A 72,089-nucleotide genomic window follows, 5' to 3' on the forward strand; every position below is an offset into this window, starting at 1 on the left:
CTAAACGTCTGACTGACTGTGCAAGCAACTATAATAATATAGTAATCAATTCATGTTTTCCTAAATGCTGCCACATTCTTTCTCCAAGACCATCTCTGTAGTTCTCTACATATGGAATCATGCAAGGGAAAGGGAATTTTTTTTTTAAATTTGCAAAAGATCATTGGCAGATCAGAAACATGCTGCTTTTATTTAAGCAAACACACTGTGTGCAAAATGATGGAGTTCTTGCACAGATATCACGTGCACAGAATTATTTTTATACCAATAAATGCCACAGAACCACATTAGCTATTTAGTCTGATTTGCACAGATTGTAGCTTCAGCAAATACTTTCACCAAGAGATCTGAAAAGAAGAAACGGCTTTGAAAATTGGGTCCAATGGCCAAATTGCCATTTTGGGTATTCTGCCGATCATCCCTGCCATCTATAGATGCTTAAATGCATGGAAAATATCGTTGACCTTTCCTTGATTTTGACCTCCAAAGAGAAAAAAACTAGACTTTGGGAATCAAAGTTCAATCGTCTCTTAATCAGGAGACATTCTCGGTGATCTTAATAGGCCCTAAACCATCATTCAGTCCAAACATCAGGAAAAATTCTCAGGCTGATCATGAATAAACAGAGGCATGTTCCACTATGAATAGCAATAGCATAAATTGACCCCCCCACCCCCCGGCAAAGAAATCCAGAAACAACAATAAGCTAGTCTGAATAAGAGCAAACACAGAAGTTCTAACCATTGATAATGTCCACCCTTTTTTTTTTCCTTTCGCAGAATGTGAAAAATATATGACTATGAAAATACTTTAATATTCTTGGCAGCATAGCTAAGACATTCAAAACTTTTCTGCTATAAACAGCCTGGATTTTCCTACTTCAGGAAGATAAGAAATACTTCGGTCTTGCAAAACTGGCAAAGCTGCCTTCCTAGGCTTTGAAAACTGGTAATTATAAACAGGAGACCCCTCCAGAATTAAACGCTTCCCCACCTTATTCCCACCAATGCCTTTCCTTTTAGAATTCTGCTTCGAAGAATTGCAAATTCAGTGGGGGGCACGGTTTTTTTTTCCCTTTAAAAAAAACAACAGCAACAATCTTTGGGCACTTCAAGTATGAAATCCTTAGGCACAGTGGGATAAAGTCAGTTTCGCAAGCCCTTCGCCGTGCATTCGAAAGAGCTGCTGGAATTCGGCGGGCAGCTGATGGGATTCTTGCCATTTCGTGGTAAACTTGGTTCCTTTCTTGTCAAAATAGTGGTAGGGAAGATCCTCTCTATTGTTTGGGTTGAAGCCAAAGGGCCAAAACCCATACAGGTGGATTTCATCACAAATAGCGGACGCAAGGGTGTACATCAGGATACCTGTGCTGAGTCGCTTAGGGGCCAAATGCTTGTTTTTCCAGTACCTGTAAAATAAGAATCCATAAAGTATCATTATTTTGGGGAAATCCTATTTCACATTCATATTTTTTTCTGAGGTTCTTGGATGCTTTGGCAGAGCAGGGCCTTTTTGGTGGTGGCAATTCTCAAAGTTCCTCTACAGAAATACCCACCTATCTCCTAACTTCTAGCTTTTAGTTATTTATTACATTTATATGCTGCCCGTCTCACTGTCCCGAGTGATTGGGTGGCTTACAATAGTATAAAAGCATAGATATAAAAACATTAAACATTAAAAGTGTTAAGATTAACAATTAAATTATTTAATAACAATATTTTTGTATCCTAGTATGATTTATGTTGATTGCTTATTTAGTATACACAACTATCACTAAGTGTTGTATCAAATGTTTTATGATGAATGTATTTTTACAATGACTATGATAATGATCTATCACTATTGTTGTATGTACACTGAGAGCTTATGCACCGGAGACAAATTCCTTGTGTGTCTAATCACACTTGGCCAATAAAGTATTTTCTATTCTATTCTATTCTATTCTATTCTATTCTATTCTATTCTATTCTATTCTATTCTATTCTATTCTATTCTATTCTATTCTATTCTATTCTATTCTATTCATTTACTGTAGTTGTTTCTGCTCCAATCTATTCAACTCCTTCTTAGTTTTTTCAGGTGGCCAATGGAAGCTTAATGCTGTCTTTTACCTGGGTTCAAAAACTACCCCACTTCCCTCTTACAACTGCCATAAATTGAATAACCTTTGGTTACACCGAAAACAATCCAAGCAAACAGCACCAAAAAGTGAATGGTGCACAACAGCCAATCGCACCTGTTAACATGTTGCATTATATTTCCTGGCCAAGCCAACTGGACTTTTAGTTGTCCTCGATGCTCAATAAAGAAATCTACCAAAGTTCTGGTAATAGTGGCCGACGTATGGAAGAAAAAAGCTGGAATCCAGAGAATGGCTCCATCCAGCTTCTTCAAGCTTAGAAAAAAGTTATTGCGATCTTGAATGGTCAAAAGATTGTTGTAATACTTCTCCAGAATGCTCGGGTTAAAAGTGGTGATGTTGGTTTTCCTTCCAACGTCTTTCTGGAATGCTTCGGTGGGCGCAAAATTGCAACGGAAAACAAAATCGTACTTGTCTATCTCCTGCCCGCACTGACTGCCGAGAAGAATCCCGCTGTTTCCCACAACAGCGCAAATGTTGTAGTGCTTGTTCTGAATCGGCGAGACATCTGGAAGCAACAAGCGGAAGCTGTTGCTAATGGAGAAGACGTACTTATGGCTGGAATAATCGTAATGCATTAGCTGTCCAATCCGTACCATGCTCTTTGTCAAAGAAAAGTTTTTGATGACGTCAACGTGCTGAAGGATTTCTCGTCTGAAAATAATAACAGAGAAATGATTACAATGAATGGTCTCACCGGAAACATCCAGTTGTTGGCCTTGTTTTAACATTAAAAAAAGACCTTTCATATACAGGCAGTCCAGTGATGGGTTGCTACCGGTTCGCCCCTGTTCGGGCGAACTGGTAGCGGTGGTGGCAGGAGGCTCCACCCACCCACCCGGACATTATCATGGATGCTCCGCGCCTGTGCAGAAACTTCTGCACATCACAGAAGCTTTTGTGCGTGCGCTCCCAATAGCAAACCGGTAGCGAAGGTAAGTGAAACCCACTATTGAGGCAGTCCTCAACGTATGATGACAATTGAGCCAAACATTTCTGTTGCTAAGCAGGACGTTTGCTAAGTGAATTTTGCCCCATTTTATTACCTTTCTTGCCGCAGTTGTTTAAGTGAATCTGGCTTCCCCATTGACCTTTGCTTGTCTGAAGATCACAAAAGGGGACCACAGGACACTGCAACGGTCATAAACATGAGTGCCTGAATTTTGATTACGTGACCACAGGGATGCTGCAATGGTCATAAGCGTGAAAAAATGGCCATAAGTCACTTTTTCAGTGCCATTGTAACTTTGAATGGTCATTAAGCAAACTTTCGTAAGTCAAGGATTACTTGTATTATGTATAACAGATGGGTGGATTTGGTTGTTCATTTTGAAAATGCATAAACTTTTAACATAACATGTATTTGTATTTTTAATAGATGAATCAATCATTAATAGGAAGGACTCAAAGTTGGGGACCCTGGTTTTCTGTTTGATTACATATCAGCTTGATTCTAATTATTCCATTTTATTTTCTCCTGATGAAACAAATAAAACCTGTTCATTCATCTTGGGATGTCCATTCTAATTGCATGAGTAGAGGGCCCAGACCCCAAAATCCAGTATATGTGTGTGTGTGTGTGTGTCCACAACTTTATAGTTAATCCAAACTCCCACAGTAAATTTGAAAACTGATCAAAATGTCATTTATCTTTTATTTAGTATTCCTTGTATAATTTCAATTAAAAACTAAAAACAAACAATATTGATACAAATGCACATTTAAAGGCATACAGAAAAATTAGCAAGGAGGAAAAAAAACTCCAAAAGAAGCTATCAAGAAGCTACACGGATGGATAACTAACAAGTCTAAAATAACCAGCAGATCTAAAATGTAAAATGGCGACTATATTCTAATATCTCTAGAGCGCCACGATGGCACAGTGGTTAGAATGCAGTACTACAGACTACTTCTGCTGACTGCCGGCTGCCTGCAATTTGGCAATTCGAATCTCACCAGGCTCAAGGTTGACTCAGCCTTCCACCCTTCCGAGATGGGTAAAATGAGGACCCAGATTGTTGGGGGCAATAGACTGACTCTGTAAACAGCTTAGAGAGGGCTTTAAAGCACTGGGAAGCGGTATATAAGTCTAAATGCTATTGCAATTGCAATAGGTTTTATTTAATACACCGTTAACAATTTAAAGTACCTTTCAGACCAATTTCTAGTCAAGATATGTTTCCATTGTACTGTAAAGATGTTTGGTTAGCACAATTGAAACCATGAAGAGGAAAATGAAAAGATTTAAATAGCAAGCAATAGATTGAAAGAATACTGCAAATATTGTGTAACTATATTAGGAGCTCTGGTGGTGCTGTAGTTAGAATGCAGTATTGCAGGCAAACTCTGCTCATTGCCAGGAGTTCAATTCTGACTGGCTCAAGGTTGACTCAGCCTTCCATCCTTCTGAGGTCGGTAAAATGAGGACCCAGATTGTTGGAGGCAATATTTTATTTATTTATTTATTTATTTATTAGTTCAATTTATATGCCGCCCTTCTCCGGAGACTCAGGGCGGCTTACTATGCGTTAAGCAATAGCCTTCATACTTTTGTATATACCTGCTTAGTAGGGCTTTTGGCCCCCCCCAAGCAGTGTTCTTTTTTATACAAAGTCAGCTTATTGCCCCCACAATCTGGGTCCTCATTTTATCTACCTTGAAAGGATGGAAGGCTGAGTCAACCTTGAGCCTGGTGAGATTTGAATATGCTGACTCTGTAAGCTGTTTGGGGGCCGGGGGGGGGCTGTAAAGCATTATGAAGTGGTATATAAGTCTAAGTGCTATTACTATTACTATATATTAAATAAATTCTAGAATCTAAATTTGAGAAGTATTGAAGCACATTTCCATGTATAAAATCATAGTGCAGAAATGGTTTCCAAAGAAGACTGAATAGTAACCTTTTAGACGTCAAGTTATTCTAGGCATTGAAACACAGTTTAATCACCATTCTATACAGGAAATTAGAGATTTTTTTCCAATAAAAAACATGTATAAAATTCTTGCAGTTATTATATACAATGCCATTTCAGTACTTTTGGAGGGCGGGGGGAACTGATCAAATAATTAAGGGCTGCATTCATTTTTCTGAAAAAGAGTGACATAGACTGGATCTATGTTTTTAATCTTATTTTACCCACCCCAAAGTAAGCATAGTTCTGGATAAGGAAATGACCATAATATTAGGGATGAACCTATTGGTTTCCTGAAAGAGGCTTTATTGTGTTTAACTCAAAGTGGACGCTTTCAAAAGAGTCCTGGGGCCTAGGGCCTCAGCAGACTAAAAGCATTGTGATTAACACCAGCTGTCTGCAATTACTGTAAGTTCGAAACTCACCAGGCTCAAGGTTGACTCAGCTTTCCATCCTTTCTAAGGTAGGTAAATTGAGGACCCAGTTTGTGGGGGCAATAAGCTGACTTTGTATAAATATACAAAAAGTATGAAGGCTATTGCTTAATGCATTGTAAGCCCCCCTGAGTCTCCGGAGAAGGGCAGCATATAAATCAAATTAAAAAAAAAAAAAGCAGGTGTGCAATCTGGTATCAAGAGACTCAGTTGTTCTGCCCTTGTTGGACTCAAGTCCAAAGACGACCCAGTGAAATCTAATCAAATCCAATTCTTTATTTGCTTATATCTAACAGACTGACTCTTGCCAGACTAAAGCTATAACCATCTAACCTGCATTCTTAGTTTTTGAATTTCTTAAACTGCCACATATATTTTTTAAAGTCCTCATTGTCTTTCATTCATTTGCATTCCTATTCAATTTAAAGATATGCTTAATTAAACAAGTGTATTAGGCTAAATCGGAAAGGTGAGTAGCCTTTTTTTTTTTTTTTTGCAGCCAGGGACTACATTCTTAAAAAAAATATCAGTGAATACACACGCAAACCTAAATTGACTTTTTTGGAGTTGAAAACTATCCTTCTCCCAGGGAAAGCAAAAGCTCCAGGACCTAACATTCTCAATTTGTATCACAATCCCAAAACTATAATCAAGTAAATCCAATTCTATTGGACTTAACTAAACTATGCAAAACAAAATACAAACTTTTGAGATTTCCATAATTATTATTTAATATTGCTAAATTCAATAGTAAGGGGATAAGCATCTAAATCTAAAAATATTAAGCAGATTTTTCAGCCATCTGTTTGCAGTTCAAACAACATCTAAAATGGCGTTTAGAGCTGAGAATATTTTTTTTTCACAAATTAACGCAGCTGTAATTTCTTTTTATGTACGTTGAGAAATAGGTGTGTAAAATAATTCTTGCTCCCACACAGTTTACCTCAATTGGTGGGAAATAATTTCCTAATAAAATCTCATACCACAAGTTGCTTGCTGCTGCAGGTAGCACCTGCTGCTACCGACGGCCTCCCATCGACCTGTGTGCTCCCACAGAGAGGGCCTCCTCGGGGTGCCATTAGCCAAACAATGTAGGCTGGTGACCCCCAGGGGGAGGGCCTTCTCTGTGGGGGCACCTACCCTCTGGAATCAGCTGCCCCCAGAGATAAGGAGAATCCAAGACCTCGGTGCCTTCCGCTGTGCCCTTAAAACCTTCTTTTTCCAGCAAGCCGGGCTGGCCTAACACTTTTTAAAATGTTTTTAATTGTTTGTTATTGTTTTTAATCATGGGGCCAAATTTATATATATCTTTTTAATTGTATTTTAATGTTTGTAGTTTATGCTTTTACTTGGCTGTTCACCGCCCTGAGTCCTCAGGGAGAAGGGCGGTATACAAATTTAAAAAAAAAAAATAAAAAAAAAATAAGTACTTGCAATTTTTATATTCTAAGCACATCTATCTGTGAAGTTCAGAATTATTCCTGAGATTGCCTACTTCATTGGAATAATCAATTTCAGATCTTAGTTCTTTGTTAATTAATGACATGCATTACTCCAGGGGTCTTCAATCTTGACAACTTTACAACTTGTGGTCTTCAACTTCCAGAATTCCTCAGCTAGCTAGTTGAAGTTCACAAATCATAAAGTTGCCAAGGTTGGAGAGCCCTGCATTATTCCATCCTTCCTCAAATTGATGTCCTCTGGGACTAAAAATTCCAGAATTCCAAGATAGCATGTTCAAATGCTAATGGATGCCAGAGCATTCCATCACTAAGCAATGGCAGAAATTGAGCTGATGATAGAAGTTTTCAATCCTGCACGTACATACTTTGTATTTTTGGCAATTGGTTGAATCAGGACATTGCGGAGGTCCTAAAAGTAATCTTTCTCTTTGGATTAATTCCAAATTGGAAAAATGGCAATGCCAGGCAGTTCAGTGATTTCATTGGAAGTTCCCAGACACAGACTGACATCAAGACACTGGTGTCCTCCTGTTGAAATTGTATGGCACAACTCAGGCATCAGGGAACTATGGTGCTTGAAGTTCTCATTAGATGGTATTATAATACTGTGCAGAGGTGAGTTTCAGCAGGTTCTGACCAGTTCTGTAGAACCGGTAGCGGAAATTTTGAGTAGTTCGGAGAACCGGTAGAAAAAATTCTGGCTGGCCCTGCCCCCATCTATTCTCTGCCTCCCAAATCCCAGCTGATCGGGAGGAAATGGGGATTTTGCAGTAACCTTCCCCTGCCATGCCCACCAAGCCACACCCACCAAGCCATGCCACGCCCACTAAGCCACACCCACAGAACCAGTAGTAAAAAATTTTGAAACCCACCACTGACACTTTGGGAAGAGAGGCGAAGGAGCTCACTGTCTTTATTATAGGCAGTGAAGAGAGAAAGGGAAAGGACAACATAGAAAAAAATCTCCTCTTGTATTGGCACAACCAGTTCCACCTGGCAGGGTTGGCAGGTTTGAATTCCTTCAATTAAATCATGCCATCAATCAGGAGCCCAGAAATGTATCTTCTCTGGGCTCACAGCATACTTTCTGGAATGAAATTTTCCTCAGGGTTTCAGTGGGTCCCACTCTATTAGCATTTCAGAGACCTGGTTCATAACATTAGTGGCGTCTTCTTCGCCTTTTCTGTTGTTGCATTGTTTTTATTATTGTATTATTTTATGCTTTCTTGTGAATCACCCAGAGCAGTGGTGGGATTCAGCCAGTTTGCACCACTTCGGGAGAACCGGTTGTCAATTTTTTGAGCAGTTTGGCAAACTGGTTCTTGGAAAAAATCATTAGGGCAGAGAACCGGTTGTTAAATTACTTGAATCCCACCACTGACCCAGAATCATTGGAAATCAGTCAGTTACGAATTGAAATACATAAATAAATAAATGTAACTTTCTGGCCTTCATTCAGCACCACTTCTAGAAAGTTCCAGAAAGTTCCAGAAAGTGGAAACATTATCAATTTACCTTGGCATAAAGGCAAGCAGACCTCATTGGCCTGGCAATGGAGTCACTTCCACCTGGCCTTCAGTGTCCAAGAAGATCATAGAGTCTAAGACACACTTCAGTTTTATGATTCCTTCTATTCTTTTTGTTTATTTCGTGTGTAGGAATTTAGATTACCATGACTAAGCCTTCATAATCCTAAAACTAGTCCTATCCAGTGGTGGGTTTCTACTGGTTCACCCTGGTTTCGGTGAACTGGTAGCGGTGGGGGCAGGAGGCTCCGCCCACCCACCCAGACATCATCATGGACACTCTGCGCATGTGCAGAAGATTCTGCACATGTGCAGAAGCGCCATGTGCGAGTGAAGCGAGTGTGCACATGCACACGCTCACAGTTCCGAACCGGTAGCGGAGATAAGTGAATATCACTACTGGCCCTATCCCACCTCGTTACACAGCTCCAAAATCCACAGTTACAAAATACAAAACCGCCTTTAACCAGTGCCTCCATGATGGGCACTTTTGGGTAAAATGAGTCAAAAAATTATGCGAATAAAATAAAATAAAATAAAATAAAATAAAATAAAATAAAATAAGAGCCGTTCCAAACCAAGATAAATTAAATGGTATCCGAAGATAGAATAATCATTTCTCAAGATATGGTATCTTAATAAATAGTCAAAGTTAGAACTTCTTTCATGGTAACAGAGAACTTATATTAGGTTATAAGTTATGATGTGATATTTAAATTGCTGCATAGCTATTAAGTAATGTGCAATTAGGCAATATGCTGATAGTTAATGGTATTTTGCAATTTAGCCCAATACACTTTGCATTAAGTAGAAGACAGTTTCTTCTCAAGCTTACTGGGGGAACTTTTGACTGACAAGTAAGTAAATTTAGATTTGTTCCAGTGAAAACCTAGCAATTTGTCCTTGACATTACTATGGCATTCTCTTTTTGGCTGTACACCATTGTTAGAAGATAGTTTCACTCATGAATGCTAATATTATGATTCTTTACATTTAAGGTAAATAATTCTTACATTAGAAAGACAATATTATTATGTGATTAGAAAAATTATGGAGTGTGCGGAAATGGATAAACTTACGAAGGAGATACAAGGAAAAGAGGGAACAGAATACTACCTAGTCTGAGAGAGATGGTCTAAATGGTTGGAGGAAAAGGGAAAAAAAGACAAGGGAAGACTAAATAACAGTTGAATTAGCTGGAGAAATACAGGAAGAAATGGGAAGAAATAAAAATTGTGGAAAGGAAATTAGGTACACGTTTATGTCAAATGTAAATTAAAAAATTAGAATAATACAATACATTATAATGGTATATATATGATATATTAGAAATATATGTATAAAAGATATACCAAGATAAGAGAGAGAAAATGTATAAGTATGGATTATCAACGCGAAACTGTTGAAAAGAAGAAAGTGTGAATATCTCTTTTTGTTTTTTTTAAAAAAACTGTTTAATAAAAACATTTAAAAAAACAAAAACAAAAAAATAAAATAAAAGTTCCCCAAATTTTAGTGTCTAAAAAAAAAAAGAGAAAGACAATATTATTGGAATTGATAACAGGAAATGCTGCAGAGATTTCCATTTTAGCCTAATAATTTAACTGTCTAGCCTTATTTTTTAGATACATATTTCTTCTTTCAATAGCAATAGCAATAGCACTTAAATTTATAGTGCTTTACGGCCTTCTCTAAGAAGTTTCCAGAGTCAGCATATTGCCCCCAACAATCTGGGTCCCCATTTTACTGTCCTCGGAAGGATGGAAGGCTGAGTCAACCTTGAGACGGTTAGAATCGAACTGTCGAACTGCTGGCAGCTGGCAGTCTACAGAAGTAGCCTGCAGCACTGAATTCTAACCACTGCGCCACCACAGCTCTATCTTCAGCTTCTCTGGTACTCACACCTTAATAGCAGTAGCATTTAGACTTATATATGACATATATATGACACTATATGTCAGCATTACTCCCAACAATCTGGGTCTTCATTTTACCAAGCTCGGAAGGATGGAAGACTGAATCAACCTTAAGCCCCATCAGGCTCGAACTTCAGGCTGTCGGCAGAATTTGCCTGCAATTCTGCACTTAATCTACTGTGCCACCAGTGCTCGCTTTGCTAAAGTGGAACTGATCCATAATGAGTTAAAGTCTTTCTCATTCTGATGCTTGAAGACGTGGTGGACTGGAGATGCCAGAAGTTGGAAACCAATAATCTACCTTGCCCTGGGATGAAAAAAGGTGTGCTTCAAGGTGTTGGTTACCACCTTTAAAGCGCTCCATGGTTTAGGACCTGGCTATCTACAAGACTGCATTCTGCCACCGATTGCCTCCCACCGACCAGTACGCTCACACAGAGAGGGCCTCCTCAGGGTGCCGTCAGCCAAACAATGTAGACTGTCGACCCCCAGGGGGAGAGCCTTCTCTGGGGGGCCCCTGCCCTCTGGAATGAATTACCCCCAGACATACGAAGGATCCCCGACCTCCGCGCCTTCTGTCATGCAGTGAAGACCCTGTTATTCCAGGAAGCCGCTCTGATGGGATAAATGATTTTAATTTGGTTTTAATGGGGTTTTAAAATTGGTTTTAAAATGAGAGTTTTAAATTCGGCCTATGATTTAATTATTTTAATCTGCTTTTAAATTCTATTTTGCACATTGTTTTATTATGGAGTCCTTCAGGAGAAGGGCGGTATATAAATAAAATAAAATAAAATAAATAAAATAAAATAAAATAAAATAAAATAAAATAAAATAATAAAATAAAATAAAATAAAATAAAATAAAATAAAATAAAATAAAATAAAATAAAATAAAATAAAATAAATAAATAAATAAATAAGGACAACTGGTAGATTGCACATGGCACAGAGTTCCTGTCTGATGAACATTTAGTACAAGCAGGCTGATGTGCTTGTATTGATTTTTGATTTGCATGTACAACATAATAACTCAATTGGAATACAGGAACTAGTGTTATCCCAGGTCAGTACCGTTTTACACTGACCAAAGTGGGTTTTTTTCAGTTTTTCAGGAAGGATTTTTTTCCTCCCTTCCTGGACATGTCAAAAGTTGACCTATTTTGCCATTAAACTACATCAGTCCCCCATATTGATGTTACAGTTTTCAAATCCTCACAAAACTATCTGGATTAATTTGAAATCTAAAATGAAAAGAAGTCATGATAACTACAGTTAATAATGCTTTTATAATTAATTTAACTATTTTTGCTTTCTTTGCTTCATTTTCCTCTGCTTTTTTTCATCATGGATATTTAATCAGACTTTTGCTTCAATTCAAACCTTTATTGTCAGAGTACAACATGTGTACAATGAGATTGGCTGAGCCTCCCTTCGTGCCCCCTCATAACCCAATACAACTCATAGTGAAAGACATCAAAAGAAAAGAAAAATCCCTAACCCAGTGAATCCTACTAACCAACATACAATCCTACTGCACCATGTGAACTTATTACACACCGGCCCCACAAGTCAATTGTACTATGTTGTTGCAAAATTATTTTCCATTCAGAAGCCTGAAGAAAAACTGTTCTTCAGCCTATTTGTGCGGCTGCCTACGCTTCAGTGGTAGGATTCAAATTTTTTTACTAACGATTCTGTGGGCGTGGCTTGGTAGGCATGGCATGGTTTGGTGGGCGTGGCTTGGTGGGCATGGCAGGGGAAGGATACTGTAAAATCTCCATTCCCACCCCGCTCCAGGGGAAGGTTACTGCAAAATCCCCATTTCCTCCCGATCAGCTGGGACTCGGGAGGCAGAGAATAGATGGGGGCAGGGCCAGTCAGAGGTGGTATTTACTCGTTCTCTGAACTACTCAAAATTTCCGCTACTGGTTCTCCAGAACTGGTCAGAACCTGCTGAATACCACCTCTGTAAGACGTGTCACAGCAAAAATAACATAGCTTGTGTGGTAAAGTCCCAAACTTTCCGGAAAGTCCAGTTGCCTCTTGAAAAAGCACCTTTGGGACAACCATGACCTGGATGACTGAGAATCTTCATAGACACTGTGTGGTAAAGGATTCCTTAAATATAATATCTGGTTTCATTGAAGCTTTTTAAGAAGAGATTGGAGAGCCATTTGTGTGTAATGCTTAAGCCAGGGATTGGAGTGAGAATTTAACCAGAGTTGTAGAACTCTGTTATGGAGTCAAGGATTGGAGATAGAGAGAAACTCTAGAGCCTGGTAGCACAGCAGACTAATAGCCTGTTATTAACATTCAGCTGCCTGCAATTACTGCAAGTTCGAATCTCCCCAGGCTCAAGGTTGACTCAGCCTTCCATCCTTTCTAAGGTAGGTAAATTGAGGACCCAGGTTGTGAGGGCAATAAGCTGACTTTGTATAAATATACAAAAGTATGAAGGCTATTGCTTAATGCATTGTAAGCCGCCCTGAGTCTCCGGAGAAGGGCGGCATATAAATCAAATTAAAAAAAAACCAAACTCATAATTAAGTCTTTTTTTGGTAGGATAATGTTTATATGTCTATTATATAATAGACCAAGAGCCGTGATAGCGCAGTGGTTAGAATGCAGTACTGCAGGCTATTTCTGCTGACTGTCAGCTGCCTGCAATGCCGGCAGTTTAAATCTCACCAGGCTCAAGATTGACTCAGCCTTCCATCCTTCCAAGGTGGGTAAAATGAGGACCCAGATTGTTGGGGTCAATAGGCTGACTCTGTAAACTGCTTAGAGAGGGCTGTAAAGCATTGTGAAGCTGTATATAAATCCAAGTATAATATTATGTATAATATTGCTATTATACATAATCCTCAACTTGCAACCATTTGTTTAGTGACCATTCAAAGTTACAACCGCACTGAAAAAAATAACTTATGAACATTTTTCACCCTTACAACCATCCCCATGGTCATGTGATCAAAACTCAGATGCTTGGGAACTGACATGTATTTATGACAGCTGCACTGTCCTGGGGATCATGTCATCATCATTTGTAACCTTCCCAACCCTCTTCTGAGAAGCAGAGTCAATGGGAAAATCTATATTCACTTCATGGCCAAATGATTCATTTAACAACTGCAGAGATTGAATGAACAATTGTGGCAAGAAAGGTTGCAAAACAGAGCAAAACTCGCTTAACAATTGTCTCGCTTAGCAACAGAAATTTTGGGGTCAGCTGTAGTCCAAAGTTGGAGGCTACCTGTATTTTAACATTGCTCCTTTAAAGGCAATTGAATATGTTGTTTCTTTATAGTTGTTTAAAGATTGGCTTTTGATGAAATGTTATATGCATGTTTTAACAGTAATCAGATTGAATCCAATCACGTTTGCTTACACAACAGAACTACAGAAAGTTGTACCAACTTGAATAAATTAAATTGATTTCACTAGACTGAATCCAGGTACATAGAATTATTTGGAAGATGCTCTGTTCTATATGGCACAGAAATATGGAATAGACATCCTATTCATATATAAGGATAAAAGAATGGATAATTCACCTGTTCCAAGTATTTTCTGGATTATGAAGATGGATTATTGACGTCCATACTTCTAAACAATTGATTGGAGGGGATGAATTGTGGAATGTGGTCCAAGTTAGATTAAAAGTACTGTTTCCACAATTTTTTTTTACAATAACATTATAACTAGGATGTTATAGTATTTACTTTAAGAAACACTTTTCTTCATGCCTAGCATACAGCAAGACCACTTTACCCTGTAATCAAGAAGCCAATGTAATTTTCAAACTGCTGGACGGTGAATGAAATGTAGTTTTGATTGGAACTGCAATTTGATTGCTACACAATTTTGAGAAAACCTTTTCAATAAAATAATAATATCTTCTGTTTCAGGAGGCAAGAAAGAACTTGGAAAAAGAAATTCCTTCTGGCTTGAAGAGTAATGGAGCTGAAGTCCTGAAGTGAGACTTTCCAGAATAATAACTTGGCCTCTTGAGCAATATTTGTGTGTCTATCTTTTGCAGACACAGAACTCTTTAATATTCTATTTGGGGAACATTGAGAATATTATTTTTTCCCCCTAAAGTAAACAAGATTAATAAAAATGCCATTAGAGTTTGCATTTGCTCATCATAAGTAAAACAACCTGGTTTTGATATAATTACTTATTTCCTATATTCATCTTCCTTTTGATACTGAAGTGTATAATTTGTTCCTATCCCAAAATTCTGCAAACTGGCTCAACAGTCTTTCCAAAAGTTGAGCCCACATTCCTTTTAAATAAATAAATAAATATTTTGAATTTGTATACCGCCCTTCTCCCTGAGGACTCAGGGCGGTGAACAGCCAAATAAAAACATCAAATACAAATATTAAAATACAGTTAAAAATATATATATAGATTTAAATGAGATAAAGGGTAAAATTTCTTTTAGAAGAACTAAAGTAGTAGTACTACAGTGTAGTGCTACACTACAGCATATATAGTGGCATATGCTTGCATATAGTAGCACAATAGCTGTATTATTGTGTTTAATGAACCCAAGTTGAATTTAATGTAAGCATTGAAATATGTAGTTTTTTTTTCTATACAGGAATATTGAAATGAAATAGGAGATATCTCCTTATTTCTAGGTTGGATCAAAGAGAGATCTAATCTAGAATTAAGGAGAAATTTCCTATCTGTGAGAACAGTTAACCAGTAGAATGGCTTGTCTCCAGAAGTTCTGGGTTCCCCAACACTGGAGGTTTTTAAGAAAAGATTGGACCGCCATTTGTCTGGAATGGTATACGGTATCCTGGTCAAGCAAGGGGTTGGACTAGAAGATCTCCAAGGTCCCTTCCAACTCTGTTATTCTTTATTTCTATTCTGGTTTCATCCATATCTTTGTCTTATCTCACTTTCAGTGGATGCCCTAACACTTACCAAAAATCAAGTGCCTCTGTTGGTCCATTAAAAGTTGTGCAGTATAGAAATATAGCTGTGAGATGGAAAAATATATGCTATATCTGACATCAACATTATTCTTAGAATCTGTATTAGTCTAGATTCTTCCATTTCTCCTGTAACACCCAAGACATCTTTCCTTGTGTCTTTAGGTGCCTTTTGTGCATGTGTGGAAGGCAGGGGTTGTCCATGTTTTGAGTTGTCTTCCACCACAGCATGGAGTATGGCAGAACAACATCTGTAGTATGACGGTCCAACACAGACTGAATATTACAGAAAGCTATCCCCATTTTTAAAAAAGGAAATCAAACTATTCACTAAGGCTGCATTACTATTACTATTAGTCTTCTCATTGTTCCTATCACCCATCTCCTCCCACTTATGACTGCATGACTGTAACTTCGTTGCTTGTAGCCTTACGATTTATATTGATATTGATGGTTTCCTGATTGCTTATTTGTACCCTAAGACTATCATTAAGTATTGTACCTTATAATTCTTGACGAATGTACCTTGTCTTTTTATGTACACTGAGCGTCTATGCACCAAAGACAAATTCCTTGTGTGTCCAATCACACTTGGCCAATAAAGAATTCTATTCCGTTCTATATAAGATATTAAAAATGTATCATTCTAAAGCAACATTGGAAGTTGTGCATAAGATGTAAGAGTTTTATTTTCAATTTTGCTGGATGTTAGTGTTGATATCACACAGTTTTCCCCAGGGTGGGGGAAATAAATATGGGTGGGAAAAATATTGGGATGGGGTGGAATGAAGAAATATCAAGAAAGGTCTGTGCAATCCCTTTTCTTGCACCTCTTCCTGATTACTAATTCTGGACTATCTTACATTATAGATGTGGTTCCAGATACAAATCCATAGCTCAGAAATAATTATAATTATAATCTTATTCTCTCTTTCTTTCTCTCTCTTTCTCTCCCCGCCTCCTCTCTCTCATATTTTTGGAGACTCCCTAGAGAAATCCCTTGCCTTTTCTAGACAAGGTTTTTCTGAAGTGATTTGCCATTGCCTCCTTCCTACACTTCCCTTTTAGAAAGCTAGCTTGGTTTAGTGCAGGGGTCGGGAACCCGCGGCTCTGGAGCCGCATGTGGCTCTTTCATCCCTCTGCTGTGGCTCCCTGTCGCCAGTCGATGCCACAATTTTGAGAGGAGTTTCCGTTTAGAGGGGGAAAGCACGGTGCGCCAGGAGGCGACTCTATGGCAAGGGGCGGATTTTCTGGTTGGCTCCACAATTGATAGGGCTTTCGGTTAGGACAGGTAGAGGAAAAAGGATGCCACGCTAGGAGGAGACTCTATGGTGGGGGAACCCGACTTCCGGTCTGCTCCAGAATTGAATGGGGGGCTTCTGGTTAGGACCTTTGTGGCTCTTTGAGTGTTTAAGGTTGCCGACCCCTGGTCTAGTGGCTAAGGCACCAGGAGGAAGCCAGGAAGCTGTAAGTTCTAGTCCTGCCTTAGGCACAAAGCCACCTGGGTTGCCTTGAGCCAGTCACTCTGTCTCTCAGCTCTTGGGTTAGGATTAGGGTTAGGTCTAGTGTTAGGGTTAGGGTTAGACTCAACCCTTGAAAACAGACAAAGCAAACCACTTCTGAAAATACCTTGCCCAAAAAACTGCAGGGACTTTTCCAGGCAGTCTCCATGAATCAGACACAATTGAACAGAATAAATAAACACTGTAGTTAATGGGATGGCATACACTCAGTTTGGTCTATCAACATTTGAGACCTAACAGAGTCAGGAGTTAAATCTGTTCCTCCCTCCTCCCATAAAATTAGCAATTTTTCACTTGGAATCTAGAGTTTGGTGCTTTTGTATTTTTAGGTATAAATTAAAAATCTGATTTAAAAATTCCCAGGAAAATTTGAAAGGCCATGTGGAATTCTTCCTAGGATGAATGAAGGCAAATATACATGTCCCAGGATAATGTTGCAGGATCCAATCAGGGTTGGTCATCGGGACCAGAGGTTTAGTCTTCTGAGCTTTCAGGTTTGTGCTGGAGCCCATCCTCAGGGAACTTGGTGGTGCAGTGGACTAAAGTGCTGTTAAGTAGCACTTAGCTGCCAGTTGCCTGCAATTACTGCAAGTTCAAATCTCACCAGGCTCAAGGTTGACTCAGGCTTCCATCCTTCTGAGGTAGGTAAAATGAGGACCCGGATTGTGGGGGCAATAAGCTGACTTTGTATAAAAAAGAACACCGCTTTGTATAAAAAAGAACACCGCTTGGGGTGGGGGACAAAAGCCCTACTAAGCAGGTATATACAAAAGTATGAAGGCTATTGCTTAACGCATTGTAAGCCGCCCTGAGTCTCCGGAGAAGGGTGGCATATGAATCGAACCAATAAATAAATAAATAAACTTCTCTCTGCTGGAATATATGCTTTTGGGCTACTCTATGTGTGGTATTTATGTGATGTCTGGTTGTGTGTGGTTTTTTTATTTGTTGATTAGGGTATTGATGGCCAGCTATTAAGTTGTTGGTTGTTGATTTTTTTTTTCAATGAACAAGAACATACTTTCAATTTTGCAGCTACTGAGATTGTTGGCTGAGCAGGTACAAAAATAGCCAGGGAAATGATGGAAGCCTAGGAAATGGGCCCCTTGTCAGTCAACAGGAGTTCTGATTAGCATCAGATTATCAAGTATTTAGGAACCTAGGATTTGGCAGCAAATTTCTGGAAGAGAATTCTGAAAATCATTCAGAACACATAGCTGTGATTTATTTTTATTTTATTTATTTATTTTTTTAAATTTGATTTATATGCCGCCCTTCTCCGAAGACTCAGGGCGGCTTACAATGTGCTCAGCAATAGCCTTCATCCTTTTGTATATTTATACAAAGTCAGCTTATTGCCCCCACAAACTGGGTCCTCATTTCACCTACCTTAGAAAGGATGGAAGGCTGAGTCAACCTTGAGCCTTGGCGAGATTCGAACCCTGCAGTAATTGCAGGCAGCTGGTCTTAATAAGCTTAATAACAGGGTGCCTTAAACCCCTGTACTACCAAGGCTCTATTTATTTATTAGATATTTATTCCATTCTTATTACTTTCTAAGTAACTCAAGGATGATGAACATATCTAATATTCCTTCCTCCTCCTTTTCCCACCCACAACAACATCCTTGTAAGGTGAGTTGGGCTAAGGGAGTGGGACTGGCCCAAACTTACTCGGCTGGCTTTCATACTTAAGAGCAGGGGTCCTCAAATTTGGCAGCTTTAAGACTTGTGGACTTCAACTCCCAGAATTCTCCAGCCTGGAGAATTCTGGGAGTTGAAGTCCACAAGTCTTAAAGCTGCCAAGTTTGAAGACCTCTGCTTAAGAGGATTAGAATTCATAATATGGTATGTTGGCCAACATTTTAACCACTACATCAAACTATGTTGACATAGAAATAATATTGTGCAGAAATCTTTTAAGTCTACTATACAATTCTTTGGAAGAAAGATTTGGATTTATAAAGAGCTCCCACCTAAGATATTATTGGAAAGAAAGAAATTTGGTTTTTTGGTGGCTGAGCTTAAAAAAAGAAATATCTTATTCAGATGGAATGTTCCAGTTGGTATAATATTGAGATATCAAGGAGAAAGATATCAATTAAATACTGTTGAAAAAGCGGAAGAGTTTTATCAAAAAATTTTTAAAATGAACTTAATATCTTTATGCACAACACAAGATAAGCAGAAGGAGTTAGAAATAAAGGAAAAATATCGAGTTACAGAGGCCTTTGCAGATGAATTGCCTTTGGATTCTTCAGATACCTCAGATTTATAAATAAGAGAGAAGTGGCATCGGATTCTAACGTGATGACTCGCCAAGTTACAGATAACCATGGAAATCAACTAATTGATATACAACTTACAGAAAAGAAATATGAGTCACAAAAACAAAACCAACAAGATCAAGTTATAAAACAGAATGAAAACCGATCAGTTGATACACAACCTGCAGAAAGGAAATTAGGATGGAGATCAAACCCACAAAAAGAAAGGAAAAGAAGAAATAGGTCTCACAAAAATAAAAATTTCTAAATTAAGCAACAGTAAAGCCAGTTACTTTGAAAAAATACATGACTGAATATATGAAAAGATGGATGAGGCGAAGTAATGGTTGATATCATCCTGAGGAGAGTGACAGACCTCTGCAATGCCGTAATTTTGGGATGTGAAAAGGGCCTTGAATTGTTGGATTGGAATTATCTATTTCTGGTTTTTTTTTCCATTGATCAACGTATTATATTTATGCTGAGCTATAAGGCAAGAGAGTTATGCTGGGGCATGCAGAAGATCTGGCTGTTACCCCATTATGTGAATGGGAATTAACAATCCTGAAGAAAGCCACTATTACAGATATGGATTACAATTATAATGTCACTCGGGTGGTTGTTTTTTTTTTTTTTTTTTTTTTTACATATGTGAAGATATTCATTATTGATGGGGGCAGATGATAACTGAGGATTTTGAATATTCTGTTGCAACTGGGATGTTATGTTACCCTAATCCGGATGATGGAGTCAGCAATCCAGTGGAAAGACATCAAAGAAGATATTATATGGATTATAAATTTAAAGTTATTGATTTTGTTTATATAAGGGAATATTTTTTTAGTAGGATGGGCAGAAGAATAAAGATATTAAGAATTGTTGTGCATGGTAATTTTGTAGGAAAGTGGGTGGAGACAGGCTAGTGTATTGATTGTATAGATTAAGAAAAGGGATGCTTAAGAGATATATTTATATTTATGGGAGTGGAGGAAATGGATAGAGTAGTACAAATGTAAAACTAGAATTTTTGGGGAAGGCTGCTTTTGAAATGTTATATTAATATACACAAAAGATTAAATGTTAAAGTAGGATTTATTATATAGTTTTAAAGTGGAAGGTTGTTTTGATATAGACATAAGTATGGGGAAGGGGAAAAAATAAATAAATTGGGAGTTATAATAATATTATTGTGTTAAATCAGAAGTTATCATATAGTGTTATAATGGAATGTTATTTTGAAGTGTTTGGTAAGAGGGGGAAGTAATAATATTAATAATATTACTAGAAGTAAGAGTCAGTATTTGGAGGGGGGAGTAAGGGGATGGTAAAATATTATATAATCTGTTATGTATTAGGTTTTTATTTTGAAGAAGTCGCAGGGGGGATGGGGTGGTGAGGGGGGGTTAGGGGGGGGAAAGGGGGAAAAATTTGTAATTGAAAACTTTTTCAATAAAAAAACAAAACAAAACTATGTTGACATATACTATGTTAATAATATTACATATTGCAGATTACATATTACACAGACATTAAGTATAACGTACTGAATTTGATATAACAGAATTTGTATTTGAAAGCCAATCTTTCAGCTTTATCTGTAAAAGTACAAAAGCGATATTATATTTATCTGACAAGACAGTCCAATTTTACTTCCAAATAAATTAGTTTTAAAATGGAAAGATAGTTCAGTTTTAATAGCACAGTAACAGAGGGAGATTATCTGTTTTTTTCCTGCTTAATATTCATTTGGGAGTGGGTTATTTTAAGTACAGTTATCTTCCTTTCAGGCAATTATGAGGGGAAGAAAGGAGATTTCGTTTAAGAGTAATATAATATGAACTGCATTGCCTATTTAGGGAATTTGTTGAATGCATACTGAGAATGGTGTATTTTTTTCCCCCTCTCTTACTCACACATAGAACAAAACTTAAATTATTCATAATGAAATTAATATTCTTGATAGGAAGAAGATATTTCTTCTTTTTTTAAAAAACCTGTTCTGGATATAACAGTATAAAGAAAGTTGCGGTATGGTTCCCTGGAAATAATATGGCATTGTGACCCTCTTGATGGAGAAATTCTATAATGAAATTGAAGCTGAATGGACTGTTGCTTCTTTAATGAAATTTTATACTGTGTTTGTGTCTATCCTATCTAGAATATTAGAGTGGAAGCTGAGTTGATAACATACCTCACCCAAATTCCATTGCATTTCTTTTCCATTCCAATTTTTAAAGCTATATAATCCACCATCTAGCTTCTCTTCTGTGCAATACCGAATAAAATGTAATCAAATCAACTGTTAACATATCTACTCTTCTTACACAGAACTGAAGCTATTTCCATCCCATTTCATTTTATTTGATTCCCATCTCCATCACTCCAAAATTGTATTTAAAACAGTGCAATATTGAAACAGCTTGATTATTTGAACAAAATAGGTAATTTCTGGCTAGGTGGGAATCCATATATTTCACTCAACATGGGTAGCAGTAATCTTGGCTCTCTGTTAGCTAATGATTAACACATTATTACAGAGATTTAAAGAATGAATAGATTGCAAAGGGATGGCTCATATTTCCCATATTCCCTCTCTTCTTTGAAAAAAAAATTCTCCTCATGGTATTGAAAGCTGAAGAATATTTGGGAGCCACTGATTTTATAGTCAAAGCTAACCAGGATGCGGTGGCTCAGTGGCTAAGATGCTGAAAGATTGGCAGTTCAGTGGTTCGAATCCCTAATTCTGTGTAACCGGAGGAGCTCCCGTTACTTGTCCCAGCTTCTGCCAACCTAGCAGTTCGAAAGCACATAAAAAATGCAAGTAGAAAAATAGGGACCACTTTTGGTGGGAAGGTAACAGTGTTCCGTGCACCTTTAGTGTTTAGTCATGCCAGCCACATGACCACAGAGACGTCTTCGGACAGCGCTGACTCTTTGGCTTTGAAACGGAGATGAGCACCGCCCCCTAGAGTTGGGAACAACTAGCACATATGTGCGAGGGGAACCTTTACCTTTATCTTTTTAACCAGGATTTATTACAAGTAGAATCTTTAAACACTGATTATACCAAGAATCTTGATCGGGGTTTTTTTTTTTTTACAGTGCCATCTAAGCTGAACAATAAACTGGCTAAAATAGATTAGATTGAGAAATACTTCCATTAGCAGGGCGTCCTGCCAGTTAACCCCAGAATCTGCCACCACAAGTTTGAGTAGCTACATTGTCATACTAGCAGAAACATTGGGGCAATAAAAGCTATGGAGAAGGAAGTAAATTATCCCAATCTTCCAAGACCAATGTCTCTCAACCTTCGCAACTAGTCTGCATGCTAGCTGGAGAATTCTGGGAGTGGAAGTCCACACATCTTAAAGTTGTTAAGTTTAAGAAACAGTGCTGTGGACTATTGCTTCTTACACAATTCCAGCCCTAAAGGCTGAACTGAGTTCTCCTTTAAAACCATCTCATTCTGAAACAATGATAACTTCAATAAATATAATTCAGGGGTGAAATGCTCCCGGTTCGGACCGGCTCGGGCGAGTAGGTAGCGATGGTGGCGGGCAGTTCGGAGAACTGGTAGCAAAAATCCCTGCCCCCGCCCCCCATGCCCAGCTGAGCCCCGCGATCATCAGAGCCTAATCAGGCAACTCAGCTTGGATCGCCAGAGCCATGTAAAAGAAAAAAAGTTTCTTTTTTTTTCTCTCAACCCCCCCCCCCCAGCCTCCAGCTTGCTTTCCTTAGCTGCTGATCGCATGACAATCGCAATCCATGCATCAGCAAGCAACTGAATCTCCCTGCCTGCAATCAAGCTCATCGGTGAGCAGCTCTTTCTGCCTGCCTGCCTAGACTTGTGGACTTCAACTCCCAGCAAAACTGGCTGAGGAATTCTGGGAGTTGAAGTCCACAAGTCTTAAAGTTACCAAGGTTGGAGACCCCTGTTCTATTGGGTAAGTTTTTTTCCCCTTTGGGAGCTTTAAAAAAATAGTTAATTAGGTTTTTTTTAGTTGTTCTTTTTTTAGACCTAGCCATTTAAAGTTTAGGAAGTTTTAAATTTAGCTGCTTTTATATAAAAATAAAAATAAATTAAAATAAAATAATATTTGTGCAGCTTTCTGAGATTTAGTGTGTTTCTGTAGTGTTTCACTCTAACTACACAAACACACAAAATCTCACAAAGCTGCATGTGGAATTTTGTGTGTGTAAAGTGTGAAAGTTGGTTTTTTGGGCTTTTTGTGGCTGTGTGAGGTTCCTGCTTGTTGCGGGGCCATTTTGAGTCTAGCACAGCTGCTTTTACATTGTGGGTGAGTCAGTTGTGCTGTGTTGTGTTTTGTAGGTTAAAAAAGGGCAAAGAAGTGACATTGACTTGGCCACGCCCACCCAGTCACCTTACCACCAAGCCCCGCCCACTAATTAAGCCACGCCCACAGAACCGGTAGCAAAAAAATTTAGATTTCACCCCTGATATAATTCAGACTGGGTAGCCTTCTGACTGCTTTGGCAAGTTAGTATTAGGTATATAGCGGCAGAGACTTCATTAAGGCAAATTAATTCTCCAGGAATTGTGGATGTGACAGGTGGAGGAAGCATGCAATTTCACTCTGTTTTATTGTTCTAGTTACTTATATATTACTCTTCAATTAAATTATAGCTATATTGCATTTATTCTTTAATTGTCTTGCAGTTGCTTCACTCTATTTGGTAGTATTTGTGTCTTCACCGATGCATTTAATGTACAGTGTATGATAATACCATCCTGGGACAGATGGCTAAACCGGAAGTCTCCATAAATTTAGAGCAGAGGTGGGGAATGATTGCCCTTTTATGACTTGTGGACTTCAACTCCCAGAATTCCTGGCTCAGGAATTCTGGGAGTTGAAGTCCACAAGTCAAAAGGGCCATCGTTCCTCACCCCTGATTTAGAGTCTTGGTACAACCTGACCTATTTTAAATGTACAGGGAGAAAAACTACTAAAAAAAGAATAACATTAGCCCATTATACCATTTCTTTGTGGTTTCTTTGCACTGTATCTTGTATACTCTTGGCAGGAAAAATTACAACCTCATTCCTTCTTAGCACATCTTGGCTTAGTTCATATAATTTAAAACAGCAAGATATCCAATTTAGTGTCCCCAAATGATCCCTTCATCTCTCAGCCTCAAATGACTTAAGAGACAATCAAAATACCTGGTGGTAAATGAGTGTTTCATGCATGCGGACATAGAATGCATCTCAATATTTGGGACATTTATTCTCTAGGACACTGATACAGATGTTGGATATTTTTTGACAACGTTCCAGGGCACAGTTGTTTGTTGCCAAGTGGCCGTGCTTAAAAACTAGCCTTAGGGTAGATTTACCCCAAATCTAGAATCGTCCTGATCCTAACATCACTTTTCACTTTTTCCCCCTCACCTTTGTTGTAAGAATGCCGTTCTGTTGAATTTCCACTTGGGTGACTTGTCCTGCACCTCCTGATTCAAGGAATTTGTGTTGGGTACAAAGGAAGGATCAAGGAACTTCAGAGCAAACTGTGACCTGAAACAGATCCCATATTTATGCAATCAGTCAAACTATTTCCAACATAAAGGGCCAAATTAAGGATGTTATCATTTCTACTCACTCTTATCACCATTGTCGATTAGAAGAAGACATTCTCTGATGTATGGCTCTCAACATCTAACCATGTTCAGATGGGTGGGAATTACTGATTTGCTTTTCAAATGAGCAGCTTGTTAGACAGGCTATTTTTCTATAGGGAGGAAGGTCTTCATTTCCCAGAGGGAAGCACAGGTAGTCCTTGACTTAGAATAGAATAACAGAGTTGGAAGGGACCTTGGAGGTCTTCTAGTCCAACCCCCTGCTTAGGCAGGAAACCACTTACAACCACAACTGAGCCCAAAATTTATGTTGCTAAGCGAGATAGCTGTTCAGGGATTTTTGTCCCATTTTACAACCTCCTTGCCATGGTCAAGTGAATCACTACAGTTGTTAAATTAGAAATACAGTTGTTAAGTGAATCTGGCTTGCCCCTTCGACTTTGCTTGTCAGAGAGTCACAAAAGGGGATCATGTGATCCAGTGGTGAAATCCAATTTTTTTTACTACAGGTTCTGTGGGCGTGGCTTGGTGGGCATGGTGTGGCTTGGTGGGCATGGCAGGGGAAGGATACTGCAAAATCTCCATTCCCACCCCACTCTGGAGCCAGCCAGAAGTGGTATTTGCTGGTTCTCCGAACGGCTCAAAATTTCCGCTACCGGTTCTCCAGTACCTGTCAGAACCTGCTGGATTTCACCCCGATCTGATCCCGGGACCAGTGCAAACATGATAAATATGAGTCGGTTGCCAATTGTGAGAATTTCAATCAAGTAACCATGGGGATGCTGCAATGATTGTCAGTGTGAAAAATGGTCATAAGTTACTTTTTTCAGGGCCGAATGATCACTAAATGAACTATTATAAGTTGAAGACTACCTGTATTCCAAATATGATCACCCTTCTCACAGCCCAGCTGCCAGGAAATATATTATAATTAGGTTGCCTTAACTATAAAAATTGTACGCCGTGATTAGTTTGAAAAGGGAATCAGAATAGTTTAGCAATTCAATTCCGAATTCCTGAAACCGTAACTGCAGATCCCATCACCTGGATATGTTTTGGGGGTTTCTTCTTTTTCCTGTAATATGGATACTTCATGATTCTGAGTATTCCACAGCACTTAACCAAACTTTATTGATCTCCAAAGAGCCAAGCTGGTTAGTACTTGGAAGAGAGACAAGTATATGAGTCCATGGAGGCTAGACTTTAAAAGTTTATGTCTATCTATCTATCATCTCTCTCTATCATCTATCGCAAATGACTTCTATAGTGCTGCACTTTTGACCTGTTCTTCCTCTTCTCTAAGCTCACTTTTTAATCTCTCTTTTCAAAGATCCAATATTTCTTCCATCTAGTTTTTCATGAGTATCTGCTCTCTAACAATATGTTCTCTACTTCCAGGCCCTTTTTTTGTTTAATACCTCCTAATTCTGTCTTTCATTTCACTGTCCGGTTTGTTCCCTTCCTTGAAAAAATTATGTTTCTGAGATTCCCTCTGTTGCAGAGATTAATCACATTGTCAATTCTTTGAATGTTGACTTGTATGCATCTAAATTGAAAGCATTCATGAACGTTATCATTAGGAAAAGGGGGAAAAAAACCCATCCCATTAAACCAAGAATTGGAGATTTTAAGTGAATGCCAAAGATAAACAATGGTTTAAGCTGAAAGGAATCCCTGGAAAATCAAGAGGGAAGGGAAGAAATGAAGCTAACAAGCAGCTAAATGGGGAACAGAAACTTTCCAAAAAGCAGAATTAAATTCTGTGATATTGAGCTACAATTTCCATTATTTTGTACCAGAAAGTAGAGATTGTGAGAAATATAATCCCCAATTTCTGGTACCTTCCAGATTCAGGAACATAGGACTTTTCTGTTGTTGATTGATATTTACACAGCAGTTTCCAAAAATTGGTTCAAGTTTATAAAAATTATAACTTTTCTAAAGGTTGTGCAAATTCTTTATTTCAATGGAATACTTTACTAAATTTTCATGAAATGCAAGCAAAATGACTATTCATAGGCATCACTTGCCTTTATAATATAACATTAGCAACCAGAAAAACAAACAAACAACAACAAAAAACACCCATGAATAAAAACTTGTCAAAATGAATTTAACTGATTATGAATCAACAATATATTGAAAATAAAGTTTGGTTCCATAGTTACTTTCCTTAAACATCTGAATGTAGGTAAGATTGACTTCCAACTGAAAATTATATGAGTACTTTGGTCAGAAATACGGGATATTAGTCCTAATATAAAATAATACATGACAGTCCCACATGCAAATTTGTGGAAAGTAAGCCCACAAATTTATGCAATGATCATATCTGATAAGTTATGTGAGAATTTCAAATTTTCCTTTAAAAAAAGGGTGGACAAAATATAGACTTCAATTTCTTACTGAATCACAACTCCTAGAAGCCTAGACAATCTGTTAAATGTAGTTCAAACATGTGGTGGACCACATATGTCCTCTTAATCTAAAACATCCTCTAGTCTGCATATATATTTCTAATTTATTCTTTTATCTGTCTGTCATGATTGAGTCAATATTCTTTAAAATATCACTTTGCATAGATGATAACTTCTCCATAGCAATGCCATTAGAAGATGGAATAAAATTATTTACTCTTGTCCCATGGCCTGAACCAATGCATTCAAATAGCAATAAATCATATGCTAAATCGCAAGAAGCAGTCTTGATAATTAGGATTTCAGTTAAACCTGAGAATCAACTTCTTGATGGTGCCAGCTATTAGACAGTAAACAGACAGACCTTAATAGTAGTGGGCTGTTTTTCATTAAGGAGATGGTTACCTGCCAGAATATATATAGCTGTATATTCTTTCCATAGCCAGGAGCTCTACTAGATGAACATGCAATGGGTCCCCCCTATTCTATCTATGTGTAGAAACCTGATCAGATATTTCTGGTGAGTCTCTATGACAAGGAATGCTCTGCACAGAAAATATACAAGCCGGGCTTCCCCAACCGACTGGAGCAAGTTGGGAGTTGCTACATATTTAGGAATCACTAGCTTGGAAAGGGATGCTACAATAAACCCGATGGTTAATGCTGACTATGAAATGGCTTTTATCTGCTAAAGTCAATGTTAAAGATCACAGAAGCAGATTCCCAGCAGATTCCATAAAAATAAAAGGACCCTTATTTATTTATTTGTTCCTATTTCTATACCGCCCTTCTCCAAATAGGCGGTGAACAGCCAAGTAAAAAACAGAACATACAAAATTTAAAAAACAGTTTAAAATAATTAAATATTTTGGCCGTAAATTAAAACAACCCAATTTAAAATCAATTTAAAATTTAACTCAAGCCAGCCCAGCTAGTTGAAATAAATGGGTTTTCAGGGCCCGACGAAAAATCCGGAGGTCTATTATTGTACGCATCTCTGGGGGGGAGGTTGTTCCAGAGGGTGGGCGCCGCCACAGAGAAGGCTCTCCCCCTGGGAGTCACCAGCCGACATTGTCTGGCGGACGGCACCCTGAGGAGGCCCACTCTGTGTGAGCGTACTGGCCGGTGGGAGGCTATTGGTGGCAGAAGGGGGTCTCGTAAGTACCCCGGCCCTAAGCCATGGAGCGCTTTAAAGGTGGTCCCTTGTTAAGCTTGGTATTGTTTACTCTGATCGGCAGACTAAAGCCTACTAATAGGCGACCTCTTTCATTCCTTTGGATGCTTTGAACCACCGGGAACAATAATATTCATATGGAATGTTTGAAAGCCGGAGCCTTCCAAACGAATAGCCAGATCGTTAAGGAGTCTGAAGAGCAGAAAGCGGAGGCGCGATCAGCACCATGGACAGTGGCCTCGCTACTCAGCCTCCCTTGCGCGAGGGTTGCCGCCTTCTTCTTCCGCTTTTGGCATCTCTGCCCAATTTTAACTCTTCCCAGCCATAAATCACAGGGCGGTGGCACAGGATGTCAAAGACGATTCCCCCCGCCCCAACGAGCGTGGGTGGGTGTCTCTGTGTCTCTGTGTGTTCCACTGGCCAAGAGACCCTCCCAAACTGCCCTAGTTTAGCTAGGACATATTTGGTGTCTTTGGGCTCCCCAAAGAAGGCGAAGAATGAAGGAGCTTGAATTATTCCCACCACTTCCGGCTCACGCTTTGGCTGGAACCACCCTTCCCCCCCTTCCCCCCCTCACACACACACTCCTAATTTTCTGGCCTTTGGCTCCCCGGGATTTAAACGGGAGACCTAAAACACGGGGGAAGCCCAGCAATGAGGAAGGGAAAAGTCAAACAAAGAAACCCTCCGTTTGTCTCCTGCCCGGCTAGATAGGAAGAGCCCACCCCGGACCGGGAGTTGCAAGGAAGGCAGATGGGAGAGAAGGAATTGCGAGGGAGATTAGAGAAATAACCCCCTCCCCCCCCCATCGCTTTCCATTCCTTCCTTCCTCCCCTTTGCTCATTTAAACACTGCGTATCTGCGATTCCCCAGCGTGGGGGGTGGGGGGACACCGGGATCATCTCCCTTCCCCCCCCCCCCCCCACGGCCGAAGAAACAAGGCGCCTGCGCCATTAGTCCGTCCTCCGTCCGGAATATACATGAACCGGCCAAGCCGTCAGCTGCCCATCATATATTATATGTCTTACCCCCCCACCCACACACCCCCACACACACCTCACCCTACCCCACCCCGCTACCCCCCGCCGGCCACTGATGCAAAAGCTCCAAAGCAACGCTCCCCGATCGATTTCCACACAAAGCAATTTTAAAGGAGGGGTGGGGGGTATTGTACGGTGGGCACAAAAACCAGAAGAAAGGGGTAGGGGTATCCCGGAGCGTGGATTCAATAATAATGTTAATAATAATAATAATGATAATATTCCCCTCTCCCCCTCCTCCTCGCTTCTTCCTCAGCCGGCATACCCTCTACCCATCTCGCCAGCATGCCTTTCCTCGGGGAAGGGGGAGGGGGGGGAAGGGAAGGGAATCTATGTATGATTTGACAAGCACTCACCTAAATCCGGCATGAAGCATGTACATTCTCGGCACTCCCGTATTGGCATATTTGGGAGTGGTGAAGATATTGTCTTTTTTCAGGGACACGTAGCTGATCAAGGACAAAATCAAGAGAGCCACGCTGACCATCACTAGCCCCAGAACACTTACCACTCTGACCATCTTGCAGCTTCGCATACCTAGGGCGGGAGGGGGGAAGAGAGAGAAGGGGGGGGAAGAGAGAGAGAGATATACCCTGGGTTGTGAGAGCTACATTGGAGTTAACACACCCAGAAAGGAGGGATGGATGGAGCTGATGCGTGTGTGTGTGTGTGCTTGAGTGTGTGTGTGTGTGTGTCTCGATATGGCTAAGAGCTAAGGAGGGGGAGGGAAAAAAAACACATGCAACTAAAGGATTAACGCACAGTGTAGCGGCACACAGATGCACATGAGCTCAGGCAAGTAATAATCCTAATGAAGTAATGCTGGTTAAGATCAGGACTGTTCAAGAAAGGAACGGAAGGCTTTATTTTTAGTGGCTCAAGAACAAGCTCTGCAGACTAATTGCTGGACAAGCAAAATTCATCATGTAACAAAACAACAGTAAACATTGCCTTTGTAGCAGAAAAAAATAAATAAATTACGATTGATCAGTGGCTGTAGCAAAATTCCACCAGCTGACTATAAGCAACGTCATGACCGAATTGTTGAAATTATTCATTGGAAAGTTTGCCAGAGGTTTGGATTTAAATGTATTAAGAACTACTGGAACCAATAAGTTGAGAAGATTTTGGCAAAGAGTGAGTTAGGAACTTAGGGGATCTTAACATTCAAACACATCTTGTTTGTAACATGCCTAATATAAAAGTTACTGAAAAGAAGAAAGTCTGGTTCACTCAAATTGCTATACCGGGTGATGATGGGATAGAGGGAAAGTAATTAGGGGGAAAATTTGCAAAAAATAGGGGGACTTGCAGATCGAAGTGGAATGCTTATGGAAAAAGAAATCTCCTGTTACATTACCAGTTGTGATGGAGCTCTTGGGAAAATACATAATGGATTCCCTTGAGACTTGGAAATTTTGAATGTATTGTACCTGAGCACCTTAATTCTACCAAAAACAAACAAACAAACAAACAAACAAACAAACAAACAAACAAACAAACAAACATCTTTGCTTGGAATTGTCTACATTCTCAGATGCTTTAATATGTCTTGGGTTCTTGGCTAGGACTTGAGTTATTATGTTTCAACAAGTCTTTGTGAATCTAATTCTAGATATGTAATATTAATTTAATATCATGTCTCCTCGAATGGTGATGAAACCTTTGCAACCAAATTGCCAAGCTCGGAGCTCAAACCAACAGCCTAATTTAATATCAATATTATGAAAATGTGGCACTACCTGGAGGCAGCAGAAAAGAGAAAGAACTGTAGAAAATGACAAAATACACAGACTTACAAATAGAAATCGAACAACTGTGGCAAAAGAAAGCAAAGGTGGTGCCAATAGTAATAGGTGCCTTGGGTGCAATCCCAAAACATCTGGAGCATCATTTGAACACTATTGACCAAATCACCACCTGTCAATTGCAAAAGGCAGCTTTGCTTGGAACAAACATCAACATCTGCCTATCCAGGTCATGGGAAGAATTCAAAAATGCCAAATCCAGTCTGAACATCTAGCTGACTGTGTGATCAGCCATAATAATAATGCAGTATGGAAATGGCAGCTTTGAAATAGCAGGAGGAGGGTTGCTTTAAAATAAAATAATGGATCCTGAAAGGAAGAAGAGAATGCTGCTTTCTTGTGCAGGAAACTCCAGAATCTAGATTCAAATCAGAATCTAGAATAGAATCTAGAATAGAATCTAGAATAGAATAGAAATAGAATAGTTTAGTTTAGTTTAGTTAGTTTATTTGATTTGTATACCACCCTACTCCCGAAGGACTCAGGGCGGTGAACAGCGAAACAATAAAATACATAGATACAAAAAATTTAAAAACCAGATAAAATCAAATTAAATCATTTTGGCCCAGACAGATTAAAACACCCCAATAATTTAAAAACAGATTAAAATTTACATATTAAAAAGAGGGAAGAGATTAGGCCAAGCCCGCCTGATGGAATAAAAAGGTCTTCACAGTGCGGCGGAAGGTGCGCAGATCCGGGATCCTCCGTATCTCCGGGGGGATCTCATTCCAGATGGTAGGTGCCCCCACAGAGAAGGCTCTCCCCCTAGGGGCCACCAGTCGACACTGTTTGGCTGACGGCACCCGGAGGAGTCCCTCTCTATGAGAGCGTACTGGCCGGTGGGAGGCTATTGGTGGTAGTAGGCGGTCCCGTAGATAACCAGGAATAGAATCAGAATCTAGTTCTACAGAGGAATTATTGAGTCTGTCATCTGCACCTCCATAACTGTCTGGTTTGGCTCTGTAATCAAACAAGACAAACACAGACTTCAACCGATAATTAGAACTGCAGAAAAAACAATTGCTACCAACCTGCCTTTCATTGAGGACGTGTATATTGCATGAGTCAAAAAGAGGGCTATGAAAATATCTACAAACCCCTCACATCCTGGACATAAATTGTTTCAACTGCTACCCTCAAAATGATGCTATAGGGCACTGCACACCAAAACAGCTAGACACAAGGACAGTTTTTCCCCGAATGCCATCACTCTCCTTAACAACTAATTCCCACAAGACTGTCAAATAATTTATTAAGACTGTATTACTATTATTCTTCTCTTCCTTTCTAGTATCTATCTCTTCCCATTTATTACTATAACCATGTGCTTGTATCTTTCAATTTATATTGTTTTTTTCCTGTTTCCTAGTATGATCTGATAGCTTATTAGTAACCTTGACTATCACTAAGTGTTATATCTTTTTATTCTTGATGAATGTATTTTATTCTCCTTATGTACACTGAGAGCATATACACCAAAGATAAATTCCTTTTGTGTCCATTCACACTTGGCCAATAAAAGAATTCTATTCTATTCTATTCTATTCTATTCTATTCTATTCTATTCTATTCTATTCTATTCTACTCTACTCTACTCTACTCTACTCTACTCTACTCTACTCTACTCTACTCTACTCTACTCTACTCTACTCTACTCTATATAGAATAATGATGATGATGGATGATTGTCCAAAATTGGAACCACGTGAGATCCTAGAAAACTTTGGAGAGACACTTTGGTTTCCCTTTGGGGTTTGGCCATAGCAGAACAGGACCACAGATGTCTTTGGCTAAGGAGAAAAAGCTCCAGAGAACAACAGCTTTCTTGAAAAAAGAACCCTGCTTACAAAATGTCAGGGTTTTAAGTAATAGATCCATAGCAAGCAAAACTCCAAGGCAGGTGAATTCCTCAAAGAATAGCTTTATTGGAAATATCATATTGGCACATATCTGGTGAAAACCATCTCTGAAGCCTCCTGCGGTCTTCAACTAATTAAAAGTTTTTCTACTTTCTCAAAACAATCAGTCACATGGTCCAATCACGGTGCAGAGTAGCCAGCCAGGTAGCATCACTCCATCTTCCTCCAACCAGGTGTGAGAACGTCCTTGATTCTCAAGAGAAAATAATTTGTTTTTGCTACCGAATTCCCTCTATCTCAGATCCCCCCTCCCTACCCCTCAGCTCCAGTGGGGCAACATTGAAGGGGTCAAAAATGGTTTTGGCCAGGTCAGCGTCAGGGTTGACAATCAGAAGGAGGGCCATTTGCAGCAGAGAAGAAATAACATTTGAGGCATTATTGATGATTTCTTTATAAAGCTAAATGCACCAATATTAGAACTTCTTAGGAAGGAAAAAAGAAGACTCTTGGCATTTAGGTCTGCACCAAAGGGAGGGAGGGAGGAGCCAGAGAGGAAGGGGACCCAGGAAAGAATAACAGGCTGGGAGAGTAGAAGACAAAGTGAGGTCTAAGCATAGGAACGTAAGTTACTGTGTTGTGGATTGTAGAAGATCAGGGGCAGCTTGTATATAGTCTAAATCAGGGGTCTCCAACCTTGGCAACTTTAAGCTTGGTGGACTTCATCTCCCAGAATTCCCCAGCCAGCTGGTTGGGGAATTCTGGGATTTGAAGTCCGTCAGGCTTAAAGTTGCCAAGGTTGGAGACCACTGGTCTAAATAGCTAAAATGTGTTCTAGATAAACCAAGGGAAGCTATATAATCCATCAAACACTGTACAGGTTAGTCAACTTATGGACATAACTGGGACCAGAATTTCCTTTGATGAGCAAGGCAGTTGTTAGCTGAGTCCCACTCTATTATATGACCTTTTTCCAGTGGTGGGTTCCACCCGATTCCGCCGAGCCGGTAGCGGTGACGATATAATGTCACCGAACCGGTTCTGCCCCCCACCCCCCCCTGTATTATTCTTACCTTTTATTTGGCCCCACCCCCAATCTATTGCTGCCTCCTGAGTCCCAGCTGATTGGCTAGAGGGAAAAGAAACTGTTGAAACTCTTGCTGCGGGGCTTCATAGGGCCGCCCTACAGCTGATCAGTGTTAAAAGAAAACAAATGAATAGACCGGTGCCTGCAAAAATAAATGGGTAGACCAGTTCCTGCAAAAATAAATGAGTAGATCGATGCCTGCAAAAATAAATGGGTAGACCGGTACAGCTCTGCAAGCAGTTAAAAGCCTGGTAGACCAGTACCTCTGCTAAATCCTAAAGAATTGTCACAACCATCAAGCCACGCCCACAAAATAAGCCACGCCCACAGAACCGGTAGTAAAAAAATTTAGAACCCACCCCTGCCTTTTTCCCATAGTTCTTAAGAGAATCACGGCAGTTCTTAAGTGAATCATGTGGTTGTTAAGCAAATCTGGTTTTCCCCATTGACGTTTCTTGTCAGAAGCTGCCTGAGGAGGTCATAAACGGTGATCACATAACCCTGGAGATGCTGCAACTGTCATAAATACATGCCAATTACTAAGCATCTGAATTTTGATTACGTGATTGTGAGGATAGTGGAACGGTTGTAGCTGTCACTTTTTCAGTGCCCTTATATACCTTCAAACAGTCCCTAAATGAATGGTTGTAGTCAAATTGAGGACTACCTGGAGTTGATATGTATGGCTGACTCTTACACCTAGTGGCTGAAGCAACAAATCTGTCCAACAGTAGAGGTGGTCAACAGTATTAAGTATCTAGGGGTGCAGATAACTAATAATCTGAGCTGGTCCCTCCACACGTCATCCTTAGTGAAGCATGTAAACCAGCATCTGTATTTCCTGTGTTGGATGAAGAGAGCACATCTTTCTCCTTCTGTCCTGGCCACTTTTTACAGAGGCACGATTGAGAGCATTTTAACAAACCGCATCCCTGTTTGGTTTGGTGGTAGCAGCATCTCATATAGAAAGTCCATACAGAGAGTGGTGAGGACAGCAGAGAAGATTATAGGAGCCTGGTTTAGCTCAACAGACAGAAGCACTGTAATTTAACACCAGCTGCCTGCAATTAAAGTAAGATCGAATCTCACCAGGCTCAAGGTTGACTCAGCCTTCCATCCTTTCTAAGGTAGGTAAATTGAGGACCCAGTTTGTGGGGGCAATAAGCTGACTTCGTATAAATATACAAAAGTATGAAGGCTATTGCTTAACGCACTGTAAGCCGCCCTGAGTCTCCGGAGAAGGGCGGCATATAAATCAAATTAAAAAAAAAAAAAATTATTCAGGATACTGCTTATAAGGGCTATGTGCTTAGAGCTCGAAGCATTGTTAGAGACACCCCACACCCACTTCATGGTCTGTTTCTGTTGCTCCCTCTGGGAGGAGGTTTCAAAGGATTTCTAGCAGGACTACCAGATTCTGTAACAGCTTTGTTCCCTATGCCATCCATCTGATAACCTCGCAAGATTCATTTTTCTTGCCATGTACTTGTATACATCTCGACTAGATTGTGTTGTTTCACTGTGTCATATAATATCTGTGGGTATATGCATAATTTTGTATTTATTTATTTATATTTTTGTCATGTTTATGTAGTGTATATTGGAGGTGGTGAGCCTTTGAGAGCTGTATGTAATGAAATTTCATTTTAATGTATGGCCATCAGTGTACATTCAAAGTGACAATAAAGATGCTATGCTAGGCTATGCTATGCTATGCTATGCTATGCTATGCTATGCTATGCTATGCTATGCTATGCTATGCTATGCTATGCTATTGATTTATGGACAGTGGAAGCTATGGTTGATCTGAGCCATGCAAAGCTTCAAAAAGGTGTTTTGCTTCAATGATGCTTCATGTGAAACTCTTCATTGAAGGGCTTCAAGATGCAATTTGTTCTCCTACTTCTAAAGAGCAAAGTACGTTGTTTTGGTTTGTGGCCTTTTGACAGCCTGCAACAGCACTTCCAGTAGTTGGAAGAAGCTTCTCTTCACCGTAGAAATATCGTTTGGAGACTATTAGAGAGAGCCCTTGGGGACTGTCTTGAAATACCTTGAGAAGACTGAACCTCATGGAAATGAAGAGCACATTTGTAGTATGAAGTATTGTGCTGAACCGAACTGCTCAGAGGAGAAACCTAATTTATCTCAATCTATCTATACATAAACCTGGTCTGGAATCTAATTCTGGTTAAGGCAATACCAAAGCAATCAAAATGTTTTCAATGACCTCTGTAGGACAATTTGTTTCCTCAGTGCACTTTCCTGAATAGAGTTGCTAGAGTTCAAGTGAAAGTTATGAATGAATCCAATGTGGCATGTCACAAGTCAAGTAGAAAACACGAGAAGACTTGACACAGTATTTGTGGTCCCACCAAAGTGGCTTTAATTGATCCAGCTCATTGCTGCTCTTCCCACAGTGCTTGTTCACCTGTAAAAACCCACGCCTGGCCAGGCTTTCCCCTTCAAATGGAAGATTGGGATGAGATAAATCATGGAAGGCACACTTTTCTTCCTATGTCAAGTAATAAAGGAAATAATCTGGGCCTAGCCCAGGTATTAGCAAAACCGTTTGTTCCAAGGCATTCTGGAGTGCAAGCAATCCTACTGCTGTCACACGTCTTCTGACAACCTGTAAACCAGCTTCCCAAAGTTAATTCACCATAAGTGGCTTCCCATGTCAGACAAACTGTCTTCTTGTAGAGCTACGTAAGAGCAGGACATTTCCAAGATGTTCCAATATGCCGCGCTGGTTTGAACACCGAAGGAAAAAAAAACTTTTCAAGGTCATATGGATAATTGCCGCAAGTTAAGAGAGCTTCTGCAGTAGCTCTCAGGTCTCTATCTTTGTCCTCTTTTTCTTTCTTTTTTTTTTTTGTTCGTCCTGTTTGAGGAGGGAAGCCCCAGGACCACGGAGCTGTTAAATTCTGCATTCCACTGCCTTGAATGCCATCCTCCTGGGTTCTTTCAGACATGATTCATGGAACTTTTTTCTTCTTCTTCTGGTTGTAAAATGTGATTGCAGCCATAGTGGTGTATGGGCGAGAGCAGTCGAGGTTTTGAAAATAGGACTTCATACCGACTACTTTAGAATGTGCCTTTAAAAAAAGACCCATAGGCTCAGGCAATTTGATTGCTTCCCTGCTTAGCTCAGCTGGGGCGTAAGAGGAGAATTACCCCTTATTTAGCCACCCCAGGAAGGATGGCTGTGGTGCTAAATGACTTATTTTATTCCATCTCCCTGGTTTCCTTTTCGTTCAGCATAATGAAAGAAAGCAGAAATATTTAGGGGGGGGAAGCCCCCCCACCACACACACAGTGGAATGGATCATCCAGATTTAGTCATGCTTTGGATAGGTATAGTAAAGTAATGTTCAGTAACACCGAGGCTTTTAATCTGGAAATAACCAGGTAATTCAATCATGTGCATGCATGACCAAACCCCTCTAAATTAATAGGGGCTCGTTTCTTGTATGCAAACATATTTCTGTATTAATAGAATGGTGGTGAAAAGTGGCAATTATATCTGATCCAGGCAATATGGAATATATATTTATATATAAATATAGCCCGGATCTGGGGACATTTTACAACTAGCACAACATCCATTGCAAAAGTATTAAAGGTGCAAAATATGTTGCAGACTCACGAAGAGGTCTATTGTAGAATATAGATTCCCAATTTCTTTTGTTTATCTCTCTCTATTTTTTTTTTAAAAAAATGTTTTTTATTAGTAATTCAAAATTAAAAATATTGGACATAGATATGACATCACTGGTCCCAAGCATCTTCCAACATTTTAAGTTAATACATAATAATGATAATATAATAATATATTCCTTACACCTTATATGTTATTTAAACATAGTCATTTATACCTTATTCCTATACAATTATACATATCTATACCTACATATACCTATCTATACAATTCACATACATATTTATCTATAATATCATATATAATTCTAGTCTAACAGTAACATTTGTCTCGGCTATCCTTTTATCTAACCATTCATAGAATTTTGTCCAGATTTTATAATACAATGTTTCACTTTTATCCTTGAGTTCCAATGTGAGTCTATCCATGTCTGCGCAATTGAAGATTTTTAGTAGCATTTCCTCTTCAGTTGGGGTATCTTTCTCTTTCCACTTCTGCGCAAAGGCTATCCGTGCCGCTGTAAGTATATGCAGTAGTAGATAATTTATGTCTTTCTTGTATTTGCCCTCTGTCATTCCCAAAAGGAAAAATTCCGGTTTGACTTCTGTGTTTATTAACAAAATTTCTTCCAACCAACTCTTTATCAGATTCCAATATTTCTTTGCCTTTGGGCATTCCCACCACATACGATAGAAGTTCCCCGGAACCACCTCGCACTTCCAACATTCTTTTGTTTATCTCAATGTACTCTAAACAAAATTAGGGTTGGGCCACTCCTTTAAAATGGGTGACTTGACAAAGAGCATTGGTGCTTAAATCCTGTAATTGAATTGCATGCAGAAAAGGCAACGTTGAAACCACGAAAGAAATGCCTTAAAAAAAAAGGTATATAAAGAAACCGTGATTTGTGAATGGCACAAAAGTAGAGCTGTTTAGCTCTTCAGCCATTCTAGGTTTTGAAAATACCATGATGACTTTGAGAGCTTTTTTTTTTTCTAAAGAGAGCCAGAACATCCATCTGATCAGGGAGTACATCTACTAAATGCGCTGGAATTTAATCTTAGATTAAAGCTTTGATTAACCATTTGATACCATTTGATCACACAGCACTTCCTCTTGCCAAAACATGATGAAAATGGCTCTTTAGCAGTTTAAGACCATCTGCAACAGCACAGATGTTTTGGCTCTTGACTCCTATTGCCCTAATAAGCATGGTTTATGGCAGGAGATTCTGAGAGTAGTAGGGAAAAAAAAATATCTGGAAGGTTTTAGCCTGCCTATCCCCACTTTAAGTATTAAATATTTTTACTGAGGTTAGGGAAATAAGCAGGCAATATCCTAATCTCATAATCTGAGATTCTAGTTCTTGGATGAGGTCACAGAGAATTTCCAAAATTGCTATTAAATTATAGTTTTAAATGTGATCTTTAAAAGAAAAACGATTTGCATTTCTTCAGAATTTGCAATGCATGGGCGGCATCTGGCAAAACGACTCAGGCTAAGACTGTCTAGGAGCAGGGGTGGGTTCTACTTACCTTTACTACTGGTTCTCAATGGGATCACATGCGCAGATTGCTGATTATGACATCTGGGGCAGTGGGTGGGGCCTCCTGCCGGTTTTACTACCGGTTCTTGCAAACCGGTCTGAACTGGGGGCAACCCACCACTGGTCTAGGAGTTGTTTGATCGTCTGAATCCTGAGAAAGTGGGCACACAGGTAGGTGTAGCTGGATTCAAGAGATGGCTAATGTTGAGCACCTGAAGGCAGAACAAAGAAGCAATGGATGGAAAGTAATCAAGGAGAGAAGCAACCTAGAACTAAGGAGAAATTTCCTGACAGTTAGAACAATTAATCAGTGGAACAACTTATCTCCAGAAGTTGTAAATGCTCCAACACTAGAAGTTTTTAAGAAGAGGTTGGATAACCATTTGCCTGAAATGGAATAGGGTTTTCTGTTTGGGCAGGGAGTTGGATTAGAAGACCTCTAAGGTCCATTCCAACTCTGTTATATTTAAGGGAGAGGATAATAGCCTCTGCCTTCAAAGGTGTAGTAAAACCTCAGCTGATGAGGCCAGAACTGAGTAGAGAAGATCTCTGAACTAACTCAGTCCAGTGGTGAAATTCAATTTTTTTTACTACCGGTTCTGTGGGTGTGGCTTGGTGGGCATGGCAGGGGAAAGTTAATACAAAATCACCATTTCCACCCCACTCCAGGGGAAGGATACTGCAAAATCTCCATTCCCACCCCACTCCAGGGGAAGGATACTGCAAAATCTCCATTTCCTCCCCACTACTGGGGAAAGGATATTACAAAATCTCCATTACCACCCCACTCTGGGATCAGCCAGAGGTGGTATTTGCTGGTTCTCTGAACTACTCAAAATTTCCGCTACCGGTTCTCCAGAACCTGTCATAACCTGCTGGATTTCACCCCTGACTCAGTCCTACGTAGGGCTTTATAGCAGAGGTCTCCAATCTTGGCAACTTTAAGACTTGTGGACTTCAATTTCCAGAATTCTGGGAATTGCCAGCACCTGGAATTGAACCTGGAAGCAAATTAGTAAACTCTGCAGTTCATGAAGCAAAGGTGTCATGTATTCAGATCTAGGTGAGCATATAACAGCCTGCGCCATTGCATTTTCTGCCAACTGAAGCTTTTGAATGCTCTTCAAGGGCCATCCCATGGACAATGCATTACAGGGGTTTTTTTGACTTACAACCATTTATTTGGTGACCATTTGAAGTCATAACAGCATTGAAAAAGTGACTGTTTATGACTGTTTTTTCACGGACCAGTTGCCACATCCTTACGAGATCCCCCTTTGCAACCTTCTGACAATCAAGACCAATGAGGAAACCAGATTCACTTAACAACCTTGTTACTAACTTAACAATTGCAGTGTTTTGCTTAACAACTATGGCAAGAAAGGTCATAAAACGGGGAAAACTCACTTATCAATTGTCTCCTTTAGCAACTGATTTGGGGCCCAATTGTGGTTGTAAGTCTGTATAGTAATCCATATAGAAGTGACTAGGGCTAGGAATAGTCCCAAATACTTACAGGATAATTCTTTTCCCTCTTAAAGCCAGCAAGTTATCTTGACTAATCTCTAGAAACCTAAGTACGTCCTGATTGGATAGCACTTGTAGAGCCACCTGTAGGTAATCCTAAAGCTATGGGTTAGATTGAGAAGCCAAAACACATCCTGGAGAAAGGCCATGACAGACTGCTTCCAGGGTTATTGTTAAGAAAATTACATGGAAAGGTAGGAATCAGACTTATCTTAAATGTTAAATTTCCATTGAATGAATACACATTTATTTATCATATTTAAGAACTGCCCGTCTCCTTTACAGAGGGTCTCTGGGCGGTGTAAAATAAAATATTGCTTCAATTTTAATGAATGAATAGTATTCAAATGTACTCCTGGTCATGTTTTACTCTGGGCTTGGTGACCTTTTGCAAAAATTTCAAATTGCCTCACAAGAGCCATTTGCCACCCCTGGGGGGGTGGGCAAGGAAAGTGGGGACTCGACAATATGGTAAGCCACAAAACACGAATAAAGTAGAACACAACATAAAGAAGCTTGGAGATTAAAGGTCTACGGAGACTCTCAGTCATCCAAATGATGGTTGTCCCAAAGGTTCTTTTTCAAGAGGCAACTGGACTTTCTGGTTTTTCTTTGAAGACATTTCGCTTCTCATCCAAGAAGCTCTAGCTAAGATTCTGTGCAGTTTGGAGAATCCTCAAATCCCACGCCTGGCTGGCCCCTCCCACCCTGCCCCTCCCAGGAGTCCCCTGTTTTGGATGCAGGTAAGTTCAGGGCATGTGCAGAGGCTCGGGGAGGGCAAAAAATGGGCCTACCAATTTCCGGCCTCCAGAGGGCCTCCGGAGCCTGGGGAGGCCGTTTTTGCCCTCCTGAAGGCTTGAGAAAAGCCTCCGGAGCCCAAGGAGGGCAAAAACACCACCCGCCATGGTGAAGGAGGCCGACTAGGCCATGCCCACCATGGCCATGCCCACCCAGCAACCAGGCAGAGAACCCCTTGCTAAAACATTTGAAGCCCACCCCTGATGAAAAGCAAAACTTCTTCAAAGAAAAACCAGAAAGTCCAGTTGCCTCTTGAAAAAGCACCTTTAGGATTTGGAAATTAAAGCTAATCATGTTGATATTGTGAAATTTGTGAGATTTTTAGCTTACCCGATTATACTATGTTGGGCAAATGCAAATCACTTTCGTTTCCCACTCAGTGTTGCTCTGAAAGTGTTAGTTTGAGCAGGATTTCTCTGTACAGGTAAGTGGATTGGTGGATTCATTGGGAGGCATCCAATAGGAGAACTGGAGAAAATCAGAATAGAATAGAATAGAATAGAATAGAATAGAATAGAATAGAATAGAATAGAATAGAATAGAATAGAATAGAATTTTTTATTGGCCAAGTGTGATTGGACACACAAAGAATTTGACTTGGTGCATAAGCTCTCAGTGTACATAAAATAAGATACGTTCATCAAGAATCATAAGGTACAACACAATGATAGTCATTGGTTACAAAGAAGCAATCAGGAAACTATCAATATAAATCGTAAGGATACCAGCAACAAGGTTACAGTCATACAGTCATAAGTGGAAGGAGATGGGTGGTGGGAACGATGAGAAGATTAATAGTAGTGCAGACTTAGTAAATAGTTTGACAGTGTTGTGGGAATTGGTTGTTAAGTAGAGTGATGGCGTTTGGGAAAAAACTGTCCTTGTGTCTAGTTGTTCTGGTGTGCAGTGCTCTATAGCATCATTTTGAGGGTAGGAGTTGAAACAGATTATGTCCAGGATGCGAGGGGTCTGTAAATATTTTCATAGCCCTCTTTTTTGACTTGTGCAGTATACAGGTCCTCAATGGAAGGCAGGCTGGTAGCAATTCTTTTTTCTGCAGTTCTAATTATCCTCTGAAGTCTGTGTCTGTTTTGTTGGGTTGCAACATTGTAGTTTTGTAGTTCATGTAGTTCATTGATGTGCAACTTTGTAGTTTTGTAGTTCATGGTTTCTATACAATCTTGTGTGAACCACAGTAATTTCCAGCATATTCAATAAACCACAGTTAAAAAGCAACAAAAATCTGCTTAATCCAATGGGGAACCCTGTCTGTAATTTGGAGATCAGTTTTAATATCTAGAAGCATAGGAGTTTGAGCATTCTGAAGTGATATGAACACTCTTTGGGTAATGAGTTTACCTAAAAGGAAGTGATGCTCTTTTTAAACTAAGATCAAGATGTTGAATTTAACACACTGAATGAACATGCAATCTCTGCATACATAAGTATTAGTGGTAATAGGGCAGGTTTTGCTGACTGGAGAGATGCTAAATCTCCACCTTAGGAATTGTTGGGAAAGCTAGTGTTGTCCAGAATGGGGCTGTCAATCTTCCAGCCTGTGGGCCACATATGTCATATGCTGGCCACGTCCATACCTGGTTTAGTGAAGGGGAAAAAGTCCTGATACGTCATGTGATGCCACTGTGGCAACATGAGTTTGACACTCCAGGTCTAGAAAGTAGAGCCTTAAATTTGTTCCAACATCATCGTCATCTCCTCCTCTTCTTCCAGTGTTTTTCTAACTTTTCTGTTTAAAATGTATGGATTTCATCTCCAGAAGTCCACAACCAGCATTCCCCCAACATCTTTAGGCTGATACCTGGATTTGTGTTTGTGTGTTTGTGTCTCTTTAAATGGGAATCCTAATATCTTTTAAGTGAACCTAGTGCAAAAAAGAAATCAAGTAAAGTTAGAATTAAACACATTTATTTTGAGTATCAATTCAAGAGAGATGGTAGGCCTCATTACTCGGTCTGTTGTGTGGATGTTTGGGTAGTTTGGGGGTGGGGGAATTGTGGTGGGTGGGAGTGTGTTTGGGGATTGTTATGTGTGTTGGACCTGGTCTTTGAGTGTTAAGTGAATTTCATTGTATGGGTATACTGTGTATACACATACAATGGCAATACAGTTATTGTTGTTGTTGTTGTTGTTGTTGTTGTTGTTGTTATTATTATTATTATTATTATTATTATTATTATTATTATTATTACTCATTTCAGCAACATAGTTGAAATTTGAGAGAGAGATCATTTAGGGCTATTTTGTTGAATATTTTATAAGAAATAGTTATTCATCAGTTGCAATTCGCCCGAAACCTAAATGTAACTTCTACTCACTTTTATAGAGCTATTTCATTCAATCATCCATTGACCCGTTACTGGGAATGATCATATCAGATTCTTCTTCTGCCTGTTACATACAGATTTCTAATCTAAATATATGGATTTCCATTTATGAAACACTATTTTGTTACATGAACGAGGCAATGAAATTTAGAGGACTGTGAAATTTGGAGGATAATTATAGTCTAGTCTGCATAATGGTGAAGGAGATACAGGTGGGGTCAAAACGAGAAAATGAGTGAATTCTTAAAGAAACCTTTGTAATTGCTCATCTTGATTAAGTTTTCATATCTGTATTAGTTCTACTGAATGTATCGAAATAGTTAGTGGTTAGACAAGGAGACTCAAACTCATTGGTAGCCTCACACTGCAATGCATAAGGACATGCATTCAATTTTACAGCTACTACAATTGTTGGCCAAACAGAGACAAAAACAGCCAGAGAAATGACCGAAGCTTGGGAAATGGGCCCCTTGTCAATCAACAGGAGTGATGATTTACCACCAGTTTATCAGGTACTTAGGAGCCAAGGGTGGAAAGAAGGAAACAACAACCAACAATTTAATAGCCAGCCAACAACACCCTAATTAACAACTAAAAGCTGCACAGAACCAGGCACCATATAAATACAATGCATAGAACAGTCTTGTGCACATATTCTGGAGAGAGAGAGAGGAGAAGTTCCCTTATGATCAGGGGTGGGATTCACATAATTTACCTACCGGTTCGCCCAGCACCAAAAATGTGAGCGCATGCACATGGCCTTCCACGCATGTGCTTTGCTCGCATGTGTGGCTTCCACGCATGCGCACGCATCTTCTTAAAATGTATGTTGTTCCGAGTAGCGCAGCCTTTTGCAGCTCCGCTGGCATTACAGCAGGAAGCTGCAGCTTCTTGATGTTTATCATCATCATCATCATCATCGTTATCATCATCATCATCATCATCCCTTTTATTCATCAAACATAAAACTCAGTCAACTGGACATTTAAAATTGTGCCACAAATACCATTGACTGGTGCTAATGGCTGATATGAGTTGCTGCCAGCGTCCTAGGTATCAATCAAGTATCTTCTTAAAATATACGATGTTTCTAGTAGCGCAGTTTTTTGCAGTTCTGCTGGTGGTGGTGTTGTTTTTATTATTATTATTATTATTATTATTATTATTATTATTATTATTATTATTATTATTATTATAATTATAATTATAATTATAATTATTAATTATTATTCCAGTAAGAGTTGTGTTTTAAGATGGATGCTCATACAAATCAAATAGTTTTAAAGCTAGTACTTCTATTAAATGAAAAACAAGATTAAAAATAAGTTGCAAAAATCCAGTCAACCACTAGATGTCACTTGGGGTTCCCCCAATATACCTTTGCTGCCCTCTGGTGATCATCTGGGCTGAAAATAGTAGCCTTAAAGTAATATTTAAAATCTGGCAGGAGCAGTTAAGTAACACCAGCATGGAAGGTGTTCCACTGTAATAAATTCAGCCGAATGTCTCTTGTGTTGGAATATTTTCCAGGAGGAAACAAAGGGGAGGGATTTTCTTTTTTTTTTTTGAACTTCACATTTTTTTAGAGATAGTAGGCTGTCAGTAGTCCCCAAGAGGGAGTGAAAGTAAATGAATCATTGCAAGAAATTGAGGGATATCATCCGTTCTGAATGGTGAAAAGAAGTCCAGAATAGTATCTTCATTGATTTTTCTATAATTGACACAGAAGCTGAGTTTGCCTTAGGGCCTCCAAATGAAAGAGGTGGTAAGGCCTATGTACAGGAAGCGGCTTTCCTGTTACAACGGGTGCAAAATTGCTCCTCAATTAGTTGTGTTTTTCAAAAGGGCAATAATGCTTCAGACAAGCGTCTAGGTTGATTAGTCTGCATTTTCCATGGTTCATTCAGGGAAATTAAGCCATTCTCATGACATGGCGTGGCTGGGAAAACAGAAAAAAGCATAGCCAATGAAGGACCCGACATACTTATTACAGGTCTATGCCTTCATTGGGAAAGACATTAATACCAAATACAAGGGCTGACAGCGCCTGCTTTCCGATACTGTTGTGCAAGATTCCTTCCTAATTGGGTACCAATGAAATATAATATCTTGTAGATTTGCTCTGTAGGGTGAGACATATGCCTGATTGAAGTTTCAGGAATGCACTTCCAAAATAGGATGTTCAAATCAAAATTCATGGTATGATGTGCCATTTAAAATATCGAGTCGGTATCCATTTTGTTTAGTTATGTTTACTGTTTCCAGGCTGATTTTCTTATTGCTTCTGTTTGCCCCCCGCCACTCTTGTCTTAGTGGTTTGGCAAAATTATCCGCTTTATGAAAATATAGCCAAATGATGATTGACTTTAAAACCAGATGGTTATTCTCAGCTCAACTAATTAATTGCCAGTGTGGTTTAAAAAAAAATAAAATAAAATACTGGGTTTGGCAAACTAAAGCTGCCTTCAGTTTTTCTGGTAGTAACTCCATACATTGTTCATATTATTTATTGATTTTATAATAAAGTTGATGTCCATTCTGTGATTCTGTGAAGAGTGTGGAGAGCAGCCCTTGGGCAACCGATGACCTTACCACAATGGGCAGCTTTTGGCCTAATTACATGCCTAAATTCAAAGTCCTTCTGCATCTCATCAATTCTGTCCTTTGGGCGAAAGTAAAAGATGTCCCTTACCTTGACAATCTGGTAGGTGGGAAAGAGAAGAAAGAGAGAGACACACACAGAGAGAGAGAGACAGAGAGAGAGGGAGAGGGAGAGGGAGAGGGAGGGAGGGAGAGAGAGAGAGAGAGAGAGAGAGAGAGAGAGAGAGAGAGAGAGAGAGAGAGAGAGAGAGAGAGAGAGAGAGAGAGATGTAAGAGCTTGGTGGCACAGCAGACTAAAGTGCTGTTAAATAGCACCAGCTGCCTGCAATCACTGCAAGTTTAAATCTTACCAGGCTCAAGGTTGACTCAGCCTTCCATCCTTTCGAGGTAGGTAAAATGAGGACCTGGTTTGTGGGGGCAATAAGCTGACTTTGTATAAAAAAGAACACCGCTTAGGGGCCCCCCGAAAGCCCTACTAAGCAGGTATATACAAAAGTATGAAGGCTATTGCTTAACGCATTGTAAGCCGCCCTGAGTCTCCAGAGAAGGGTGGCATATAAATCGAATCAATCAATCAATCAATCAATCAATCAATCAATCAATCAATCGGGACAATGAGATCCATCTACCCCAAGGGTGTCAAACTCAATTTCATTGAGGGCTGCATCAGGGTTGTATTTGACCTTGGGGGCCGGAGTGGCCATGGCCAGCTCAATGTCACTCGTGTTGGGGGCACCTGTGGTGGCCCGAGTGCTCTACCAGTGAAAACGGGCTCCTGATCTCCATTTTCAGCTGCGACGGTCTCCTGCAACCTTCTGCCAGTGAAAACAGAGCTCGGAAGGGCCGCATGCAGCCCTCCCAAGCTCCATTTTTGCTGGCAGAGGCACCGTGGGCTGGTCCTTTGCTGTTTCCAGGCCAGCCCCGCGGGCCAGATCTAAGCATCCTGTGGACGGGATCCATCCTGTGGGCCGGATTTGGCCCATGGGCCTTGAGTTTGACACCCCTGATCTACCCAGTGCATATTTCTCCCCACCCACTAAGTGTCATATATCCTTCAATAGATCCTCTCAATTTGCCTAGTGAAGAAAAGAAATATCTTCTCTTGTAGAACACATTTTTTTAAACTATAAACCCCAATCCTCCCATCTGTGGCCTGATACTGGGCTGTGGCCCATTGAAAACTGGGCCACACAAGCAGTGGGTGAGTGGACAAGCGTGTGAAGTTGCATTTGTGCAAACGTTGTGTGTGCATGCAAAACCATTCCCTCTCCCCTTCCCTGCCACCACCTTCTGGTCCACAGAGCCGGAAAAATTAGGAACCGCCGAACTATTGAATTAAAATCTTGAGGATGTCAGAGACGCTGTAATGGATCCTGCCTGGAGCAAGGAGTAGAACCAGATGCCTTTCAAATTACTTTCTAACTTTAAGGTTTTATGATCATTTGGATGTGCGTTTGTTGTGTGTTTGTAAAAGTATGTTCTCAAGCTTAATACTGAGCCCAGTATGATACCAAAGTAGCCATGTATTTCCAGCTGGAAGAAAAACTTTAGTGTATGCATATCGGTGTGCTAGTGGGACACCATGCTTCAACAAAAACTGCTTGGGTTGATGGACCATATTTTTTGGAGTATAAGACGCACTCCCCCCACCACCTCTAAAAGTGGGTGAAAATTTTGGTACGTCTTATAGACCAAATACGGGTCTGTTTTTGTCCTCCTGAACCTTCCAAGACCTCGGTGCCTTCTGCCGTGTCCTTAAAACTTTTTTTTTTCAGCAAGCCGGGCTGGCTTAACATATTTTTTAACATATTTTTAATTTTTTAATTGGTTTGTTAATCTTAAATTGGGGCCAAATTAATATATATCCTTTTAATTGTTTTTACTGTTTGTATTGTATGTTTTTATCTGGCTGTACACCGCCCTGAGTCCCTTGGGAGAAGGTGCGGTATATAAATTTGAAATAAAATAAATATATAAATAAACAAAATAAAAGTTTTCGCCCTCCCCAGCCCCTAGAAGCACTCTGCAGTGCTCCACACGTCCCATTTTCAGCAAAAACAGGCCTGTTTTGGGCCTGCAAAGTGCTTCTGGGGGCTAGGGAGGGCAAAAATGGGACGCACGGAGGCCAAAAACTATTTTTTCCCCTTGTTTTCCTCCTCTAAATCTAGGTACATCTTATAGTCTGGTGCGTCTTATAGTCCGAAAAATACGGTCATTTCCTAAGGTAGTATTGATTTTCAATCTGTTGATCTCCAGAAGCACAGGTAGTCCATAACGTACAACCACAATTGAGCCCCAAGTTTATGTTGCTAAGTGAAAAATTTGTGAATTTTTGCCCACCCCCATTTTATGGCTTTTCTTGCCACCGTTATTAAGTGAATCCCTCCAGTTGTTAAATGAGGAACTCGGTTGTTAAGTGAAACTAACTTCCTCATTGAATTTGCTTGATAGGAGATAGCAAAAGAGGATCACATGACTCCGGGACATTGCAATGGTCATAAATGTGAATCAGTTGTCAAGCATCTGAACGTAAATCCCGTGACCATGAGGGGGATGCTGCAATGGTCATATGTGTGAAAAATGCTTTGATTGGGAGTAACCAGAGGTGGTATTCAGCTGGTTTTGACCGGTTCTGGCGAACCGCTAGCGGAAATTTTGAGTAGTTCGGAGAACTGGCAAATAGCACCTCTGGCTGGCCCCACCCCCATCTATTCTCTGCCTCCCGAGTCCCAGCTAATCAGCTGGGTCTTCTTTTGTTGCCCTGCACAGGAGAATGGAGCTGGAAAGCAGGTTAGTGGGGTGGGGAGGGAATGGAGATTTTGCAGTATCCTTCCCCTGCCATGCCCACCAAGCCAAGCCATGCCACGCCCACCAAGCCACACCCACAGAACCAATAGTAAAAAAAATTGAATCCCATCACTGGGAGTAACATTGCAAAGATATGCAAGAATCCCAGCAAGTATCATTGTCTTCAGATGTGGACACCCTTTATAGACAATTTGGTCCTGTTGGATTCTGTCTTTCTTCCCTTCTCCCTTCTGGTGTAACAGAGAGGGTACCAACCTCTTCTGCAAAGGTGAACGTAGCCTTGTCTCATAGCTCAGGAAGCTATTAGCTCTTCCACTGAAGACAAGTGCTTTGGGGAAGGTAACGATGCTCTGTGGTCTACCAATACTAGGGGTGGACAAAGGTCATGCTAAAGTGGAAATGGAGCCATCCCCCAAAGACACCAGCTAGCATATGTTAATGAACAAGTTGTAATACCAGCTGTAACTCTAACTGAAATGGAGTAATAATTCACTCTGTAGCATGGAAGACCGTAACCTGATGACCTTCAGGGCCACTCGTTCTGCTGTCCAAACTCTACTCCCTTTTCTTATGGTTCTTTATTTTTGGACTGACCTTGGGGCAAGATGAATAAAATGCCACTTCCACAGTGGGATCTTATTGTCTTCTCCCCTGCTGTCCTTCCAAGATTCTCAGCATTTCCCCTGGTCATTGGAAAAGACTTGGATGGAATATAGAAAGGAGCTCATCAAAGATTGCCTTGTGCCAGGAATGGAGGAACTAATGCTATTTCTATTCAGAAAGAATAGAATAGAATAGAATAGAATAGAATAGAATAGAATAGAATAGAATAGAATAGAATAGAATAGAATAGAATAGAATAGAATAGAATAACAGAGTTGGAAGGGACCTTGGAGGTCTGCTAGTCCACCCCCCTGCTTAGGCAGGAAACCCTACATCACATCAGACAAATGGTTATCCAACATCATCTTAAAAACTTCCAGTGTTGGGGCATTCATAACTTCTGGAGGCAAGTTGTTCCACAGATGAATTGTTCTAACTGTCAGGAAATTTCTCCTTAGTTCTAAGTTGCTTCTCTCTTTGATTAGTTTCCACCCATTGCTTCTTCTCCTGCCCTCAGGTGCTTTGGAAATAGCTTGACTCCAGTGATGAAATCCAATTTTTTTTACTACCGGTTCTGTGGGCGTTGCTTGGTGGGCGTGGCAGGGGAAGAATACTGCAAAATCTCCATTCCCGCCCCACCCTGGGGTCAGCCAGAGGTGGTATTTGCCGATTCTCCGAACTACTCAAAATTTCCACTACCGGTTCTCCAGAACCTGACAGAACCTGCTGGCTTTCCCCCCCTGCTTGACTCCCTCTTCTTTGTAGCCGCCCCTGAGATATTGGGACATTGCTATCATGTCTCCCCTAGTACTCCTTTTCCTTAAACTAGACATACCCAGTTCCTGCCACCATTCTTCATATATGTCTATAGGTAATCCTCCACTTATGACCACAATTGAACCCAACCTTTCTGTTGCTAAGTGAGACTGTTGTTAAGTGAATTTTGCCCCATTTTACAACCTTTCCTGCCACAGTTGTTGAGTGAATCACTGCTGTCATTTAAGTTAGTAACACGGCTGTTAAGTGAATCTGGCTTCCCTACTGACTTCGCTTGAGAGAAGTTCTCAAAAGGGGTTCACATGAGCCTGGGACATTGCAACCATCATAAATATGAATCAGTTTCCAAGTGTCTGAATTTTGATCACATGACCATGGACATGGTGCAATGGTCGTGTGGAAAGCAGTTTAGAATAGAGTAGTATTCAGCAAAAACTCTGTTTTGTGGTGTGTGACACTCAGTGTTAAGTTTGATGGAGTGTTCCCAGTCAAAAATTATCTCAAGGATATTCAATCACGTATTATAAAGGGGGAAGTTCTTTCTTTCTTTCTTTCTTTTTTCTTTCTTTCTTTCTTTCTTTCTTTCTTTCTTTCTTTCTTTCTTTCTTTCTTTCTTTCTTTCTTTCTTTCTCTTTCTTTTCTTTTTTCTTCCCTTCCTTCCTTCCTTCTTTCCTTCCTTCTTTCCTCCCTCCCTCCCCCCTTGCTTCCTTTCCTTCCTTCCTTCTTTCCTCCCTCCCTCCCCCTTGCCTTCCTTCCTTCCTTCCTTCCTTCCTTCCTTCCTTCCTTCCTTCCTTCCTTCCTTCCTTCTTTTCTGCAGTTTATTTATTTATCAACTTTCTGTGCCATCCAGGTCATCTAAGTCACTCTAGGCAGTTTACAAACAAGATAAATAAAGAATACAATCCACAAAATTAGAAAACAAGATTTAAGTGAAAAGTGAAAATCACAATGAAAAAGTTCACAAAGCTAAAAAGTTAATCAAGTGCAGGGAATGCTCTCAAGCTAAACTCCTAGACTCCCTTGTTAATTGGCAGAGCCCAGTCACTTCCTATTTTTATTTCTATATCTATTTCACTTTATTTATATTTTTTATTTCACTTTATTTCTTTTTCTATATTTTCATTTTAGTCTTTTATTTTTAAATGATGTATTAGTGCTTTTCATTTTTCATTATAATGTTCAATAAAATTATTATTTAAAAAAAAAGGATATCCAGTTAGATTAAGACAGGTGCCCTGATCTGAAGTCCAAAACGGAAAGTTAAAGGGAGGTCTAACTCTGTACCTGACAAGATTTATTTTACAGGGATCAAGGCTTCACTCTCAAAGGGGAATTAATGAGGAAGAAAAATCAGGTACATGGTGCAAAAGAAGTCATTACCACTTTGAAACTGACCAGAATTTAAACATAAAATAAAACAAAATCCATTGATGGAGTGATCACTTAAGAAAAGTTCTCATATTGTTATGTATTCATTAAGGAAGGGGGAAAAAAAGAAGAAGGAGGCAACTATTTTAAGTCCACAGTAAAATTCTGCTTTGAACATTGGCACCTTTTAAAGCAAAGTCCTTTGATGTTGATGAAATATAGACTCAAAGCCGCAGTGCTTGAAAACTGGGTTCTGCGTTGTGTGTTTTAATCTTTTAAAAAGAGATGCTTGTTAGCCTTTGCTGGGGCATGTGAAGTTCTATGAATTCATTACCAGGAGCAGTTTTATTAATCCTCTGACATGCAGGCTTGGGACTTATCAGCTTGCTTGCTTTTGTACATTCAGCAAACAGAGCTCCCCTTGAGAAATGGGCAAGGCAGAAGCAGCCTTTATACTAATAATTGTCTTCCCTTAAGAATCTTCCCACCATTTGGTCTTACAAAGTCAGCTGCTTTGTAACTGTGAAGGTGGACGCTCTCCAAAGGACGCTCCATTATTTTCAAGGATACTTTGCTTCCTAGGAAAAGTACTTATGGATTCCACTCATCTCATGCTGCTTCTTATTTAACTCTTGCCTTTTCCAATCTCATCCACTTAACAACCCTACAAGGTAGGCTAGGCTGAAAGACAAACTGCTCAACGTCAGATGACCAGTTTGTTCAGTGAATGAGGCTTTGGAACAAGAATGCACAAACACACACACACACACACACAGAGATAGGGGGTTCTATAGAACTGGTAGTAAAACTGGTGGGAGGCTCCGCCCATCTACCCCGACGTCATCAGAATGCTTCTGTGCATGTGTGCGGCCCTGTTGCAAACCAGTAGTAAACGTAACTATATATATCTATCAGCTCCAATCCGGGAGTCCTCAAGCAGTCGCATTCACGACAAACCATTTTATACCATTATATAGCAAATATAAATTTTATATATATATAATTTTATATATATATATATATATATGTAATTTGTAAAGCTTAGCTAACAACACTAATTTGTTTTAATATAAGCTTTTATTCATTTTGATCAAATTAAAAATATAATTGATATGACTGTCCCCTCTTACTTAATCATTTCCCTATTTTACATTTTAAAACAATACAGTTTGGTGGCAGAAGTCTGTAGAGATTCTCAATCATCCAGGCCATGGTTGTCCCAAAGGTGCTTTTTTCAGGGGGCAACTGGACGTTTCGCTTCTCATCCAAGAGGCTTCTTCAGCTCTGACTGGATGGTGGGGAATGGAAGGATTTATATTCCTTGCAGACAGCTGGTCATTTGCATCTTTTTTGGGAGGAACGCCCTTTGAATGGTGTGGGAGTATGAACGGATTTCCAGAGGGATTGCAGACTACAGGAACCATTAGCACTACTCAGGTGACCCTGAGGACACAGATAAACCTCCAAGTGCTTCAACAACCCTCAAAAAGGATGCAAATGACTAGTTGTCTGCAAGGAATCTAAGTCCTTCCATTCGCCACCATACAGTCAGAGCTGAAGAAGCTTCTTGGATGAGAAACGAAATGTCTTCAAAGAAAAAACAAGAAAGCCCAGTTGCCTCCTGGAAAAGCACCTTTGGGTAAGTTTAGTGGCAGGTTTGGGGGGAATTTTAAGGACCACAGTGTTAAGTTGGGCAATTGAGGAGGCAGAAGCAAGGTAGTGACAACAGCTCTTTAATGTATAGTGAGACTTCAGCAAAAGTTACAGGCAAACAGCCCTCCTTATATACCCGGTCAGCCGGGCAGCTGATCAATCACAAGTGACCTATTGTTGTTTAAATCTCCTGCCAAAACTATATACATAACACACAGCTCCATCGCTAGAGGTTTCCAAGAAGAGATTGGGCAGCCATTAGTCTGAAATGGTACAGGACAGTGGTGGGTTGTCCCCGGTTCGCACTGGTAGTAAAACCGGTGGGAGGCTCCGCCCACCGACCCCGACATCATCAAAATGCTTCTGCGCTTGTGCAGAAGAGTGCTGTCAGCACTTCAAGCTGCATTTACTCTAGTGCTGACATAAGAAGGAGGAGCAGAGGCATCTGGAAAGGGACGTTTGACTTTTCACCTACTTATTTTCCCTGGAGATAATATCCCCTAGGAGATGGGATGGGAGGGGGGAAATTCCTTTGAGTTGGAGCAGTAGATAGGGGTAGAGTGACTTGGAAGATGGCCAATGAGTGCAGGGGAGTGGGGAACGGAAAGGGAGGGTTTTGGGTCTGGAAGTCAGTGTTGGCTACGATGAGTCGGGCTTTGAATGTCGTGCTTAATAAATGGGAATTTTCTTCAAAGACTTTGTTTGAAATGCAATTTATTTGAGATGACCTCGAAACTTGACAAGTGCACATGCACGCGGACCCATTGCGAACCGGTAGTAAAGATAAGTAGAACCCACCCCTGGTACAAGGGCTTGGACTAGAAGATCTCCAAGGTCTCTTCCAACTCTCCTATCCTGTTATTCAAGCTATAGGTTCTACTTTTGACATGATTCGCAAGAGGGATAGAAGAACATTGGAAGTTTTGAAAAGTTGGCTCACATGCAGTAAATGCATAATGTTTGGTAGACCTTGGTGGCTGTAGATTTTGCACTAGGTTTGTGGGGGGAAAAAAACCCCAACCAATATCTACAGCAAAACACGAGTGGAAGGCTCTGATGGACTGAGTAAAAGATCTTCTGTCGCTTTGTTCCCACAAAATATCAAAGATAGACATGGATATTAGTCGAATGGTCTCATCAAGAGACTTGTTTAGAGCAGGTTCAACTGCACACTTTTGAGACCTTATGAGGGCATTTCCATCAGAAAAATAATTCCCCTTTGAAGAACCATAACCCCTCAAAGATTAGAGAAGGTACAGAAAATGGGAAGAGATTACATAACAATATATTTATGAACAAAAAGTGAAGTATTGGCCCTCTTCGCTAAAGGGACAAGAAGGTGAATATTTTGGCTGATTTCATCTCCGCTGATTTTTTGGCTGGAATATAAAAGTGGTTGCCACTGTTTTTGTCAGGGATATTTGTTAACTTTTGATTCTAGTCTACAGTTCTGGGTATTTTCTAGGGCAGTGTTTCTCAACCTTGGCAACTTTACATTATATGGACTTCATCTCCCAGAATTCCTCAGCCAGTGGACTGAAGAACTCTGGGAGTTGAAGTTCACACGGCATAAAGTCTTGAAGAAATACTGCTGTAGTGGTTCCCAATTCACCTACTAAGGAGGTGCTTGAATTCTGAATCCAGATGTGTCAGCAAATGGGACATCTATGCCACACTCCAGTCCGGAGACGAGCAACTTAAACAATTCACCATGTTTAGATACAGCTATTCAGATGCTATGGTTTGCTCAAGCTTTATTTTGCTCGCATCGTAGCTGTCCCAAAGGTGCTTTTTCAGGAGGCAACTGGACTTTCTTGTTTTTCTTTTGAAGATGTTTTGCTCCTCATCCAAGAAGCTTCTTCAGCTCTTACTGGATGGTGGGGGATGGAAGGATTTAGATTTCTTGCAGACAGCTGGTCATTTGCACCAGTGGTGAAATGTAAAATTTGTTACTACGGGTTCTGTGCACGTGGCTTGGTGGTGGTGGGGTAATATGACTGAGTGGGCGTGGCCAACTTTTTTTTTCTTTTAAAACCATTTTTTCTACAACTTGTTCGGCTGAAGAGGTTGTAAAAAAAATGCTTTTAAAGCCTCTGACGATCCCAGCTGACTTGCCTGATCCGCAGAAGCTTTTTTTTTAAAAGCCTCTGACGATCCCTGCTGACTTGCCTGACCGGCAGAGGCTTCTTTTCCTTTTAAAAACATTTTTTCTATAACCTCTTCGGCCGAAGAGGTTGTAGAAAAAAATGCTTTTAAAAGCCTCTGATGATCCCAGCTGAGCCGTGCGATCATCAGAGGCTTTTTTTTTAACTTTTAAAAGCATTTTTTCGACCAAAGAGGTTGTAGAAAAAAGGCTTTTAAAAATTAAAAAAAAAGCCTCTGATGATTGCACGGCTCAGCTGGGCAATGAGGTGGGGGCAGGGATTTTTGCTACCGGTTCTCTGAACCACCCGCCTCCATCGCTACCGGATCGGGTGATCCGGTCCGAACCGGGAGCATTTCACCCCTGATTTGCACCCTTTTAGAGGGTCATTGAAGCACTAGAAGGTTTATCTCTGTCCTCAGGGTCCCTTGAGTAGAGCTCCTGGCTCCTGTAGTCTCCAATTTTTCCTCTGGAAATCCATTCCTACTCCAACACCATTCAAAGGGCGTTCATCCCAAACTGTATAGCTAAAAGTCTGTAGAGATTCTCAGTCATCCAGGGTCATGGTTGTCCCAAAGGTGCTTTTTCAAGAGCTGAAGAAGCTTCTTGGATGAGAAGCGAAATGTCTTCAAAAGAAAAACAAGAAAGTCCAGTTGCCCCCTGAAAAAAGCACCTTTGGGACAACCACGACTTGGATGACTGAGAATAGATAGAAAAGGTAAATAAGTCACTGTTTGTAGATTTGTATATATGTGTTTATATAATCATATGTACTTAGTTTGTTAGTGTAATTATGGATTGAAAATGTAAATTTTAAGAGAGAGAAAATTTGTATATTCTCTCTTTTCATTTTTGTTTGTTAATATTTTTAAATTCAATAAAGTTTGTTTTTAAACTTAAAAAAAAAAAATCTCTACAGACTTTTCGCATGGTGGCTGTTGACCATCAGGTGGCAATTCTATCCTGCCCATTCAGGTGAGAGCAGAAGGGAAAGAGTTTAGAAAATTTAAATACCAATAACAAAAGATCAACAAGCAACGTTTTTGCAGCCTGCAAGCAGGCTTACTGGTTGTTGGGTTTTTTTTTTTTTTTTGCATCTTACTGGTTATTGCTGTAAACAAGCAAATTACAAATATGAAAAAAAAGTATTACAACTATGTGTTTTGCATTTGTGCACTGATTTTACGACATTTTATAAAGGCAGTACGCAAATGTGAAACACATATACCATGTTTCCCCCAAAATAAGACCTCCCCAGATAATAAACCCTCCCCTAAAATAAACCCTCCTCCCAAAATAAGCCCTCCCTGAAAATATTTAAATGCATGCACAGACGGTTTCTGCCATTTCCTCTGGTTAGGATTAGGGAGATAAAGCTGGAAATCAGGTAAGATGGCCCTGGCTTGCTCCATGCACCCCAAAATAATAAGACCTCCCCAAAAATAAGGCCAAGCGCTCATTTCAGGGTTCAAAAAAAAAAAAAAAAAAGACAGGATCTTATTTTCAGGGAAACACGGTAGCTGTAATACTGTTTTTTGCATATTTATAAAAAAAAATTTGCACCTTGGTAATGGCATTTTATAAAATCAGTATACAAATTTCTCTGTGGCAATAAGGGGCCTTAAACCTTGAATGTTTGGAAGATGGCTGTTCATGGACCTGGCTACGTGGCTACAGCAGGGCTGCATATTTTCCGAAAATGTTCATCTGCATTTAGGTTTGAATTGCTGTCTCCTGCTAACCATATGCATATTCGCTTATGGATTTATATACAAAAGACGGAGGCTGAAAATGGTGCTGGGGAGATTTAGAGATTTAGTTTATCCAACCTCCCACTGATTATTTGTCTTAAACCCTAATCCTTTCCATTCAACTTCCCAAATCTCTTCGTTTTTTTTTTATAGAGCAATTATCACAGACGGTAGGATAATTGCGCAAAAATTAATCTCTAGGGAATGAGATCAATTTGGGCAGGAGAGGAGCTATAAGACAAAGGATCTGGCCTGCTCAGAGCCATGCTGTTATTCAAGCCTTTGCCTCTTTGCCCTTGTGGCCTTGTCCTGCTGCTGGAACGGACTGCTTCTGCTTAAGCACAATGTCCAAAATTTTGCTTTTTTTGGCTGGATCGGGTGTGTGTGTGTGGTGTGTAGAAGGGGGAACAGAGAGAAACAGAAAAACCATCCTTTCCATATGATTCCAAAGCAAGAGCCCACACTGCATATTGAACAGTGGTGAAATCCAATTTATTTTACTACCGGTTCTGTGGGCCTGGCTTGGTGGGTGTGGTGTGGCTTGGTGGGCGTGGCTTGGTTGGTGTGGCAGGGGAAGGATACTGCAAAATCCCCATTCCCTCCCCACCCCTTGGGGAAGGATACTGCAAAATCCACATTCCCACCCCACTCTGGGGCCAGCCAGAGGTGGTATTTGCCGGTTCTCCGAACTGCTCAAAATTTCTGCTACAGGTTCTCCAGAACCTGTCAGAACCTGCTGGATTTCACCCCTGATATTGGACATTAATACAATTGAATGAGTCCAGAGATATTTCATGGGAAGAGTCCTCCACTCCTGTGCTCGCAACAGAATACCTTATGCCACCAGGCTTGAAATTTTGGGTTTAGACAACTTAGAACTTCGCTGCCTTCGGTCCGACCTAAGCGTAGTACATAAAATTATCTGCTACAATGTCCTTCCCGTCAATGACTACTTCAGCTTCAACCACAACAGTACACAAGCAAACAATAGATACAAACTTAAGGTAAACCGATCCAAACTTGATTGCAGAAAGTACGACTTCAGCAACAGAGTGGTCAATGCCTGGAATGCACTTCCTGACTCTGTGGCTTCATCCCCAAACCCCCAAAACTTTAACCTTAGACTCTCTACTGTCAACCTCACCCCATTCCTAAGAGGCCTCTAAGGGGCGTGCATAAGCGCACCAACGTGCCTACGGTCCCTGTCCTAATGTTCCCTTTTATTCGTATTAATTTCATGTATTCATAATCATGTTTATACTTATATCTATTATCTAATACATGCTTGATGAAAATAAATTAAACAAACAAACAAACAAATAATAAATAAATTGGGAGATGTTGGAAGAAGTAGCATCTGGTGACAATCTACAAAGGGATGAAGAAAGTTGATCTAAGTCAGTCATTGTTATGACTTCAATTTACCACATACATACAGCACAGGTTAGTCCTCGACTTACGACCGCAATTGAGCCCAAAATTTATGTTGCTAAGTGAGACAGTTTTTAAGTGAATTTTGTCCCATTATATGACTTTTCTTGCCATGGTTGTTAAGTGAATCACTGCGGCTGTTAAGTTACTAACATAGTTGTTAAGTGAATCTGGCTTCAGGTCGCAAAAAGTGATCACATCATCCTGGGACAATGCAACCGTCATAAATATGAACCAGTTGCCAAGCATCCAAATTTTGATCACATGACCATGGGGATGCTGCAATGGTCATAAACGTGAAAGATCACTTTTGTCAGTGATGCTGTAACATCAAACAGTCACTAAATGGATTGTTGTAAGTTGAAGACTACATGTACATAATCTCTTATGTCTTCCCCATTGCACTCTAGGCACAACAAAGGGAATTTACAGCCAGGAACCTCTTATTCAAGTATTGACCAATTGCATAATGTTTAACTTCAGCCAGGCCCTGAAATGCTTTAGATGTTTATATAGAAGAACCTCTCATTTATTTTAAGAGGCTTAATCTCAAGAAGCTGTGTCTGTCTTGTACTGCAGATGGACCTATTGTAAGCTTTGCAGGCACAATTCTTATTCAGTCCCAGATACCCATCTGCAAGTTGGCTCTCTTTTTCCTGCTTCTTTTTGGTCTCCTAAAACTCTGGAAAACTGCCCACTAGTGGTGCAGTGGAAAGATGGAGGACTAGAACTGAGAAACTCAGATTTAAGTCCAGCCAGGAAAGTTCCCTGCAATGGTGTCCCCAAGATATGGTCAAGAAGATGTGATGTGGTTGCAAATGGTGTGATGGAAGATCTGCTCGTTTATAGTTGGGTCAACATTAAAAAAAAATTGGTTCTTCACTGTTATGGCTGCCAATCTGATTTTTGGAGTCTGTCCAACATTCCTGGCCCTCAGGATGACATTATTTGGCCCACGTAGGGTGATTGGTTGTGTGGAAAATTACAAGGCAGGTGTACATCACCTTGAACTCCTAGAGCAAAAGTGGGATGAAATTGAACGTATAAGTCTTTGAAAATATGGCTAAAGGCAAAGAAAGTGGGTGCCAAGCACAGTTCCCAAAGAACAACACTCCAGATATTGGATGGAAGAGAGGAATAATTGCTTTTCTACATGCCTGAGAAATGGATCTCTAATAGCAAAGGGGATATTTTTAGAACAGCATCTCTTGCGTGATTTAATATGCAAACAAATTATTCTACAAATCTCAAAATCCAAGCATGTTCTCCTACAGCTCTTAACTTCTAAAGAGGTTCTCCTCAGTGGTGATCTTTAAATTTTTTTACTACCGGTTCTGTGGGTGTGGCTTGGTGGGCATGGCATGGCTTGGTGGGCGTGGCTTGGCGGGCTTGGCAGGGGAAGGCTACTGCAAAATCTCCATTCCCACCCCACTCCTGGGGGAAGGATATTTCAAAATCCCCATTCCTTCCCCACTCCAGGGGAAGGTTACTGCAAAATCCCCATTTCCTCCCAATCAGCTGGGACTCAGGAGGCAGAGAATAGATGGGGGTGGGGTCAGTCAGAGTTTTTACTACCGGTTCTCCCAACTACTCAAAATTTCAGCTACCGCTTCTCCAGAACTGGTCAGAACCTGCTGAAACCCACCTCTGGTTCTCCTGCAGGGTTTAGTATCTGCGCAGATTCTTCAGCAGATATTTATGTCTGGATTGATTAATTATGATTTCCGTACTCATGGTTCCTATACCAGGTGAGGTTCTTATGTACAAATTCAGAACCAGCATCAGACTTGCACAATAATACAATGTTGGCTAGTTTTGAGACATATATTTTTAAAGTTCTGCCGGTGATTATTTAAAATCAAAGGAAAGGTGGCATTTTCTTTGCTATTGCATAGCTCTTTTGTGCTTGTGGGCAGCTCATTTCATAGGAATTCCTGTTTTGCCCTGGGTTCTGGCCTCAGTGATCCTAACTGGGTCTTTCAAGGGGAAAGGTGACTTGACAGCTTAGCAGCTCCCTGTCAGAGGAATTTATGTGTGGTGGGAGAAAGAGAATGTAGGTTCAAATAATCAGACAAATATGTATTCTATGAAATAAGGAAATGGATTGGGAGGGAGATGCAATGTCTTGTTAACTTCCTAATAATATGGAGCAGGAATATGGAAATGTGTGTTCAACAAATTAGGAACACATAATAGACACAACAGCCAGAATCCTCCAACCCCTAGGAATAACAATAGCCCACAAACCTACAGCCACACTCTGCCAGGATTTATCCAGAACCAAAGTCAAAATACAGACAGATGAAAGAAACAATGTCATCTAAAAAATCAACTGTAACCAGTGCAACCAATTCAACGTGGGACAAGCATCGTGTCAATTAAAAACCAGAATCCATAAACACCGGCTGGCAGTCAAATGCCACGATCCCAAATCCTTAATCTCTACCCACACCAACACCAAACAGCACCAGTTTGATTGTGGCAACACAAAAACCATTGGCCACCCTACCACCCGCCAGTTCATCGAAGCCTGGCACTCCACAAGCAATTCCATCAACAGACCCATTGGCCTACAACCAGCCTGTCAACCCCTCAGAATCCAAATCAACCATAAAGCCAACCAGAGACAGACTGACCCTCAACCAACTCAATCCCCCCAATGCCAGCAGTTCACCTCCCAATGACCCTAATCTGAGGTAATCTCCTTATCACAAGACTCATCACAGGACTCACAAATAACACAAGACCTGTCACAAGGATCCTCACTTGACACACCCATACTTGAATACCTTATAAACAGAACACTGACATCCCGTAAACTCTGCTGAAGATATTACCTAGCTTAGTAACGAAATGTTCAGAAACCAACCCACAAGCTTGGAGAATGAACCTTCCCCCTCATTCGGGGTGGGCTGCTGGGGGTTCTCAGAGGTTCGGGAGAACCTCTAGCTAAGATTCTGTGCAGTTTGGAGAAGCCCCAAATCCCACTCCTGGCTGGTCCCACCCTGCCACACCCACCTCGCCCCTCCCCTCCCAGGAGTCCCCATGCGGCCCGTTCTGGATGCAGGTAAGAGCAGGACGCACGTAGAGGCTCAAGGAGGGTGAAAAACGGGCCTACTGGAAGTTTGGGAAGGCTGGAAACGGGCCTGTTTCCAGCCTCCAGAGGGCCTCCGGAGCCTGGGGAGGCTGTTTTTGCCCTCCTGGAGGCTCAAGGAAAGCCTCCGGAGCCTGGGGAGGGCAAAAATGTCCCCCCCCCCGCCGTGGTGCAAGAGGCTGACTAGGCTACACCCACCATGGCCACGCTACCCAGCAACCAGGCAGAGTACCCCTTGCTAAAATTTTTGAAGCCCATCCCTGCCTTCATCCTATACCTGAGTTACAGATATTAACCACTATTGCAAAGACAAAATAGTGTTTGGACTCTGAGTACAGGTAGACATGACTTACACCCATTCACTTAGCAGCCATTTGAAATTGCAACAAAACTGAAACAGTGACTTATGACAGGTCCTCACCCTTATGACCATCACAGCATCCCTACAGTCACATGATAAAAAATGTTGGCACTTGGCAACTGGTGTGTATCTATAATAATAGTTGTAGCATCTTTGATTGCTCTTTCCAACCTTCCCAAAATCAATAAGGGAAGCTGGATTCAATTAATGACCATGTGATTTATTTAACAACCTTAGTGATTTGCTTAACAACCCTGGCCAAAAAAAAAAAAAAAAGATCATAGGAACTAAGTGCATCTCATTTAACAACGCCTTGCTTAGCAACGGAAATCCTGGTCTCAATTGTGGTTGTAAGTCGAGGACTACTTGTATATATATATATATATATTGTAATAAACTACACTGAAAGAAGAGATTGCAATTTATGTTGTTTGTTCTCATTGTTGTGGAGTGGATGGCAGTGGAGACAAATGCAGATCATTTTCAGATTGCTTCTTGGGGTTTGGGGAGTGACAACACATACAAAGAGGAAGCATGTTCACAATCGTTGGGAACGGTGTTTCCTTGGCATGTGGTTTGCTTTTCGAGAGGACCCCAAAGTGCCCACGTTCCCTCGTTATGAAGCATTTAATGGCCCAGTGCGTGGCATCAGGAAATAAATTCAATGTCTTCCACCAGCTACAGCTCAGTCAATTTCAACCACCAGGCCTCTAATTGGGCTAGGAGCGATTTCACCTCCATTCGCTTTGCCAATAAAATCATGTTCTTTATGGCAGGGAGTAGATAAACTGGGAAGATACAGGGCTACCTCTGTGGTTGCATATTATCAGCAGGGCCTCTTTTGCAAGGAGAAATTATTCCCATTCTCCCTACTCAGATAATTATCATGGGGCCCAACGCAAAACTTTGGGAGGGCATCACGAATTCGGAAGCCAAACTTGAACAGCTTGTTAGGGAAGGAGATGGGGGGTGGGGGAAAGATATGAAATGAGGGGTTTAGAACAAAGCCAAGTGTCATTCTTGCATTGTGCTAAACGCTGGGTATAATAATGCCATATTAAAAGTGCTCCTTCTGAGATTTCATTCTTTTTTCCACACAAAAGAGCTCCATCGTGGGAGGAAGGAAAGAGGAGGAATGAGAGAGAGAGAGGTACAAAAGAGAAGCCCAAACGATGTAAACCGTCAGTCACTCCACCGAGGAGTCATTCTCACATTCATGCTGAGGATATTTACTGGATGATTCCGGTAGATATTTAGGGAAGGAGGGAGGGAAGGAGGGAGGGAAGGAAGGAGAAATCAGCAGCTAGAAAGATAGCAGGGCCCTATGGCAGGAGAGGACAACTCAGGCAGTTGCTTAGCAACAAGTCAGCTGGAGAGTTATCTTTACTCCCTTTTTATTTCTGTTGTTTTCACCCAGCTCTAATGGATGATCAATCCTCTTCTGCCCCTCCTCCTGTCTTTACCCCCAAATGTTTGCTTCGCTCCGATAACAAAATGAAAAGCGGGGTTGGTTGGCTTGGCAACTTTCAGCTGCCTCTGCAGCCCACTTGCTACCGGAACTTCTAACATGCGTGGGAATCCTAAAGAACTCAGCAAAAATCTTCCTAGTATCGCAAAGATATTAATGTTGATGGTGTTTGCAAGGACCCTTTTTTTTTCCCCAGAAGGAAAAGCAACAACAGCCCTGGCAAGAAAATAAAATGGTTTCGGATTTGCAGGAAAAAGGGGCAGTGGAAAGGCCAAAGAGAGCATGGGTGTCTGTGGATGTGGGGAAGTGATGTCACTTGCATCAAAATGACATAATTTATATCCTTAGCATGATGATGTCATGACAACAGATGCCTCTGAATGAATCTTTAAAAGCTAAGTCCATTCTTACTGTCTTTTGTTCTATTTCATGTACAATATTCAGGGGTGGGCTACTGGGAGTTCACAGGGGTTTGGGAGAACCTCTAGCTAAGATTCTGTGCAGTTCAGACAACCCCCAAATCCCACTCTTGGCTGGCCCCGCCCCGCCCACCCCTAACCCTAACCCTCCCAGAGGTTCCCACGCGGCCTGTTTTGGATGCAGGTAAGGGCAGGGCATGTGTGGAGGCTCAGGGTGGGCGAAAAATGGGCCTACCAGAAGTTCGGGAAGGACCTTTTCCGGCCTCCAGAGGGCCTCCGGAGCCTGGGGAGGCTGTTTTCACCCTCCTGGAGGCTCGAGGAAAGCCACCGGAGCCCGGGGAGGGCAAAAACAACTCCACCCCCCCCCCGTGGTGCAGGAGGCTGACTAGGCCACACCCACCATGGCCACGCCCACCCAGCAGCCGGGCAGAGAACCCCTTGCTAAAAATTTTGAAGCTCACCCCTGACAATATTACATACATTTATAGGAGAGCGTTACTGGATGTCAAAAGCAAATATTACGTCTGGATGAAAAGAAAACAGGCAGCCTTGCTGTTTAAAGGTACATGCATTTTTCTTTACATTTTTCTTCTTTCCTGCTTGGCATCTTCCAAACATGCCGGAAGATCCCATCCCATAAGGTACAGGTAGTCCTCAACGTATACCAGTTTGTTTAGTGACTGTTCCAAAATGAAATTCAGTGAAGTTACAAAGGCATGGAAGAAGGTTTCACCTGACCACCGCAGCATCCCCAATGGTCATCTCATCAAAATTCAGATGCTTAGCAATTGATTCATATTTAGGAGGGTTGCAATCAGGGGTGGGCTGCTGGGGATTTGCAGGGGTTCGGGACACTGGTGGGTTGCCTCCGGTTTGCACTGGTTCTATAGAACTGGTAGTAAAACTGGCGGAAGGCTTCGCCCACCGACCCTGACATCATCAAAATGCTTCTGCGCTTGCGCAGAAGAGCACATGCACAGCCCCGTTGCAAACTGGTAGTAAGGGTAAATAGAACCCACCCCGGTTCAAGAGAACCTCTAGCTAAGATTTTGTGCAGTTTGGAAAACCTCCAAATCCCACTCCTGGCTGGCCCCGCCCACCCCACCCCTCCCAGGAGTCCCCAGACAGCCTGTTTTGGATGCAGGTAAGTGCAGGGGGCGTGGAGACTCAGGGAGGATGAAAAACTGGCCTACCAGAAGTTTGGGGAGACCAGAAACAGCCTGTTTCCGGTCTCCAGAGGGCCTCCGGAGCCTGGGGAGGGCAAAAACACCCGCCCAGCATGGTGCAGAGGCCGACTAGGCTATGCCCATCATGGCCACGCCCACCCAGCAACCAGGCAGAGAACCCCTTGCTAAAATTTTTGAAGCCCACTCCTGGTTACAATCCCCTTTTGTGCCCTTCTGACAAGCAAAGTCAACGGGGAAGCCACATTTATTTATTTATTTATTTATTTATTTATTTATTTATTTATTTAATTTGGTGTGTATACCACCCTTCTCCAGCAAGACTCAGGGCGGTGAACAGCTGAGATAAAACAGAGCATACAAAATTTAAAAAAAACAATTTAAAAGGTAATTAAATAATTTCGGCCCACAATTTAAAACAACCCAATTAAAACCAATTTCAAATTAAAACCGAAATGGATGGGATCAAGCCAGCCCGGCTAGGTGAAATAAATGAATTTTCAGGGCCCGACGAAAAGTCCGGAGATCTGGTATCGTGTGTATCTCTAGGGGGAGGTTATTCCAGAGGGTGGGTGCCGCCACAGAGAAGGCTCTCCCCCTGGGGGTCGCCAGCCGACATTGTCTGGTGGACGGCACCCTGAGGAGGCCTTCTCTGTGCGAGCGTACTGGCCGGTGGGAGGCTATTTGTGGCAGAAGGCGGTCTCATAGATACCCTAGCCCTAAGCCATGGAGTGCTTTAAAGGTGGTCACCAACACCTTGAAGCGCATCTGGAAGACATTCACTTAACAATCATGTTACTACCTTAACAACTGCAATGATTCAGTTAACATCTGTGGCAAGAAAGGTCATAAAATGGAGCAAAACTCACTTAACTGTTTCACTTAGCAACAGACCTTTAGGGCTCAATTGTGGTTGTAAGTCAAGGACCACCTGTACTCCAACACCTCTGGAAGATGCTAGTTTAGGAAGACCTGTTTATGGGCAATTTAGCTGATAAGCAGGAGGGAGAACTGAAAAAAATCAGGCAGCTGGAGGAGGCATAAATAAGGCTGGTTGTGAATGAGATTGAATGATTAAGGCAGGAGCCCTCAAACTGTGGGGTCAAAATCCTCTGGGGGAGTTGCAAGAAAATTAGAGGAATCTCATTTTTAGAAATATCTGGCCAGGCTTGTGAAAATTCATCCTGGGCTTTTCTTCTTGCTTTGCCTGCTCATATCTGCAGTGGACTGCTGTGGTACTGCAAAGTTTGAGAACTCCTTGACAGATAATTTTTAAAATGTAATGATTAAAAGCAAGCAATATACTGTATTTCTTGTTCAGTGTTAGCCCAGTGAAACCATTTTATTCAGGGGACAGATTCATTTATCAGATATCTCATACTTTGAAAACCTCAACAGAGGCATAAGAAACCCAGATTCAAGACAGGGGTAAAATGCTCCCGAATCGGACCGGATCGTCTGATCCGGTAGCGATGGTGGTGGATGGTTCGGAGAACTGGTAGCAAAAATCCCTGCCCCTCCCCCCATGCTCAGCTGAGCCGCACGATCATCAGAGGCTTTTTTTTATTTTTAAAAGCATTTTTTCTATAACCTCTTGGCTGAAAAAATGCTTTCAAAAGTAAAAAAAAAAAGCCTCTGATGATCGCGCGGCTCAGCTGGGATCGTCAGAGGCTTTTAAAAGCATTTTTTCTACAACCTCTTCGGATGAAGAGGTTGTAGAAAAAATGCTTTTAAAAGTAAAAAAAAAAAAAAAAGTTGGCCACGCCCACTCAGTCACATTACCCCCCACCAAGCCACGCCCACAGAACCAGTAGTAACAAATTTTACATTTCACTACTGATTCAAGGCCATGTTCAACCACTGTGTGACTTTGAGCCAGTCATTGGTCAACCAAATTCATAGAATTGTTTTTAGGATGGAATGATGGGGAAAGCCTATAGCCTTTGCCTTGAACTCTTTAGTGGCAAAGGAGAATAGAATAGAATTTTATTGGCCAAGTGTGATTGGACACACAAGGAATTTGTCTTGGTGCATATGCCCTCAGTGTACATAAAAGAAAAGATACGTTCGTCAAGAATCATAAAGTACAATACTTAATGATCGTCATAGGATACAAATAAGCAATCAAATCATATTAGGAAACAGTCAATATAAACCATAAGGATACAGTAACAAGGTTACAGCCATACAGTCATAAGTGAGAGGAGATGGGTGATAGGAACGATGACAAAATTAATAGTCGTGCAGATTTAGTGAATAGTGTTGAGGGAATTATTTGTTTAGCAGAGTGATGGCATTCGGGAAAAAACTGTCCTTGTGTCTAGTTGTTCTGGAGTGCAGTGCTCTATAGTGTCGTTTTGAGGATAGGAATTGAAACAGTTTATGTCCAGGGTGCAAGGGGTCTGTAAATATTTTCACAGCCCTCTTTTTTGACTTGTGCAGTATACAGGTCCTCAATGGAAGGCAGGGTTTTTTTTTTAATTTGATTTATATGCCGCCCTTCTCCGGAGACTCAGGGCGGCTTACAATGCGTTAAGCAATAGCCTTCATACTTTTGTATATTTATACAAAATCAGCTTATTGCCCCCACAAACTGGGTCCTCATTTCACCTACCTTAGAAAGGATGGAAGGCTGAGTCAACCTTGAGCCTTGGAGAGATTCGAACCAGCAGTAAATTGCAGGCAGCTGTGTTAATAACAGGGTGCTTTAAACCACTGTTGGTCTACAGGTTGGTAGTAATTGTTTTTTCTGTTGGTAGGACCAGAATGTAAACATTAAAAACAAAACAAAACGCCAGTGCCAATTGCTAAAAGAACACAATAAAACCTTAGCTGGCAACTATAAAACATTTGAGGATACGTAGTCCTCGCAAAGTAGATTTGTTAATTGAATCTGGCAACCCAAAGTTTATTTTGAGCTATAAATGTAGTTCCTCCCAAATTACATTTTGAAACTTGAGTCTGAGAAATCATGTCCTAAAAACAGATTATGCAAAGTAATCTTTCTATCTGAAGAATGTGTTGTTTCTGAAAGAGAACGAAGTGTTGTTTTTGCACGATAAAAGGGAAATCGAGGAATTTGTCAAAAATAGGGGGAAAAAAACCCCCATTGCCTTAATAGCCAGGACATGTATGTCTACAATCAAAATAGAGTTAATGCTACTATCATAAAAATTACAGCAGCCTATTTCAAATTAGTATTACAACTAGGGTTTTTATTGTACCAGTTAGCGCTGTGATGGGATTAAAGCATTAATGGCAACAAGTCAAAGCAAACATTACTGTTCAAGGAACTTTGGAACTAAATCTCCTTATTGTTTCAACTGTCATTTGTTTTGGAGTAATTATTATAAATGTCTTTTATATGTAATCTATTATGGGCACAGCCTGGATATTTGCAAAGCCCACACGAAAAGAAAGCTACTTTTCTCCCCCAAGTCTTGATAATATTCAAGATTCCTATCCAAGATTAGAGATAAAGCAGTTATCACTTTACAAGTCTGATAAAAATTTACAACCTTATTAATGTGTCTTCGGGTTGGTTAGTAACATGAATATTTTCACCCAGTGTAATTGGGGAATACACCCAACTTTCTAGCTTTCACATTAAAAGTGGGGGGGGAGGGGAGTAAGTAAGTAAGTCCTGTTCATGTTGTAAAATGTAAGATGCCTATTCTACTAAGAGGCCTACTCTCATAACATCATGGTGTTGGAAGGGCTCACTTTTGTCCCTGAATCCAAATCTCTACTTAGTTAAGGAATCCATATTCAAATATCAGATGGTGAATTTTGCTTCAGTAGATCCAGCAGGGTGGATTTGATTTAAATCAAGTTGATTTAAATCACAATTTAAATCCTGATTTAAATCACTAGTAAAAAGGCTTGATTTAAATCAACTCAATTTAAATCATAATTTTTAAAGAGCAACTGTCATCTCTGCTACTCCTTTGACCCACTGTTGACTCACCGATAGTCCCAGTGTTGCAGAATATACAGCCTCATGCTACATAACTAAGCTCCATTTCATGCTGAATAAACTAAATCATTTATATATCTTAAATAGAAAACTATCTTACGATAGATTTTTACCCCAAAAGTTTTTTATTAAAATAAATTTGATAAAAATCAAAAAAATCCGATTTAAATCAAAAAAATCTGATTTTTTTGATTTTTTTTGAAAAAATCATTGATTTTTATCCACCCTGAGATCCAGTCAAGGAGGTCCCATCATCTTCCTAGAGAATTTATTTATCGAATTATTCTTAGCGTTACAAAGGATTTTGCTTTTCAGTAATTCAGGGCCATTATTTCATATCATTCATCTGGGAGCAATGCTTATGGTTTTCTCTAAGGCAGGGGTCTCCTACCTTGGCAACTTTAAGCCTGGTGGACTTCAATTTCTAGAATTCCCCAGCCATTCTGGGAGTTGAAGTCCGCCAGGCTTAAAATTGCCAAGATTGGAGACCCCTGCTCTAAGGTACCCCTTTAGATACTTGAAGGATGATATCATATCCCCTCTTCTCTTTAGGGGAATGTCCAGTAAATCCGGTTTAAAGAAATAAAACTATCAGAAAGAAAAAGATGTGAATATCTAAATCAGAGAAAGACTGTTTTTGGTCACGGTTTTTCCTTCATGGTGAAATATGACACATGTTTATCTTTTAGCGAAGGATCCCAAATCTGCATTCATGCATATAAATTAGTGCATGCAAATTTTATGCAGATCTATGCCCCATTGTGCTGGCCACCTGTATGTAGTTAAATGTTATGTTTTCCATTTTCTGGGTACTACTATCTCCTCCCCCACACTTGCACAGGGGCATGGCTGAGAATGCTCTTTTTTCTTCCATGTTCTAGGATGCAGAATAACAGAGTTGGAAGGGACTCAATCTCTTTCCCTGGAGACGGGAAGCCCCAGACAACGGATCCTTCCCACCCCCACCCCTTTCCACCTGGCAGCGGCGGTTCTTGCGCTGCCAGAAGCAATGGCCGGGGGATTCAATATCTTTCCCTGGACAGCCTGCTCCGGTGCGGAGACAGGGAAGCCCCAGACAGCAGATCCTTTCCACCACCCCCTTCCACCCAGCAGCGGCAGTTCTTGCCGCTGCCAGAAGCAGCGGGCCAGGACTTCAATCCCTTCCCCCGAAAGCTCAGACTTCTCAGGCCCAAAACAGGCCACGGTGGGGGGGGGCACAAAGTGCATGTGGGGGACTGCATGTGCAATGCAGAACGCATGCATGGGGGAGTGTGCGCAATACGAGGCACATGCATGGGGGTGTCATGTGTGCGTACGCATGGGTGTGGGGTCCCATTGCATTATGGGTGCTGGGAAGCGCACATGTTATCATGCACATACATACACACTTCCGGCACGCAATGGGAAAAAGGTTTGCCATCACTACCCTATACCATTTCAGATAAATGGCTGTCTAATCTCTTCTTAAAAAATGAAGAAGCATCAACAACTTATGGAGACAAGCTGTTCCACTGATTAATTTCTCCTTTATCTCCTTTATCTCATCTTCAACTCATGCCTGGGGCAGCTTAAGTTAGTTCTTTAAGATGTTCCACTCACATCTCAATACCTTTGTGCAACTAAATGTGTCTCCAACCTTCTGGTTATGACATGATCAGGATCAGCTCAGCTTCCACCGGCCAACTTAGACTACCTTTCCCATCAGATCTAATAGAAAGGATATGTTACGGATTCTGTTGTCTAGGAAGATACTATAGTGGTGTCTAATGGAGCAAAAATATGCAGAAAAATTATCCCCTACCACTTCTGATGCAGTTTGGTAGAGGAATCTGTTTTCAAAATTTCTTGCAAAGTAGAAGAGAATTTCAGTGAGATTGTTGTTGTTAGTTGTGAAGTTGTGTTCAACCCATCGTGACCCCATGGACAAAGTTCCTCGAGGCCTTCCTGTCTTCTACCATCCTCTGGAGTCCATTTAAGCTCACGCCGACTGCTTCAATGATTCCATCCAGCCACCTCATTCTCTGTCGTCCCCTTCTTCTTTTGCCCTCAATCTTTCCCAGCATTGAGCTCCTCTCCAGTGAGTCCTTCCTTCTCATTAAGTGGCCAAAGTATTTCAGTTTTATCTTCAGGATCTGGCCTTCTAAAGAGCAGTCAGGGTTGATCTCCTCTAAGACTGACTTGCTTGTTTGCCTTGCAGTCCAAGGGACTCGCAGGAGTCTTCTCCAGCACCATAGTTCAAAGGCCTCAATTCTTTGGCGCTCAGCCTTCCTTATGGTCCAACTTTCACAACCTTACATTGCAACTGGGAAAACCATAGCCTTGACTATACGCGCTTTAGAAAGCCAGATCCAGGAAAGTATTTGAGTATTTCCTGCCTTTCAGTGTACAGTCAACTTCTCAGTGATCTGTAGCTTCCTGGCCTCCTAAAGTTCATTAAATCGTCCCCAAAGATATCATCTGAAATGTG

General features: G+C 40.7%; 1 protein-coding gene across 1 annotated transcript; it reads right to left on the minus strand.

Annotated features, from left to right (window-relative positions):
* Nucleotides 1–1,125: 1,125 nt before the first annotated feature.
* On the minus strand, nucleotides 1,126–29,892 carry ST8SIA3 (ST8 alpha-N-acetyl-neuraminide alpha-2,8-sialyltransferase 3). The gene is made up of 4 exons (XM_070935974.1): nucleotides 29,714–29,892; nucleotides 24,542–24,664; nucleotides 2,237–2,794; nucleotides 1,126–1,408 (listed from the first exon to the last, which is right to left on the minus strand). The coding sequence occupies exons 1-4, from the start codon at nucleotides 29,890–29,892 to the stop codon at nucleotides 1,126–1,128; spliced, it is 1,143 nt and encodes a 380-aa protein (XP_070792075.1).
* Between the last annotated feature and the right edge of the window lie 42,197 nt (nucleotides 29,893–72,089).

The sequence above is a fragment of the Pituophis catenifer genome, unplaced genomic scaffold (genome assembly GCF_029215685.1).
Source record: "Pituophis catenifer annectens isolate HBS135680 unplaced genomic scaffold, rPitCat1.0.hap2 SCAF_2, whole genome shotgun sequence".
Taxonomy (NCBI): Eukaryota; Metazoa; Chordata; class Lepidosauria; order Squamata; family Colubridae; genus Pituophis; species Pituophis catenifer.

Coding starts and splice junctions, on each gene's coding strand:
- ST8SIA3 (XM_070935974.1), bottom strand. CDS start 29,892: ATGCGAAGCTGCAAGATGGTCAGAGTGGTAAGTGTTCTGGGGCTAGTG. Junction 24,665..29,713: donor ATGCTTCATGCCGGATTTAG/GTGAGTGCTTGT, acceptor GATCTGTTTCAG/GTCACAGTTTGCTCTGAAGT. Junction 2,795..24,541: donor ACGGCATTCTTACAACAAAG/GTGAGGGGGAAA, acceptor TATTATTTTCAG/ACGAGAAATCCTTCAGCACG.